Here is a 72,089-nt window from a genome sequence, read left to right on the forward strand (position 1 = left end):
GTGGTAAAGGCTGAAATAATTAAGTTGTTAGATGCTGGGATCAATTATCCTATTTCTAATAGTTCTTGGGTAAGCCCTGTGCAAGTTGTGCCCAAAACAGGGGGTACGACTGTTGTTCCAAATGAGAAAAATGAACTCATCCCTACTAGAACCGTTACCGGATGGCGTGTGTGTATTGACTATAGAAAATTAAATGAAGCCACCCGGAAGGACCATTTCCCTCTCCCATTTATGGATCAAATGTTGGAGAGGCTAGCCGGGCATGAGTATTATTGTTTCTTGGATGGATATTCAGGGTATAACCAAATACCAATTGCACCAGAAGATCAAGAAAAGACCACTTTTACTTGCCCATATGGAACCTTTGCATACCGAAGGATGCCCTTTGGGTTATGCAATGCCCCAGCAACCTTTCAGCGATGTATGATGTCTATATTTTCTGATATGGTTGAAAAATTTATTGAGATCTTCATGGATGATTTTTCAGTTTTTGGCTCTTCATTTGATGCATGTTTGAATAATCTGGAACAGGTGCTTACTAGATGTAAAGAAACACATCTTGTGTTAAATTGGGAGAAATGTCATTTTATGGTGCAATTCTTTAAGGACTCAGTTCATCATTTTCTTTTCTTCAGTTTGCTCTAACAAGTGTGATCCCCTAACACTACGAACATTGAGGACAATGTTCATCTTAAGTGTGGGGGAGTGAGCCCGAGGCTAGGGTATGGGGGCTGAAACCATGCACCTCATTCACCCCAACACACATATGCAGGCAATGACATAACCAAAAAAGACTGGAACCCCTCAAGTTCATTACTATTTATTTGATGATTTTTTTTAAGAAGGAATTCAATGAGTTGAGGGAGACTGATGTACTTGTTAAGTTTTTATTCTTGTGAATGACCCAATTTGATTTATGCATGAGAAAAGGGGAGCTGAATATGCTTTTCAGCATGACTAGCCCTAACTATCTTCATGTGTATGGAAGCCCTTGATTTCATGGTTAATGGTCAAGAAAGCTAGTGCACATCTGAAGTGTTGATTCTTGAGGTTCAATAATTGCAAAGAAGGTTCAAAAGCCCAAATTGACTCCGCTATTCTGAGCTGAATAGTAAAACTAGTAGCTTAGAACATGAGTCCTATTTACCTACCTCAAGCAAGTGACCAGTGTGAGATGGAGCATAAGATGCACTCACACCAAAAAAAAAAAAAAAAAAAAAAAGAGAGAAAAGTGTGTGAGATGGAGCATAAAATGCACTCACACAAGAAAAAAAAAAAAAAAAGAAAAAAGAAAAAAAAAAAAGGGTGAGATGGTGCATAAGATGCACTCACCCTTAGAAATAAGTAATTGTGGTGACAACCGAGGTTCAAAGGGGCACTCTAAAGTTGAACTCTCATTGAGATTTAGTTACAGATGTGAAACTTAGTGAAATTTGATTATTAACCTTGACAATTAAGGAGCTGATTTATATATGAATTAGGAGTGAAGGCTAGACTATGATGAAATTCATATTCTCCTTTCCTTGGATCTGATACATATCTTAATTGGTAATTTACAAGAATAAGAGTTGAGCACTTAAAAAAGTTCCCCGACTACTCAATGCATTTCTATCTTAAAAAGTTCACCAGGTAAATGGTGAGAACAGAAGGGGGGAATGTTAAGTTTATGGCTGATGTCTTTGCTTGAGGACAAGCAAAAGCTTAAGTGTGGGGGTATTTGATGAACCTACAATTTATCTATATTTTATGAGGTTTTTGCATTAAATTTTATGATGGTTCAATTAGATTTTGCCCTATTTTAGCTTGATTGCAAGAAAGAATTCAGGGGGAGCCAAATCAACAAAAAGAAGGCAAAAGCAAGAAAAGAAAGCCCAAAATTTATCAAGTTCAGCCCGGCCCAGCCATGAGAGCAAGAGAATTTCATTCGGCCCAAGAAGAGCATGTGAAACTCTTTGGAAAATCCAAGGGAAGAAGCCTAGCAAGAAGGAAATTTTGGCCCAGCCCATTTTTAGCCCAAATAACAGCCTAGAGTGTAGCCCACTTGAGCTCAAAAGCAAGTTAAGTTTTAACCCAAATAGCAGCCCAAAGGGAGCTAGGGGCGGCAACTCCTAGAAGTTTCTTGAAGAGAAGGAGGGAGCACTCTAGAAGGTTCATGAGGGGTGTAATACACCCCATTCTCAGATCTGAGATTGCAAGATCTGAATTGCTTGAAAGAGAATTCAGATCTGCAATTTTCAGATTGGGCGAATTAATCTACAGCTTGGAATTCCTAGAGTGCTTAAGAGAGACTCTAGGAATTCAGATCTACTATTCAAGAACTGAATTGAGTGCAAGGTTAGAGATAACTTGCATAATTCAGTTGGTGATCAATTCAGATTTGAATTGATGCCTTAGAAGTGTTTGAAGAAATGCATGCATGGGGATTAGATTCTTGCTAGAGATAGAAGAACCATCACTCATGCATAGGATGGACATGCGCTTGAGAGAGGCTGTTCATGACCTTGGGGTTTCACCAAACCAAGGCTCAATCATGATTCATTCGAATGATCCAAATTGATAGATTGCTGAATTCTGAGATTGACATTTACTGCTTACTCTTCTAACCTGAATTGAAAGCAATTGGGCCAATGATTTAGATAGATTTTAATTTAGGATTTCTTAACTTTCATTAGAGTTTTGATTTATTTGTTGATCAGATAAGAAGTGCTTAATTTAGTATTGGTAATTGTTTCCTAAATCCTCGTGGGAACGATACTTCACTCACTACTTTATTACTTGAACGGCTAGTGCACTTGCTAGTGTCACAATGAGCAACACATCATCTGCTATTCTCCAAAAACAATTTGGTAGAAATAACTGAAGGTAAGGCAATTGAGATTTCAGATCCGAACTCAGACTTGAGTTCAGACCTGAACTCTGCTATAGCAGAACTGCAATACTCAGAAAAAAAAAAAAAAAAATCTGTTCTCAGCCCTTTATTATTCTTTTCTTTCATTACAAAAAGAAAAAAAATATATATTTAGATAGTGAAAAAAAAAAGAGAGAGAAAGAACCATATAACCAAAAGAATGGAAACCAAGGATTCGGATCAGAACTCAGATCTGAGTTCAGATCTGAATTCTGCTGTAGCAGATTTGCAACAGTTCAGATCTGAGTTCCCTTGAACTCAGACCTGAACTAATATAAATTCAAAGGGTAATTGGGGGTTATCTTCACCCCAATACACCCTACAAAAAATCTGCTATCTCCCAAAAACAATTGGATAGTCATGGTTGAAGAAATTCGGATCTGCAATCACCTAGATCTGAACTTGGGTTGTGAACAGAGCAGGATACAGGGCATACTTTGCTGTATTAAATAACTTGTACTCCAATCTATCTGAGCTGATTTGGTTGAAGAAAAGTATATTTAATCTGAGAATTTTTTATGCCTCAAGAGATTTCATGCAAAAGTGGCACTTCCACACCATTTTTCTATTAGATTTCAGACCTATAACAGGGCTACTATAGCAGACCTGCTACAGCAAGACTGAACCAGGGCAGGTTTTGAATAGGTTTGTATTACAATTAACATTACTAAATTGGCATTGTGAATTGTCCTGGGCCGATCTTTGAATTTTTTTTTCAAGTTAGATAGCTCTGATTTCAGCTGTGCATGAATAGAAAGTCTAGCAGATCTGAATGGGTGTGTGCAGCCGTGTGTACTACATTCCAATAAGTGTATACTCCATCGAGGGCTACATTGATGGAGCCATGTTTCTTCTCTTGATACTTGATTGTTCCATCCTTAGTTTCAGTTTTAATGTAGCTTATGCAAATCAAATTTCTCTTCTTCTTTTGGTTTAAAAAAATAATAATAAAATAAAATAAATAAATAAATAAATAAATCTCAAAATGAGTTTAGATCTGAATTGCATTCATCAATCAGACCTGCACTCATCCAAAAAGATTTTGGTTGCATTGCTGTATTTTGTTTTAGTTTTCTTCCTAAAAAAAAAAAAAAAAAGGGAGATTTTGTCAGTAGTATAGTTGCATTACTGCTTTGTGTTCTATTTCATTTCAAAAGAAAAGAAAAAGAAAATCAGATCCCAGCAGCCACACCATGGTGAATACAGGTCTGATTTCAGATCTTTTTACTAACTGATTGATTTCGGTTTTGTGCAGATCTGTATACAGCATGTTTCATTGCTGATCAAAACAATGGGCTCAGATATGATATTTAGTAGCCTTCCAATATTGAAACTCAGACCTGAACACAATCACTGCTGATCCGCATTTGGCTGTCCTCAGTAGCTGCTAAGATTTCAGAACTGTATATTACTGTTCTCAATAGCTACTGAGATTTCAGCTCTCAGCAGTTTAGATCTGTGTAATTAAATCCCATCCCTGATTTCAGCAATATAAAGAAGAGGAATTTGTAAACTGTTGTTCTACTCAGAGATTACTGAATTCAGACCTGTTTGTAAATTGCTATTGAATTCTGTATATTGAATAAGATGTTGATCTGCTTTTAGTTAGCTGCATTTATTTATTTTAGGATGTAGGTTTGTATTCCAATAATTCACTTTACATTTTCAGTGTGATAGGATTAGTTATTTATTTTCTTTTGTGAATATTGGCATTTTTATTGCTTTGACCTTAACAGTTTATGACAAGCAGACCTGAACTGGAAGAGATCCTTTACGACCCGGAGATTGAACGGACTCTCCGTGTCCGTTTGAGAGCTGCTAGGCAAGTCAGACAAGAAGCACAAGAAATGGCTAAACAAAGAACTATGATGGATTATGCCAAGCCCACCCTCACCGGGACTGTCTCCAGCATTATCAGGCCAACTATTGCTGCCAATAACTTTGAAATTAAACCGGCCATAATCCAAATGATACAAAATAGGGTTCAGTTTTGTGGTATGGCCCATGAGGATCCCAAAGCCCATATTGCTAACTTCTTGGAAATCTGTGACACCTTCAAACACAATGGGGTAAGTGATGATGCCATCCGGCTGAGGTTATTCCCATTTTCTTTGAAGGATAAAGCCAAAGCTTGGTTGAACTCATTACCGGCAGGATCTATAGCCACATGGGACGAAATGGCCAGCCGTTTTCTCTCTAAATATTTTCCCCTTCTAAAACTGCTAAAATGAGGAATGACATCACTACTTTTTTCCATCAAGAGGGGGAATCTTTATATGAGTCATGGGAACGATAGAAGGAGCTGTTAAGGAGAGTTCCTCACCATGGCCTTCCGATTTGGCTACAGGTGCAAACATTTTATAATGGTCTGACCGATTCAAACAAGACCATCTTAGATGCAGCAGCTGGGGGCTCCATAAACAATGTTCATCTTAAGTGTGGGGGAGTGAGCCCGAGGCTAGGGTATGGGGGCTGAAACCATGCACCTCATTCACCCCAACACACATATGCAGGCAATGACATAACCAAAAAAGACTGGAACCCCTCAAGTTCATTACTATTTATTTGATGATTTTTTTTAAGAAGGAATTCAATGAGTTGAGGGAGACTGATGTACTTGTTAAGTTTTTATTCTTGTGAATGACCCAATTTGATATATGCAAGAGAAAAGGGGAGTTGAATATGCTTTTCAGCATGACTAGCCCTAACTATCTTCATGTGTATGGAAGCCCTTGATTTTATGGTTAATGGTCAAGAGAGCTGGTGCACATCTGAAGTGCTGATTCTTGAGGTTCAAAAGCCCAAATTGACTCCGCTATTTTTGAGCTGAATAGTAAAACTCGCAGCTCAGAACATGAGTCCTACCTCAAGTAAGTGACCAGTGTGAGATGGAGCATAAGATGCACTCACACCAAAAAAAATTGAGGGTTTGTGATTCAAAGATCTTTTGTAATAAATCATTTGTATTTCATTCTCTTTTGATTTGAATTCAGTTTCTTAGTTATATTTTATTTCTTCTTTCTCCTTGTTTCCATTCTTCCTTGATGTATTTCAGCTTGTAAAATTTCAGTTCAGTAATCTAATTCTTTTTGATTCATTCAAATGGTCATGTATTGTACTTGAAGTTTCTTGAATAAGGGTGTGATTGTAGAGTAATTCGGCCAATTAACCTTCAAAACTCAGATCTGAATTCTCAGATCTGAGATTGCAAGATCTGAATTGCTTGAAAGAGAATTCAGATCTGCAATTTTCAGATTGGGCGAATTAATCTACAGCTTGGAATTCCTAGAGTGCTTGAGAGAGACTCTAGGAATTCAGATCTACTATTCAAGAACTGAATTCAGTGCAAGGTTAGAGATAACTTGCACAATTCAGTTGGTGATCAATTCAGATTTGAATTGATGCCTTAGAAATGTTTGAAGAAATGCATGCATGGGGATTAGATTCTTGCTAGAGATAGAAGAACTGTCACTCATGCATAGGATGAACATGCGCTTGAGCGAGGCTGTTCATGACCTTGGGGTTTCACCAAACCAAGGATCAATCATGATTTATTCGAATGATCCAAATTGATAGATTGCTGAATTCTGAGATTGACATTTACTGCTTACTCATCTAACCTGATTTGAAGGCAATTGGGCCAATGATTAGATAGATTTTAATTTAGGATTTTTTTTAACTTTCATTAAAGTTTTGATTTATTTGTTGGTCAGATAAGAAGTGCTCAATTTAGTATTAGTAATTGTTTCCTAAATCCTCATGGGAACGATACTTCACTCACTACTTTATTACTTGAACGGCTAGTGCATTTGCTAGTGTCACAATGAGCCACATATCAAAAAGGTACTGTCCTACCTACCTGGAATCCAAGAAAAGTAATTTCGAATCTTATGTTATAGAAACCAATTTATTGGTAACTTCTTGATGAGACCGAAAAGAACCCTTTTTTTGTCCCCTAATTTTCATCTTTTTTCATTATTTTAACACTTAAATTCACTCATTACTCTTGTATTTCGATTCACGGCAATAAAGAAGGCAATTGGAAGGAAACATGCCAATTCGGGCGATTTTGTACAATTTAGGCGATAGTCAGTGATTTGGGCCTAACTCACAATTCCAGACTCCGAATTGGGCAATTCAAGAAGCATTAGAAAGAAGAATGAAAGGCCCACAACTTTAATGTTTTGGGCATTGACTGGTTCGGTCACATCGAGTACGAAACCAGGCTCGAATTCGGAGCAATGTCGCATCCAGGCCCATTTAATAGCTGAAGTCCAATTAGTAGAAGAACCTGGAAGCAACCCAAGTAGCAGAGAAGCCCAACTCGGATACAAGAGTCTACAGTCCTAATTCGAATTTATCTCCCAAGAGGGAGAGAGTCTTATTAGATCTAAACTTTGAATGTAATCTATAAGGATAAGAAGGTTGGGGATTAGATAAGAGATAGGATAGGATTAGTTCAAAGAAGATAAGATCAAGACTCCCTAAAGATAAGATGATCTCCTAGAAGGAATTGGAAAACAGCCCTCTCATTTGGCTATATAAAGAGGGGGGCGAACCAGCTCTAGAATCACTCAATCCAAGATCCAATAGATCATCAAGAGGCCAAGAAGCTCAAGAAGGTAGTTCGGCTATGGAGAAGAAAAGCATGGAGATTGCGCAGATCATGAGTAGCTAAGCTTCTTTTTCTGGTTCAAGGGGGAGGTTCGATCGTGTCATTGTGAAGTTCTGTAGTTACTTTATTTTCTTGCTTTCTAATTCAACTATTCATTGATTCTTGTGCATATTTTTATTGGACATTGATGTTAATTAGTTTGACAACTGAATTAATGTTGATTTTCCTATTACTATCCATGATTTTGGTGATCCGTAATTGTCACAAATAATAGTACAAGTAGCAATTAGGTTGATATCTTTTTGGGTCAATTGTTCATGACAGCCTTTGACCAACGTTTTATCATGGTTCAACCTAAAGGAATCGATGGAACAAAATTCAATAATTGCAGCTATCTCAATTATTGTTATTTTGGTTTAACTATTTTCACAAATCCTAATGCTATCATTGTTTAACATGGAACGCTATCGTACCTATTTAAGTGGTGATAAGTGTTGGTCGAATGCCAGGTTTGGTCAACTGAATTAGGAAAACACAAGGTTTATTATGGCTATCCTAGTAAATCTATGGTTAAATGCTTGAATTGCAAGATTGCTGAATTGTACCTAGGATCGATGGCCAATCAATTCAACCTGAACCCTTGAACCAGAATTCGGTAAGACTGGTTTTTCTCTTGTTTGTTTAAGTGCTTTCTTATTCTTTTAATTCTAGTTATTAAATTTCCCCACTCCATTATAGTATCCATTCGGCTAAGAGGTTACTGATTTGCTCCCTATGGGATTCGACCTTGTACCACTTTTACTGCAAATATCTTATTGTGGGACTAGTACTAATTTTGAGGGCTTTGACAAACCCGCAAAAATTTTGGCGCCGTTGTCGAGGAGCAACGTTAATTTCTTAACTGTTACCTTCTTTTGTTAATTTTCTTGTTTATGACTCGTGCTTCTCAACGAGGTGAACTTCAGTACAACCCCAAAATTGAGAGGAGCACTCGTCGTTTAAGGAAGGAGGCGAAGCAAATGAAGGATCGTTCACCTAAAAGGGTGAACTCAGATATCGATCTACCCACTTGTTATTTTTCCATCTTCGAAGAAGTAGAAAGAATGGCTGACAGAGAGAGGACATTAAGGGAGTTGGCTGCACCAATTATGAACCAACAGCCTTTATGCATTACGTACCCCACTCTTGAGGTAGCCTTTGAACTCAAATATTGTTTGATTCAATTATTACCTCTGTTTCATGGTTTCCCAGGTGAGGACCCTCACAAACATCTAAAGGAATTTCATGTCGTCTGTTCAAGCATGAAACCCCATGGTATGACCGGGGACTAAGTAAAACTCATAGCCTTTCCATTTACTTTAAGAGATAAAGCAAAGGATTGGTTGTATATTCTCCCTCCCGGTTCTGTACGCACATGGGATGAAATGAATAGGATATTTTTAGATAAATATTTTCCTGCATCCCAGGCTGCGAATATAAGAATAGAAATATGTGGAGTTCGGCAGTTTGGTGGTGAGACATTATATGTATATTGGGAAAGGTTTAAGCAACTTGTTGCTAGTTGTCCCCACCACCAAATTCCTGAATAATTGTTAATCCAATACTTCTATGAAGGGCTTCAGCCCATGGATAGAAGTATGGTCGATGCAGCCAGTGGAGGAGCTCTAGTGAACAAGACACCCGAAGCAGCAAGGGAATTAATTTCCAATATGGCCAAAAATTCACAGCAGTTCGGTGCAAGGACAGATGGTCCCATTAGGCATGCAAATGAGGTAAGCCATGTAAATTTAGAAAATCAGATTTCTGACTTAACTGCTTTGGTTAGGCAACTAGCTGCAGGACAATTACAAACTGCTAGGGTGTGTGGTATTTGTTCGATCCATGGTCATCATACGGACATGTGTCCATCATTACAAGATGGATCAATGCAGCAAGTAAATGTCGTAGGAGGATTCCGAAGGCAGCCCCAACGAAAGAATGATCCCTACTCCAATTATTACCATCCCGAGTGGAGAGATCATCCAAATCTAAGCTACGGAAACCCAGGAGGACAGCAGCAATATCAGCCCCATTTTTTCAGTCAACAGCCCCAGTTTTCAACACCCATCACAGCGCAAGGCCAACCCCCGAATTCAGGTACGTCATTAGAAGATATAGTTAAGGCTCTAGCTACTAATACTCAGCAATTTCAACAGGAAACAAGAGCAAGCATTCAGAATTTGGGGAACCAAATCAGCCAACTTGCCACTTCCATTAGTAAGTTGGAGGCGCAGAGCTCCGGGAAACTACCATTAGAAACGGTAGTCAACACCAAGGAAAATGTAAGTGCAGTGGTGCTGAGAAGCGGGAAGGAATTGTAGTTAGAACCCACCTCACCAAGGAAGGCGGAAAAAAGACAAGAAGAAGAGGAGGTACAGGACTCAAACAAAAGCCCCATTAAGGTAAGAGTTGGAGCGAACGTTTCAGCCGTGATCAAGAGGACCCTGCTAGAAAAGCGTCCTGATCCAGGTATGTTTACCCTACCCTGTGTGATTGGCAATAAACGAATCGAGCGTGCCATGTTGGACTTATGTGCATCTATTAATGCCATGCCATACTCGATTTACTGTGCATTGAGACTAGGTCCATTAAAAGAGACTAGAGTTGTTATTCAATTGGCTGATCATTCTAATGCATACCTAGAAGGGGTTGTTGATGATGTATTAGTGCAGGTTAACGATTTGATCTTTCCAGCTGATTTTTACATCCTGAAGATGGAAGAAGACATAGCCACGAGTTCAGCCCCACTTCTATTAGGTCGGCCATTCATGAAAACGGCCAAGACCAAAATAGATGTGGATGAGGGTTCCCTCTCCATCAAATGTGATGGAGAGACTGTTAAATTTAATATTTTTGAAGCTATGAAGTACCCAATTGAAGACCATTCGATCTATTCGGTTGACACATTTGATCCAACTGTGCAGAAAAATTTTGAAAAAGATATGAATGAGGAGTTAGAGTCGAACGCACAATTGAATACCAAGGCCCCTATTCAAAATTTGAACCCGCCCATGATGGATGGAAGGGGAGCACACCGAAAGCTGCAACCACGAGAGTTAAAGTAGCAAAGGAGGACGTCGAGCATAACGACGTTAAACAATTGCGCTTCTGGGAGGCAACCCATTATGTTTAGTTAATTTGTTATTTTGTTTGGTTTTGGTTTTTGTGTTTCGCAAGAACCCAACAAGACAAACAGGGAAGTACCCCCAAATCCTTCTACTTTATGCGTAATCACATACATTGGGGACAATGTATAACTTAAGTGTGGGGGGATTAGGGAAATCTGATGGAAATTTGGGATACCTTACCTTCTTAAAATTTCTGCTCCCGAAAACTTATCCTTGAACGATTTCAACTTATCAGGAATCATGTGCTTAAGCTGAATAGATAAGATAGGATGCAAGCATGACTAACGGGATCTTTCTTGGCTGCATATGGTACCTCATGATTTTCATTGATCAATAGGCAAGATGCATAAGGGTTTGATTGATTTCACATAAGTTTCTGTCAAACATGGGTTGATTATTCTAGAACTTGCTGTGTTAGGCATATAGAGACCACGATCAATGAATTCATGGATCAGGCAGTGAAACCCTGAGATTCTTGTGCAAAAAAAAAAAAAATCGTGACTAATGTGAGACGGAGCATAAAATGCACTCACATCTAGAAATGAAAGCAAGTGTGAGATGGAGCATAAAATGCACTCACATCTTGAAAAGAAGGCAAGGGTGAGATGGAGCATAAAATGCACTCACCCTAGAACCCCAACCCCTTTCTCACCTTCAGATCCTAGGAATTCACACTAAGTGGTAGAGATGTGATACATAGCAAGTTTATTTCAATAAGCACACATTGTTTTGATTCAAAGGAAAGTAATTGCATCTGGCTGAATTGGTTTGTTAAAAGCAATGAAGCACCCGTGCAGTCCAAGGAGTTTCAGCCCTGGAAGGCTTGTCTCCTTGACTATCCATTTAACTTGGGACCATGAGGAATGGTGATTTGCGATCACTCTTGGACAAAAAAAGGGGAGAAAGAGATGAAAAGGGAAAGGTTACCAAGTCTGAACTAAACCATGCATGAACCAGGCCTCATGTAGAGAAAAAGAAATATTGAAAATCAGTAGTTGTTTTCTTTTGTGAGTTTTTGCCTTGCCCGAGGATGAGCAAAGTTTAAGTGTGGGGGGATTTGATGAGACTGAAAAGAACCCTATTTTTGTCCCCTAATTTTCATCTTTTTTCATTATTTTAACATTTAAATGCATTCATTACTCTTGTATTTCAATTCAAGGCAATAAAGAAGGCAATTGGAAGGAAACATGCCAATTTGGGCGATTTTGCACAGTTTCGGCGATAGTCAGTGATCTGGGCCTAACTCACAATTCCGTACTCCGAATTGGGAAATTCAAGAAGCATTACAAAGAAGAACGAAAGGCTCACAACTTTTATGTTTTGGGCATTGACTGATTCGGTCCGCATCGAGTACGAAACTGGGCCCGAAGTCGGAGCAACGTCGCTGCCAAGCCCATTTAACAGCTGAAGCCCAACTCGCAGAAGAACCTGGAAGCAGCCAAAGTAGCAGAGGAGCCCAACTCGGATACAAGAGTCTAGAGTCCTAATTCGAATGTAATCTCCCAAGAGGGAGAGAGTCTTACTAGATCTAAACTTTGAATGTAATCCTATAAGGATAAGAAGGTTGGGGATTAGATAAGAGATAGGATAGGATTAGTTCAAAGAAGATAAGATCAAGACTCCCTAAAGATAAGATGATCTCTTAGAAGGAATTGGAAAACAACCCTCTCCTTTGGATATATAAAGAGGGGGGTGAACCAGCTCTAGCATCACTCGTTCCAAGATCCAAGAGATCATCAAGAGGCCAAGAAGCTCAGGAAGGTAGTTCGGTTATGGAGAAGAAAAGCATGGAGATTGTGCAGATCATGAGTAGCTAAGCTTCTTTTTCTAGTTCAAGGGGGAGGTTTGATCATGTCATTATAAGGTTCTGTAGTTACTTTATTTTCTTGCTTTCTAATTCAAGTATTCATTGATTCTTGTGCATATTTTTATTGGACATTGATGTTAATTAGTTTGACAACTGAATTAATGTTGATTTTCCTATTGCTATCCATGATTTCGGTGATCCGTAATTGTCACGAATAATGGTACAAGTAGCAATTAGGTTGATATCTTTTTTAGTCAATTGTTCGTGACAACCTTTGACCAACATTTTATCATGGTTCAACCTAAAGGATTCGATGGAACAAAATTCAATAATTGCAGCTATCTCAATTATTGTTATTTTGGTTTAACTGTTTTCACAAATCTTAATGCTATCATTGTTTAACATGGAACGCTATCGTACCCAGTTGAGTGGTGATAAGTGTTGATCGAATGCTCGGTTTGGTCAACTGAATTAGGAAAACACAAGGTTTATTATGGCTATCCTAGTAAATCTAAGGTTAATTGCTTGAATTGCAAGAATGCTGAATTGTACCTAGGATCGATGGCCAATCTATTCTACCCGAACCCTTGAACCAGAATTCGGTAAGACTGATTTTTCTCTTGTTTGTTTAAGTGCTTTCTTATTCTTTTAATTCTAGTTATTAAATTTCCCCACTCAATTATAGTATCCATTCGGCTAAGAGGTTACTGATTTGCTCCCTGTGGGATTCGACCTAGTACCACTTTTACTGCAAATATCTTATTGTGGGACTAGTACTAATTTTGAGGGCTTCGACAAACCCGCCACTTCTGCGTCCTGGTGTATTGACTCCGAGTGATCAAATTGCCTTTGTACTGGGTTGTCCAAGGAGGCAATGATGTAACACCAGGCAAGGGAGTTTTTCTCCTCCCATTCCTGATAGTCTCTCCTTCGGGCCTCAAAAGCCCTGTCGCCCGGACGCTCCGGGGCAAGATTCTTTGCCCCACCACCTTTCTATGTGCTTACCCATCATATTCGTGAATGCCAAGGTAGCGTGAGAGAGTTCCCATTTTCTGGTGAAGCCCCTCCCACATCAGTCTATGACACCCCTATCATCGTATGAAACACTTAGACAAGCCCAACAACAAATGGATAGCCCATTTTTTGGTGTGTTTCCTCATTATTGAATGGCCCCTTCTCATGCTAATGATGGAAGGCCTTTAGAGAGTTCATCATATGAATCTCCCTATCACTTGCACTCATATTAACTGGAGGGAACAAATAATTACACCCTAGTTTGATTTAGGTCAAACCAAAGTGTCTCCCACTGACTGTCATAAAGCCAGATTTCGGTGGGCCTTAAATCGGCTAGGGTTCCGCACGTAACCTCTTGATGAGGTGTGGGTCCCACCATTGAGGAAGGTCATCCAATGACCAAAAAGGGACACCATGGCAATGATGTGCATTCAGCCATGGTGTACGTAAGAGCCACTGTCAAATGAGCATGGGCCAAGCACTTATGGCCCATGTACGCAACACATCACACATCCAAACATCTCATGCAGGGATATATTGATCCAATCAATTAATTATCTGTAACGCCCATTGGAAGCCCATTTTAAATCCATAATATTAACCATTAATATTATCTTGGTATATGGGTTGAAGTAGGGTTACGCAGTTCGGCCCATATAGCTTTTATCCTTCGAAGTGGGCTTTTACCAGTTTTAACTATTTAAAACTAGGCCTTTACAGGTTGGGCCGAATTAACCATTTAATTAAATATCAATCCTCAGGCCCATTAGTGGGAATATTGGGGCTGACTTTCAGCCTTGATTAAACCCTAGATTTGGTCCAAACAGTTTTGAACCAATCTTGGTTCGAATGGGTCTAGGGTTTGATCTTTAATTAAATCTTTAATTCAAGAAAATAATCTGAAATTAAATAACTGATAAAAGAAAATCAAGAATCAGTTAATCAGGGCTGTTCACACAATCCATCCTGCAAAACAGAGGTTAGATCACAGATTGCAGTTTCACAAACTGCTAATCGCAGATTCTATGTCTCCCATCTGCGAAATCTCCTTCTCTGCAAAACATTCCTTTCTGTGCCGCCATCTTCGATCCAAAATTAAAAATAAATAAAAATCCTATTTCTATTAATATTTACATTAGATCGAATACCTATACATTGAGTCTAAAAATAAAAATAAAAATTATTTACAAACCAAATGTAATAAATAAATCAAGAAACTACAAATCATGTAGTTCTCCCTGCACAAACCAAGAATTCGATCTCCTCTTGTACGAACAACCCATAAATCAAGAAAATCATAAAGAACTATTCTATACAATAATTAGATTTATGTAAAATTAAATTCAGATTATTTGCCCATTAATTTTGGGAACAAATTTCTCAAAACCCATATCTGCGCAAATTGGGTAGAACGCCTTCTGCCTATTTGCGTAGGTTCAGATCTGAAATAGAATGGTTCAAGATTTGAACCATAGCTCTGATACCACTGAAAGGATAGGATATCCATCAGATGGATGCCCAAAGATTGTGGAATAAGGGGGCGAATTTCAAAAATTTTTCTCTCCCTTCAACTGGGAATCAAATTCCCTATATAGAAAATCATATTTTCAAGGATCATTCTTGAACCATAAACTAAACCAGATCTGAACCAAAAGGAGCAGGGAGGGATTATACCTGACATAGAGAAGCAGTATCTCCCAATGGAGGTGTTCACGCACAAGGAAGTATCCAAAATCTGCTCCCACTGAAGATGGCGTTGTGTAGGGTGGAGCAGAATCAGCATTGTTCTTCCAAAAGAACTTGACCCTTCGCAAGAATCAATTGGATGGCTTGTGAATACAACTCTCCAAAAGATTGGTATCAAGATCAAATCTTGATTTCTCCCAAGAACTGGAGATTGAAATGCTGGAGGCGGCGGCTGCAGGAAGGAGGTGGCAAGAGAGTATTTACAGGGTGTAGAGTTCTCTCTTCTTGTGATTTCAGCTCTGAAGATAAGAGTGTGTAGCTTGCATGTCTAAAGGCTGCCACCATCTCTTCCTTTTATCGACTTAAAGGGATCAGCTCCTAATCCCATTAAGAGTTGGAGATCCAAATCATATTTGGATTAGAAGTCCTTTTAAGTGATAAGGGATAACCCTTATCTTATCTGCAGATCAGATCAGCCATCTCCTAATCTAATTAGGAGGCTTTCAGATCTAAATCTTATTTAGATCTGGGACTCTCTAAGTTGATAGGGTCTAGGCCCAATCCTATCAGCTGATTCATCTCATAATTCGCCCCTTTAAATGGCTAATCAAATTAGCCCAGTTCGAATGGGCTTAAGGCCATTTTACGGTTATGTATTCACTTAACCTTCCAAACTGTTGCCCAATTGGGCTTCCTTGTATGGCGTGGGACCTAAACATTGATCTATACATCAGCCACATGGGTTCAGCCCAGCCTTTGTTACAAGGCCTGGTCGAATACACTGTTACGAACAGTGCACCCCCTGAAACCCATCTCATGGGCTCTTTGGGCCCAAGACTTACCCTAAGTGGTCCCTGGGCCAAGTGATAAGACTGAAAAGAACCTTATTTTTGTCCCCTAATTTTCATCAATTTATACTATCTTAGCACTTAAATGCACTCATTACTCTTCTATTTCAATTCAGGGCAATAAAGAAGGCAATTGGAAGGAAACAGGCAAATTTGGGTGATTTTGCACAGTTTCGGTGACAGTCAGTGATTTGGGCGTAACTCAAAATTCCGGACTCCGAATTGGGCAATTCAAGAAGCATTAGAAAGAAGAAAGAAAGGCCCACAACTTTTGTGTTTTTGGTTTTGACTGATTCGATAAGCATCAAGAACGAAAATGGGCCCGAAGTCGGAGCAAGTTCGCAACCAGGCCCATTTAACAACTGAAGCCCAACTCGCAGAAGAACCTGGAAGCAACCCAAGTAACAGAGAAGCCCAACTCGGATGCAAGAGTCTAGAGTCCTAATTCAAATGTAATATCCCAAGAGGGAGAGAGTCTTATTAGATCTAAACTTTGAATGTAATCCTATAAGGATAAGAAGGTTGGGGATTAGATAAGAGATAGTATAGGATCAAGACTCTCTAACGATAAGATGATCTCCTATAAGGAGTTGGAAAACAGCCGTCTCCTTTGGCTATATAAAGAGGAGGGTGAACCAGCTCTAGCATCACTCATTCCAAGATCCAAGAGATCATCAAGAGGCCATGAAGCTCAAGGAAGCAGAAAGGCATGGAGATTGCACAGATCATGAGTAGCTAAGCTTCTTTTTTTGGTTCAAGGGGGGAGGTTCGATTGTCATTGTGAGGTTCTGTAGTTACTTTATTTTTTTGATTTCTAATTCAAGTATTCATTGATTCTTGTACATATTTTTATTGGATGTTCATGTTAATTAGTTTGACAAACTGAATTAATGTTGATTTTCCTATTACTATCCATGATTTCGGTGATCCGTAATTGTCACGAATAATGGTACAAGTTGCAATTAGGTTGATATCTTTTGGCATCAATTGTTCATGACAGCCTTTGACCAATGTTTTATCATGGTTCAACCTAAAGGATGTGATGGAACAAAATTCAATAATTGCAGCTGTCTTAATTATTGTTATTTTGGTTTAACTATTTTCACAAATCTTAATGCTATCATTGTTTAACATGGAACGCTATCATACCCAGTTGAGTGGTGATAAGTGTTGATCGAATGCTGGGGTTGGTCAACTGAATTAGGAAAACACAAGGTTTATTATGGCTATCCTAATAAATCTAAGGTTAAATGCTTGAATTGCAAGAATGCTGAAATGTACCTAGGATCGATGGCCAATTGATTCAACCTGAACCCTTGAACCAGAATTCAGTAAGACTGATTTTTCTCTTGTTTGCTTAGTTTGTTATTCTTTTAATTTTAGTTATTAAATTTTTGCACACAATTACTTTATCCATTCGACTAAGAGATTACTGAATTGCTCCCTGTGGGATTCGACCTAGTACCACTTTTACTACAAATATTTTATTGTAGGACTAGTACTAATTTTGAGAGTTTCGACAAACCCGTCAAAATTTTGGCGTCGTTGCCGTGGAGAAACTTTAATTTCTTAGCTATTACCTTCCTCTTGTTAACCTCTTTTGTGTTATGAACCAACAGCCCCTGCATTGAGAGAGTTAGCTGCGCCAATTATGAACCAACAGCCCCTATGCATCATGTATCCCACTCTTGAGGTAGGTTTTGAATTGAAATCTGGTTGATTCAATTATTGCCTATTTTTCATGGTTTTTTAGGTGAGGACCCTCATAAGCATCTAAAGGAATTCCATGTTTTCTGTTCGAGCATGAAGCCCCACGGTATGACCGAGAACTAGGTAAAACTTATAGCCTTTCCATTTACTTTATGTGATAAAGCAAAGGATTGGTTGTATATTCTTCCTCCCGGTTCAATACACACATAGGATGAGATGAATAGGATATTTTTGGATAAATATTTTCCTACATCCCGGGTTGCAAATATAAGAAAAGAAATATGTGAAGTTCGGAAATTTGGTGGTGAGACACTATATGAATATTGTGAAAGATTTAAACAACTTGTTGCTAGCTGTCCATATCACCAAATACCCGAACAACTGTTAATCCAATACTTCTACGAAGGGCTGCAGCCCATGGATAGAAGTATGGTCGATGCAGCCAGTGGAGAGCCTTGGTGAACAAGACACTCGAAGCGGCCAGGGAGTTAATCTCCAACATGGCTGAAAATTCACAGCAGTTCAGTGCAAGGACAGATGGTACCATTAGACGGGTTAATGAGGTAAGCCATGTAAATTTAGAAAATCAAATTTCTGACCTAACTGCTTTGTAAGATAACTCGTTGTAGGACAATTTCAAACTGCCAGGGTGTGTGTTAACTATTTGATTCCTGGTCATCCTACGGACATGTGTCCATCATTACAGGATGGGTCGATTCAGCAAGGGAGTGTTGTAGGAGGATTCCCGAGCCAGCCCCAACGAAAGTTTGATCCCTACTCCAATTACTACAATCCGGGGTGGAGGGATCATCCAAACCTAAGCTATGAGAACCAAGGAGGACAGCAGCAATATTAGCCCCATTTTTTCAGTCGACAGCCCCTGTTTTCAACACCCATCATAGCGTAAGGCCAACCCCCGAATTTAGGTACGTCATTAGAAGATATAGTTAAGGCTCTAACTACTAATACTCAACAATTTCAACAGGAAGCAAGTGCCATCATTCAGAATTTGGGGAACCAAATCAGCCAACTTGCCACTGCCGTTAGCAAGTTGGAGGTGTAGAGCTCCAGGAAACTAGCATCACAAATGGTAGTCAACCCCAAGGAGAGTGTAAGTGCAGTGGTGCTAAGAAGCGGGAAGGAACTACAGCTAGAACCTACCTCACCAAGGAAGGCGGATAAAGGACAGAAAGAAGAGAAGGTGCAGGTCTCAAGAGTTAGAGAGAACGTTTCAGCCATGAACAAGAGGACCTTACCAGAAAAACATGCTGATCCAGGTATGTTCACCCTACCTTGTGTGATTGGCAATAAGCGAATCGAGCATGCCATGCTAGACTTAGGTGCATCTATCAATGTCATGCCATTCTCGATTTACTATGCTTTGAGATTAGGTCCTTTAAGGGAAACTAAAGTTGTTATCTAATTAGTTGATCGTTCTAACGCCTACCCAGAAGGGATTGTTGAGAATGTAATGGTGCAAGTTAACGATTTAATTTTCCCAGCCGATTTTTACATTCTGAAGATGGAAGAAAACACGATCGAAGGTTCAGACCCACTTCTATTAGGCAAGCCATTCATGAAAATGGCGAAGACCAAAATAGATGTGGATGAGGGTACCCTCTCCGTCGAATGTGATGTAGAGACTATTAAATTTAATATTTTTGAAGCTATGAAGTGCCCAATTGAAGACCATTCGATCTATTCGGTTGACACTTTTGACCCAATTGTACAGGAATCTTTTGAAAAAGACATGAATGAGGAGCTACAATCATGTGCACAATTGGATACGAAGGCCCCTATTCCAGATTTCAACCTGCCCATGATGGATGGAAGGGGAGCACACCAGAAGCTGCAACCACGAGAGTTAAAATAGCAAAGGAGGACGTCGAGCATAACGACATTAAACAATTGTGCTTGTGGGAGGCAACCCATTGTGTTTAGTTAATTTTGTTAGTTTGTTTGGTTTTGAATTTTTTGTTTAGTAGGAACCTCACAAGGCAAATAGGGAAGTACCCCCAAATCCTTCTACTTTATGCATAATTACATACATTGGGGACAATGTATAATGTGGGGGGATTAGGGAAATCTGATGGAAATTTGGGATACCTTACCCTTCTTAAAATTTCTGCTCCCAGACACTTATCCTTGAACAATTTCAACTTATCAGGAATCATGTGCTTAGGCTGAATAAATAAGATAGGATGCAAGCATGACTAACTGAATCTTTCTTGGCTGCATATGGTACCTCATGATTTTATTCGATCAATAGGCAAGATGCATAAGGGTTTGATTGATTTTCACATAATTATCTGTCAAACATGGTTTGATTATTCTAGAACAGGTTGTGTTAGGCATATTGAGACCACGATCAATGAATTCATGGATCAGGCGGCAAAACCCTGTGATTCTTATGCAAAAAAAAAAAAAAAGAGAAAAAATTGAAAATAAAATCGTGATTAATGTGAGATGGAGCATAAAATGCACTCACATCTAGAAACAAAAACAAGTGTGAGATGGAGCATAAAATGCACTCACATCTTGAAATGAAGGCAAGGGTGAGATGGAGCATAAAATGCACTCACCCTAGAACCCCAACCCATTCTCACCTTTAGATCCTAGGAATTCATACTAAGTGGTGGAGATGTGATACATAGCAAGTTTATGGCAATAAGCACACCTTATTTTGATTCAAAAAAAAGTAATTGCATCTGGCTGAATTGGATTGTTAAAGCAATGAGTACCCATTCAGCCAAGGATGTTTCAGCCGGGAAGGCTTGTCTCCTGGACTATCGATTTAACCTGGGACCATGGGGAATGGTGATTTGCAATCACTCTTGGACAAGAAGAAGGGGAGAAAGAGATATAAAGTGGGAAGATTACCAAGTCTGAATTAAAGCATGCAATGAACCAAGCCTCATGTAGAGAAAAATAAAGATTGAAAAACAATAGTTAGTCTCTCTTGTGTTGCTTGAGATTTTTGCCTTGCCCGAGGACGGACAAAGTTTAAGTGTGGGGGGATTTGATAAGACTGAAAATAACCCTATTTTGTCCCCTAATTTTCATCATTTTATACTATTTTAGCACTTAAATGCACTATTACTCTTGTATTTCGATTCAGGGCAATAAAGAAGGTAATTGGAAGGAAACAGGCAAATTCGGGTGATTTTGAATAGTTTCGGCGACAGTCAGTGATCTGGGCCTAACTCACAATTCCGGACTCCAAATTGGGCAATTCAAGAAGCATTAGAAAGAAGAAAGAAAGGCCCACAACTTTTGTATTTTGGGTTATGACTGATTCGGTCCTCATCGAGTACAAAACAGGGTATTAGATAAGCCCAACTCGGATGCAAGAGTCTAGAGTCCTAATTCGAATGTAATATCCCAAGAGGGAGAGAGTCTTATTAGATCTAAACTTTGAATGTAATCCTATAAGGATAAGAAGGTTGGGGATTAGATAAGAGATAGTATAGGATCAAGACTCCCTAAAGATAAGATGATCTCCTAGAAGGAGTTGGAAAACAGCCATCTCCTTTAGCTATATAAAGAGGGGGGTGAACTAGCTCTAGCATCACTCATTTCAAGATCCAAGAGATCATTAAGAGGCCAAGAAGCTCAAGGAAGCAGAAAGTCATGGAGATTGCACAGATCATGAGTAGCTAAGCTTCTTTTTCTGGTTCAAGGGGGGAGGTTCGATTGTGTCATTGTGAGGTTCTGTAATTACTTTATTTTCTTGATTTCTAATTCAAGTATTCATTGATTCTTGTGCATATTTTTATTGGATGTTCATTATAATTAGTTTGACAAACTGAATTAATATTGATTTTCCTATTACTATCCATGATTTCGGTGATCCGTAATTGTCACGAATAATGGTACAAGTAGCAATTAGGCTGATATCTTTTTGGATCAATTGTTCATGACAGCCTTTGACCAATGTTTTATCATGGTTCAACTTAAAGGAATCGATGGAACAAAATTCAATAATTGCAGCTATCTCAATTTTGGTTTAACTATTTTCACAAATCTTAATGATGTCATTATTTAACATGGAACCCTATCGTACCCAGTTGAGTGGTGATAAGTGTTGATCGAATGCTGGGTTTGGTCAACTGAATTAAGAAAACACAAGGTTTATTATGGCTATCTTAATAAATCTAAGGTTAAATGCTTGAATTGTAAGAATGCTGAAATGTACCTAGGATCGATGGCCAATTGATTCAACCCGAACCCTTAAACCAAAATTTGGTGAGACTGATTTTTCTCTTGTTTGCTTAGTTTGTTATTCTTTTAATTTTAGTTATTAAATTTTCCCACACAATTACTTTATCCATTTGGCTAAGAGATTATTGAATTGCTCCTTGTGGGATTCGACCTAGTACCACTTTTACTACAAATATTTTATTGTGGGACTAGTACTAATTTTGAGGGCTTCGACAAACCCATTACCAAACCACCTTGTAACACCCAGGGACTGTGGGCAGATGCAAGATTAGCCCATCAGGTATTATTCTCAATGGTTTTACACTTAACCTCTCAGCTCACAATGATAATACACTACCCGACAAGAGAGGACCTCTCTCTCGGCTACAAGGAACAGTGTTGCACTCTCCGTTTATATGGATTCCAGAAATTAAAACCTTATTGCAAACATTTCGAAACCATATATATATATATACTTTTATATCTCATATAAAATATATTTTACAAAACAAATCTCAACGTTTGAAATCGGCTGCCGGCAGTCTTGGTTTCCATTAGTGAGAGTGCATCCCCCATCATTACCTTTGTCCGACAAAGGGGCTGATCCTGTCACTATGACAACCCACTCAGATGAATTCTCAAACTGTCCCAACAAACCCAGGTTTTGACCCCCGCTAAGGATCTCACTGAATGGTACATCAAAGACAGCCTAATCTGACACCCAGTGCAGTATCATAATCGAGTTTAGGGGTCGTGTAACTTTTCAGTTTTGCCCATCAATCTCCAAGGTCTAGGACAAAACTAGAAATCTGGTCCAATTCAAAGATTCAATTAATCCTACACTGTATGTAACTAAGGTCTCACCCTGGCAGCTAAGACAAGCCACCCAAACTGACTTGGTGGCACCACAGTGTCAGCCTTGTTAGGATAGGTCTCCCAAGACCGACCACTGGCTGTGAACATTCTAAACTAACACAAGTTTCATTAAGTGTTCAGTTTAAGGGTATTATACAGAAACACACCAAGGGAACATGAATCAAATATGCACTATTATTCACTTACAATAAACTCATAAAGTACATCATTTTGATTGAAGCTAAGGGCATACAAAACTGTCTAACAGATCGGTGGCATCAGCCTCCCCGTTGTCACCGTCGTCTTTAGAGTCTGGGTCATCTACGGCTTGGCGTGCCATGTCATCTGTGATGTTGAAAGAAGTGAAAGCACTTATATCCATATCGGGGTAGGTATGCCTTATCCACCATTGGCCAAACTTGAACCCCCTGCGGTAGGCCTTTGACATTACATTGTCGAACCTTGAGGACATGACATAGTCGACGACGGACTGAACCTTGGTCTGTTCCAAAGCATCGTGAAAGATTTCCGTCTTCTCCTCGATATCAGCCTTGGGAGACTTCACCTCGTGCTCTAGGGCCTCCTTGGTTCCTTTGAGGGCCTGCATCTTGAGCTAAGAAGCCTTTTGGGCCATTTTGAGGCTTTCCACCTTGAGCTTTAGGGCTTCCTGACCAACTCGGAGCCCATTCACCTCTGCCTTCTGTTAGACAGTTTTGTATGTCCTTAGCTTCAATCAAAATGATGTACTTTATGAGTTTATTGTAAATGAATAAAAGCGCATATTTGATTCATGTTCCCTTGGTATGTTTTTGTGTAATACCCTTAAACTGGACACTTAATGAGACTCGTGTTAGTTTAGAATGTTCATAGCCAGTGGGTCGGTCTGGGGAGACCAATCTTGACAAGGCTGACACTGTGGTGCCACCAAGTCGGTTGAGGTGGCCTGTCTCAGCTGCCAGGGTGAGACCCTAGGCACATACAGTGTAGGATTTATTGAATCTTTGAATTGGACCAGATTTCCAAAATAGAATCCTACTAAAATCATTCAAAATGAAAGTCCTAATTGAATATAAATTTGAAATAATGCTAACTTGGTAAAAACGATCTAAGATAGAAATCTTGTGATGATGCTATCTCGGTAAATATTTACTAAGCTGGGTCGGTGACGTCATCTTTGCTTCTTATGTGTCTTAGAGTTGTCCCAACTTACAAGGAACTTATCGGCCCTCTCCTGTACTACATCACATAATCAAATTAAATTAACTTACAAAGACCAAACTAACTTTGTAAACATAACACAAGTTAATTTAGTTAATTGGGATACCCACATAGTATCTAGTGGGGCCAACGATGGGGGTAAGGAATAACTAAATACCCGATCGAGGATAGGACCAGCAATGGGAAGTCTCTACCCTGATAGGAAACCCATTTAGAAAATTAGAAAATTAGATAACTTTTGAAAATAGTTCTTTATAATTACAATAGTGCCACTACATATATAGGGCAATTGATAAATGGTTATCCAATTTAAATTATAATATTTTTCCCAAATATAGCTTTTAATTAAAAAAAAAACTCGGAGATTGGAGAACTCACATCTGCTCCCCACTAGTGGGCGCTCCAAAATACAAGGTGGAGATCTGCTATGGGGCATTGTGGGGTGCCCCCTCATGGGGTGCAGATGTGAATTCGAGATTTGGGTCCTACATGAGGGAACTTGTCTCCATCAGGCCCATTGACAAAATATAAAATATCTGTAGAGGCATATCGGCTTGTATAGGAGCTTGTTCTCCTTTTTTTTTTTAAAGCTAGTTCAAAGGGGTCGATTTAAGGCTGGTCTACCCCTTGAACGAGGTCACACCCCAATACAACCCGTATAGGAGAGTATCGTCAAGCCAAGAACATGATATGGTAGGCCCAATACCGGGTATATCAAACCAAGTTTATGTTCAACACAATCTAAATTAAAATCAATTTGAATAAGAAATTTGAAAGTGTCTCCCACGACCTTTTCGGTAAATCAATTAAATGACCCCACATTTAACGGGGCTTTGATGGTGTTAGTTGATTAAGTAGTTATGCTAAACTGGGATTAACCATGCATGTTATGAACCCCTCGCACGCACACAAGCACCTCGGCCTCAACCTTAATTTGTCAGTTCAAGGAGCGTGAAAGAGAATGTGGGCAATTAAAGAAATGGACAAGTTGATAGCCTTTGGTATCTCGCTCCTCCTTATTTTTGGTACCACCATCGGTACTGCCGTCGGCCATCATGGATTCTCTGTCGAAGACATTGCCAAGAAAGCTATGTCAGCGACAATGAAAAGTGTCGACGCAATCTGTACCGCCACTGATTTCAAGGATTCTTGCATTAAAACCCTTACCCCCGTAGCCAACAATGCAAGTGCTACCCCTCATGATTACCTCAAGGCCGCCTTTGAGGTCACCGCCCGAGAGGTGCAAATTGTATTGGAAAAGTCAGGGGTCATTGCTAAAGATGCCCACGGCTCCATTGACAAGATGGCAGTCGAGGATTGCAAGGAGTTGTTGCAATTTGCCATCGACGAGCTCCAATCAGCCATATCCATGGTGGGTCACCATGAAAGGCACAAAGCAGCTGATCTGACTGCAGAGCTCAAGAATTGGTTGAGCGCTGTTGTGTCTTATCAAGAGTCATGCATTGATGGATTCCAGCACCGAGAGGTGAAGAGATCAATGAGAAACGGACTCCTCAATGCCACTCAGCTTACCAGTAACGCCCTCACCATCATCGGTGAGATGTCTTCAATACTCGAAGCCTTAAATATCGACGTTGGCTTCAACATCAAGCCTCGGCACCAACATCACGGACAGCACGGACACCATAGACATTTAAACGCAGATGGCTACCCTACTTGGTTTGCACCATCGGACCGTAAGCTTTTAGCTTTGCAAGACAATGGACGACTGGCGCCTAGTGCAGTGGTGGCCAAAGATGGTAGTGGGCAGTACAAGACAATTGCTGAAGCAATTGCCGCATACCCCAAGAATAGTGCTTCTAGATATGTTATATATGTGAAAGCCGGGACCTACGACGAGTGCATTACAATCACAAAAGAGAAGACTAATATTTTGATGTATGGAGATGGGCCAACCACTACAATCATCACTGGACACAAGAGCAACCGTGATGGCATCACAACATTTCAGACTGCCTCGTTCTGTAAGCAGGATCAATCAACTTAATATTCCTTTCTCCTTTAGTACCTATTTTCTTGATTCTAACAAGTTTGTTTTTCATAAATTTCTATTCCTCTCGTAGCTGTTATTGGAGATGGATTCATCGGCAAGTCTATTGGATTTGAAAACACAGCCGGTCCAGAAGGGCATCAGGCAGTGGCGCTTCGTGTCCAAGCCGATAGGGCGGCCTTCTTCAATTGTAGAATGGATGGGTACCAAGACACCTTGTATGTTCAGGCCCATCGTCAATTCTATAAAAACTGTGCCATTTCTGGTACCATCGACTTCATATTTGGTGACTCAATCACATTGATCCAAGATAGTACGATCATCATTAGGAGGCCTCTGGACAACCAGCAAAACACAGTGACCGCACAAGGAAAGAAATTGAAGGGTGAGAGCTCTGCTTTGGTTCTCCAGAACTGCAAGATCGAGCCAGAACCGAAGCTTGTTCCCGAAAGGTTGAAGATCCCTTCATACTTGGGCCGCCCATGGAAAGAATATGCAGTGACGGTTATCATGGAATCAACAATTGGTGATGTAATCAGACCTGAAGGGTGGTTGCCATGGGCAGGCAACTTTGCACTCGATACTTTGTTCTATGCCGAGTATAACAACGTTGGCCCAGGTGCTAACACCAACCAGAGGGTCAAATGGAAGGGTTTCAAGGTCATCACCAATAGAGACGAGGCTCTTCCTTTCACTGCTGGACCACTCCTTCAAGGGAATGAGTGGTTGCCAGAAACTGGAATACCTGTCACCCTTGGGTTGAGCCATTAAGCCATGAAGCAATTACTTGACAATAGGCAGCACAATGGAAGAGAATATGAGACATAAGACGTCCCATATCCTGTATTAACACATAAATGTACAAATAATGAGACAAGTGAGAATCGTACAATGTATTATTGTTTTTATTTTTTTTTCACTTTTTTAGTAGTAAGTGAATAATTTCTTCCAGGGATGTTCCTTTTTTGGGAGTTTGGAGGGAAGTCTATCCGAACTATGTTAATTTTGAAATTGGTCAATGCTTAATAATGAGCCTTTTTTTTTCACTCACTAATATCTCGGTTTTATGTTAATTCTAATCTCAATCAATGATGTTAGAGTCCATTTAGTTTTCACTAGTTATGTTTCATAAAGTATATTTCCACGTCTGGTGGAAGATGTTTTATGAGAAAGTGATTTTAGAAATGCGTTTAGGTAACATGGTTGATGATGACACATCACACACGCTTCAACATTTTAGAAAGAATCTTTATTATTTACTAAAAGAAATTTCATCCACGTTTGGTGGCCTCTCCTTGTTCACTCCCTCTCCCAATTCACTGTAATGGATAGTGAACCCCTGAGCCCATCACCATGGGTTCTTAATGGGCCCAACACTTAAACTAAGTTGTTCCTGGGCCAAGCCACCTTATAAAAACCTAGGGATGATGGGCAGATACAAGATTAACACATCATGTATTATTCTCAATGGCTTTACACTTAACCTCTTAGCCCATAATGATAAAACACTGTCTGACAAAAGAGGACCTCTCCCTCAGCTGCAAGGAACTACTCACATGGATCCCGGGAATTAAAACCTTTTGCAAACATTTTGAAAACATAATATATATATATATATATATATATATATATATATATATATATATATATGTGTGTATATCTCTATATAAATATATTTTGCAAAACAAATTTCAACGATTGAAATCAACTGCCAGTAGTTTAGGTTTCCATCAGAGAGAGTGCATCCCCAATCATTACCTTTGTTCGACAAAGGGGCTGATCTTGTAACTATGATCACCCACTTAGATGAATTCTCGAACTATCCCAACATACCCAGTTTTGACCCCTGCTAAGGATCTCACTGATTGGCATACCAAAGACAGCCCAATCCGACACCTAGTGCAATATTATAATCGACTCTTGGGGTTAGGTGTAACATTTCAGTTTTGCCCATCTATCTCCAAGGTCCAGGCCAATACTAGAATTCTGGTCTGATTCAGGGTTTCAAGAAAACCTACACTGGATGTAGCTTAGGTCTCACCCTAGAGCTATGACAAGCCACCCTAACCAACTTGGCGGCACATCAATATCAGCCTTGGCAGGATAAATCTTCCTAGATCTATCCAACGGCTGTGAATATTTTAAACTAACACGAGTCTCATATGTGTCCAGTTTAAGGGTATTACAGAAACACACCACAATAACATGAATCAAATATGTAATTTATTCATTTACAATAAATGTCATAAAGTACATCAATCTGAGTTAAGGGCATACACTATCTAACACCTATACATTCAGTCTAAAAATTAATTACAGACAAGAAGGTAAAAGAACTGCAATACACAGATTTCTTGCACCAATCAAGATCACGATCTCCACCGTACGAACAACCCATAAATCCATAAAAATATAAAGAACCATTCTAAATATAATTCAGATTTATAAAATTTAATTTCAGATCAATAGCCCTTAATCTGGGAATTGATTTCCCAGAAAATCTCTTATCTACACAAATCAGGTAGGACGCCTTCTGCCCATTTGCGCAGTTCCAGATCTGGTCAAATTCAGTTCAAGATTTGAACCTGGCTCTGATACCAGTGGAGGGATGAGAGATCCATCATATGGATGGCCGAACCCTACAGGTAGGTTGGGCCAAATTTCAAAAATTTCTCTCTCTCTCTCACATATGGGAATCACATTCCCTGTTTTAGAAAACTGCATTTTCAATGATCAATCTTGAACCCAAAACCAGACCAGATCTGAAACCAAAAAGTAGGAGAGGGATATACCTGGTACAGAGTAGCAGTAACTCCCAATGAAGGTGTTCACGCCCAAGGAGATCACCAAAGTGTGCTCCCACTAAATATGACACAGTGTAGGGTGGAGTAGAATCAGCAGGGTGGTTCTTTAGCAAGAACCTGATTCTTTACCAAGAATCTGATGGAGAGCGAGTGAGCACGACTTCAGATCAGTTTTTCTCCCAAAAACTGAGATCAAAAACCTTTCTTGATCACTCCTATAGGTGGATATCAAACTGGCAATGGCGGCAGCAACAGGAGAAGGCAAGAGAGGAAGATGGAGTCAGTCCAATAGTAGTTGTCTTCTCTCTTGTATCAGTAATCTGATTGATGAACTGGGGTTCACCCTCCTCCTCTATTTATAGCCTTAAAGAGAGGTTCTCCTAATACCGTTAGGAGTTTCCTAATCCAAATCTTGTATTTGGATCTAGACTATTGATGGAGGGTGATTTGGCCCGACCTTGTAGTTCAGGTACACGTGGGCGCGACCTTACTCAAGCAGTGACTCAGCATGACAGCACAATGGATGTGAGCACAACTCGGAGGAAAAATCCCGCCGAGTTCAGCATGGCAACTCAGCAAGCAAACTACTCACCGAAAGCCGCTTTGCCCGCACTTCCTCCTCGGGGTTAAGGCACTTCGGGGGATCCCGAGTTCGGGGCACCCTGACCCCTTTTGAGGCCCGACCTCCTCCCAATGGACCTCGAGCCATTCCCAAGCAAGAATGCACCGATTCTTCTCTGGACGCCCCGAGGCACAAAGACCTTGGGTCGGCTAGCTTGGCATAACCGGCTACAAGCAGCCCTTCACTCAAAGGACAGCACAGTTCAAGGTAATTTGCAGAAGAACAATTCAATATACCATAGGAGGGCTTCCTGCCCAACCACCATAGTCGACAAACTTGTGAACAGTAGGAATGTCCCCCTCGTCATGCCTGCCACCTTTAGAAAGGCGTTCCACACCTGACAAGCACGTACCCTGCACGATGGCCCCGCGCGTGCTACCTCAGCCATGCCTGTAACGATTGTGGCAGACTGACAGTGGCGGTTATACCTGCCCTGTCAGAGGTCAGAGGGCCTGAAGCAACGAAATTTAGTTATAAGGGGCTTATTCTCAAGGAACAAGGTATCTTCGAATCACTTGCGTAACCTGCACTCTTAGCCTTCGTTCTCCTTTGACTTCTTGCACTCAATACTAACTTAAGCATTGGAGCGTTCCCGCCGAAAAACCACCCAGGAGTTCTTCCTCTTTCCTCTCGTCTCAGGTACCTCTCAGGAGCCATGCGAGCGCCAGCTAGGAGTGACCGGATTGTGCTACATCAACTCTCTTTAAGAGATAAGGATAATCCCTTATCTTATATGTAGATAAAGATCAACCCTCCTAATCCAATTAGGAGTTCTCAAGATAAAGCGCATTAAGTCCAAGGAAAAACTATTATATTTAGATGAATCATGTGTATATACCCCTATATACCATTCAATTCACACCATGAATTATGTGATCAGCTATGTGAATTCCTCTCTCAATTCATTCACATACACCTGATCAATTAAGAGATGATCACTCCTAATAGCATTAAGCAAGATAATTCATAGACTATATGGAAATCATGATCTTGAATAAATTAGAATAAAATTATATTCATTGATATGATTAGGCTTTCCACAACCCTAACTACAAATAAATTAGTTCATACTAGCTAAAATAAAACAAACAAGAGAAAAGAAAGAACTCGTGGTTTCGCCCTTGGAGTTGAGGATTCCTATTCTCCTTGCAACAACCTCCTTCTTGCAGACTTCTTGTTTGATAGCTGAATTGCTCATTTGCTTCTTGATGCCTCTCTATTCCCCCCCCCCCCTACCCCCTTTATATAGCTTAAGGGGAGGGGTGGTCTCCTACTCTTTCTTGAAGCTAATCTCTCAAAAATAGAAAGTCCTAGTCTAATCCTACTCTTATCTCTTTATCTTTATGTGATTACATCATAAATTTAGATCTGATAAGACTCTTCTCAGTTTCTTGTTCTTGGATTCGTATTAGACATCTTCTGCAAATTGGGCTGCTGCCAGGCTTTTCTGCAAGTTGGGCTTAAGCTGCGGATTGGACATTCCTTCGAATTTTCCCCGACTTTGGACCCAGATTTGACTTCGATGTAGGCTGAATCTGAAAAATCCCAAAACATGAAAGTTGTGGCGTTTTCACTATCTATCCAGTGGATCTTGAATGAGCCAAATCAGAGTTTGGATATGCTAGTTATGCCCAAATTACTGAATGGTGCCAAAACTGTGAAAAATTATTCGATTTGCCTTTCTTTGCTCTTGATGCCTTCTTTCATGCCTTGAACCGAAATACAAGAAATATGAGTCTAATTAAGTACTAATTAAGTATGCAAGGCAGAATATTTTGGGATAAAAATGTGATAAATTCTACTCTCATCAAACCCCCTCACACTTAAACTTTTGCCCATCCTCGGGCAAGACAGAATTCAAGCAAAAATAAAACAAGAACAAACTAGCTAGCCTACTGAATTTTAAACTCAACTCTCCTTCATCTTTCTCCAAAAATATTCTAGGTTAGCTATTGCAAACTGTTGAATCAACACAACCAAGTCACACATGACTCATTCATCAGTCAATCCAATTTTTGCTACTGCAAACCAGGTAGTAAATCAAGGAAAACCTCTCTTTTTTTTTTTGTCGGGAGTGAGTACATTTTATGCTCCGTCTCACTTTTGGATCACTCGGCTAGTAGGTGCATTATATGCTCCATCCTACTGTTGAATTTGTTGGTTAGTAGGTGCATTTTATGCTCCATCCTACTATTGAATTACTTGGTTGGTAGGTGCATTTTATGCTCCATCCTACCATTGAATTACTTGGTTGGTATGTGCATTTTATGCTCCGTCCTACCAATTGAATTGCTTGGTAAAATATTTACCCTATTTACTTAAACCTGAATTTAGGACTAGCTTAAAAGGGACTGCTTCAGATAAGTCATGTACTCCTTGATCGTACCTCATTACTAGGTTCATAAAAATTTTCCTAGAATATTGTTTCAATTGATTTCAACCTAAATTCTAACATAAATCCTAAATCCCCTCCCCCGCAATTAAAACTTACATTGTACCCAATGTGAGGTTAAATGCAAAGAAAGGGCAGAAAAACTAAACTAGAAATGTAAAAACAAAGAGAAAAAGAAAAAAACAAACTTCCCTATCATAAATCGGATCCTCCAGGTCTTGTAGTTGCAACTTCTGGTGTTTTCCCCTCTGATCCATCATAGGCGGGTTTAAATATGGAATAGTGGCCTGCAAAATAGAGGCTAACAGTCTCTTATTAGAAATAGACAACATCATATAATGAGCATTACCTTGTCTTGGCTTGGACCCTTCTTGACCAGCCTCCAAATTGTTCAAAACCTCCTTAACTTCCTCATCCAACTTATCTTTCAAAACTTTTTTAGGGTAAGGGAGAGGAAGTTTAATAGCATCTGAACTCAGTTTAGTTGTACTCCCTTCGATCTCCATTTGAGAATCAGCTGCCTCAACTTCCTTATCATTCTGGGTCTCACCAATGGCATTCACTTGTTCCCTGGGATTCTTCTCCGTGCTACTGGGTAGCCGTCCCTTTTTTCTTTCCGATAACAGATTTACAATTTGCCCCATTTGAACTTTTATGTTCTTGATCGATGCTTCTTGTTCTTGGAATTTTGCTTCAGTAGCATTGATGAACTTAGAAATCATCTCCTCCAAATTACTCTTTTTTTCTTGTGGGGGCAGCTGTTGTTGGAATCACATGGGTGCCTTTTGCTGATTGTTGCTCCATGAAAAGTTTGGATGATTCCTCCACCCTGGGTTGTACGTGTTTGAGTAGGGATTGAAATTTGACCTGCCAGTATGAGAGATAAAATTAGCATTCTCATGTAAAGTAAAAGGACTACTTAAAGGACAATCAAAATTAGTATGTCCTATTTGACCACAAAAATCACATTGGATGCTAGAAGAAGTATTAATTGTTGGAATATTAAAAGTATCAAGTTTTTTGTTCAGATTAGCGAGTTGAGCAAATATGGCAGTAAGAGAATCAATGTGGTGTACTCCCCTTTGATTGGTTCAGTCATAGGCTTCCTCTGGAGTTTTTCTCATGATTGTGCCACCTGTAGTTGCATCAATAATGGAGTGATAGGATGGAGTAATACCATTATAAAAAGTTTGAATTTGATGCCAAACTAGTATTCCATGGTGAGGATACTTCCCAACATCTCCTTAAATAATGAAAAAAAAATCCAAATTAACCAAGGTTAACAAGTTCTAATATTATTTTTGGATTAAATCCCCAACAACATCGCCAAAAACTTGATAGATATGTCTATAACCCTAGCAAGTGCACTAGTTATCAAGTAGTATAAAAATATTATTCCCATGAAGATTTAACAAAATAAGTATTAGAACTACAGTCTTCCCTAATTATTTGGACAATCAAATTTTAGATTTGAGAATAAGAACTAATGAAAAAAATAGAAACAGGAAAACAAGAGCAGAAGTAACAATGCTGAAGTATGTAACGATTGGTTGAATTCGCTAGGGATTTCGGTCCACCTAACCATTCCAATGAATATTAATGGATGAGATTATCAAAGATAATTTGTCATTCCCATAAGCTGAAGTCTTTCCAATTTTATTTAATATTCTCTCTCGAGATATACTAAAACTACTTCTATCAGGTAACCCCTCGATCTCTCGACTAGAGTTCTCAAGATAGAAGCGAATTAAGTCCAAGGAAAAGCTATTATATTCAGATTAATCATGTGTATATACACCTATATACCATTCAATCCACACCATGAATTATGTGGTCAGCTATGTGAATTCCTCTCTCGATTCATTCACATACGTCTGGTCAATTAAGAAATGGTCACTCCTAATAGCATTAAGCAAGATAATTCATAGACTATATGGAAATCATGATCTTGAATAAATCAGAATAAAATTATATTCATTGATATGATTAGGCTTTCCACAACCCTAACTACAGATAAATTAGTTCATACTAGCAGAAATAAAACAATCAAGAGGAAAGAAAGAACTCATGGTTTTGCCCTTGGAGTTGAGATTTCCTCTTCTCCTTGCCGCCACCTCCTTCTTGCAGACTTTTTGTTTGATAGCTGAATTGCTCCTCTACTTCTTGATGCCTCTCTAGTCCCCCCCTACCCCCTTTATATAGCTTAAGGGGAGGGGGTGGTCTCCTACTCTTTCTTGAAGTTAATCTCTCAAAAATAGAAAGTCGTAGTCTAATCTGACTCTTATCTCTTTATCTAATGAACTCAATCTCTTTATCTTTATGGGATTACATCATCAATTTAGATCTGATAAGACTCCTTTTAGTTTCTTCTTCTTGGATTCGTATTAGACCTCCTTTGCGAATTGGGCTGCTGCCAGGCTTTTCTACAAGTTGGGCTTAAGCTGCGGATTGGGCCTTCCTATGAATTTGCCCCGACTTGGAGCCCGGGTTTGACTTTGATGCAGGCCGAATCTGTGAAAGCCCAAAACATGAAAGTTATGGATTTTTCTCTTATCTATCTAGTGGCTCTTGAATCAGCCCAAACTGTAAAAAATCATCCGATTACTGAACGGTGCCAAAACTGTAAAAAATCATTCGATTTTCCTTTCTTTGCTCCTGATGCCTTCTTTCATGCCCTGAACTGAAATACAAGAAATATGAGTCCAATTAAGTACTAATTAAGTATGCAAGATAGAATATTTTGGGAAAAAAATGTGATAAATTCTACTCTCATCAAGCCACATGAGTTCAGCCCAGCCTCTGTTACAAGGCCTACTCGAATTCAATGTAGGAAACAGTGAACCCCTGAGTCCATCACCATGGGCTTATATTGGGCCCAACATTTACACTAAATGGTCCCTGGGTCAAGCCACCTTATGAAAACCCCAGGACTGTGGGCAGCGCTGGGTAGCTAAGTGCAGAGCGGATAACTGCTGAAAGCATCTAAGTAGTAAGCCCACCCCAAGATGAGTGCTCTCCTATTCCGACTTCCCCAGAGCCTCCAGTAGCACAACCGAGACAGCGATGGGTTCTCTGCCCCTGCGGAGATGGAGCGACAAAAGTTTTGAGAATCCAAGAAAAGGTCACGGCGAGACGAGCCATTTATCATTACGATAGGTGTCAAGTGGAAGTGCAGTGATGTATGCAGCTGAGGCATCCTAACAGTTTTGTATGCCCTTAGCTTCATTCAGAATGATGTACTTTATGGGTATATTGTAAATGAAAAAAAGTACATATTTGATTCATGTTCCCTTGGTATGTTTCTATGTAATACCCTTAAACTGGACACTTAATGGGACTCGTGTTAGTTTAGAATGTTCACAGCTGGTGGGTCGGTCTGGGGAGACCTATCCTGATAAGGCCGACACTATTGTGCCACCAAGTCGGTTGGGGTGGCCTGTCTCAGCTGCCAGGGTGAGACCCTAGGCACATACAGTGTAGGATCAATTGAATCTTTGAACTGGACTAGATTTCAAGTATTGCCCTGGACCTTGGAGATTAATGGGCAAAACTGGAAAGTTACACCGACCCCTAGACTTGATTATGATACTGCACTAAGTGTCGGATTGGGCTGTCTTTGATGTACCGATCAGTGAGATCCTTAGCGGGGGTCAAAACCTGGGTATATTGGGACAGTTTGAGAATTCATCTGAGTGGGTGATCTTAGTGATGGTATTATCACCTTTGTTGGACAAAGGTAATGATCGGGGATGCACTCTCACTGATGGAAACCGAGACTGCCGGCAGCCGATTTCAATCGTTGAGATTTGTCGTGCAAAATACATTTTATATGAGATATAAAGGTATATATACATTATGGTTTCTAAAATATTTGCAAAAGGTTTTAATTCCCGGGATCCATATAAGTAGAGAGTGCAACACTGTTCCTTGCAGCCGAGGAGAGGTCCTGTCTTGTCGAGCAGTGTTTGACCATTATGGGCTTAGAGGTTAAGTGTAAGACCATTGAGGGTAATGCCTGATGGGCTAATTTTGCATCTGCTCACAGTCCCTGGGTGTTACAAGGTGGCTTGGCCTAGGGACCACTTAGGGTAAGTGTTGGGCCCATAGAGCCCATTTGATGGGTTTCAGGGGGTGCACTGTCCATAATACTATATTCGGCCAGGCCTTGTAACAATAGCTGAGCCAAACCCATGTGGCTAATGTGTATCAATGGTTGGGTTCCACACCATACAAGGAAGCCCAACTAGGCAGCAGTTAAGAAGGCTAAGTGAGCACATAAGCTTAATGGGCCTAAAGCCCATTTTGAACTGGACTGATTTAATAAGTTAAATATGGGCGAATTCTGAGATGGATCAACAGATAGGATAGGGTTTTAACCCTATCCACTCAGAGAGTCTAGATCTGAATATGATTCAGATCTAGAAACCTCCTAATAAGATTAGGAGAAGGCTGATCTAATCTGCAGATAAGATAAGGGTTTATCCTTATCACCTAAAAGGATGTCTGATCCAAATATGATTTGGATCAGCAGCTCCTAATTGGATTAGGAGCTGATCTTTTAGGATTACAAAAGAAGGAGGGGGCGGCAGCCTTTAGAGAGATACTCACATTCTCTTCAGAACTAAAAAATCCCAGAAAGATTTCTGCAATCCTTGTGAAAATCTTTCTAGCCGCCTCCTTCCTGTAGCCGTCAGACATCCAATTCGATCTCCAACTCTGTGGGAGAAAGCAAGATTCAATTTTGTCATCAGTTATTTGAGAAAGAATTGATAGAAAGCTGTGCTCACGTGCCATCCTGTTGTTTCTTACAAAGGACAGAGTTCTTAGAGAAGAACACTACTGATTCTACTCCATCCTACACTGCGCCATCTTCAGTGGGAGCAGTTTTTGGATCCTTCCTTGGGCATGAACACCTTCATTGAGAGATAATATTTCTCTGTATCAGGTATACTTCTCTCCTACTCCTTTTGTTCAGATCTAGTTCAGTTTATGGTTCAAGATTGATCCTCGAAAATATGATTTTCTAAATAGGGAATTCGATTTCCAGTTGAAAGGGAGAGAATTTTTTTTTTTGAAATTGGCCCACCATATTCCGCAAGATTTGGGCGTCCATACGATGGATCTCTCATCCCTTCAATGGTATCAGAGCCATGGTTCAAATCTTGAACCAATTTGTTTCAGATCTGAACCTGCGCAAATGGGCAGAAGGCGTTCTACCCAATTTGCGTAGATATGGGTTTTGGGAAATATGTTCCAAAAATTATGGGCAAATAATCTGGAATTAATTTTTATATAAATCTTATTATTGTTTAGAATTGTTCTTTTTGATTTTCTTGATTTATGTGTTGTTCGTACAAGAGGAGATCGAAATCTTGATTTGTGCAGGTAACCTGTGATTTTGCAGATTATTGATTATTTTGTTACATTTGGTCTGTAAAATAATTTTTTTTATTTTTTATTTTTTAGACTGAATGTATATGTATTCGATCTGATGTAACTATTAATAGAAATTAGGATTTCTATTTATGTTATTTTGGATCGAAGATGGCGGCGCAGAAAAGGAGATCTCACAGAGAAGGAGATTTCGGAGATGGGAGAAATGCAATCTGCGATTTACAGTTTATGAAATTGCAACCAATGATCTAATCTCTGTTTTGCAGGATGGAGTGTGTGAATATCCCTATGAGATTGATTATTGCTTTTCTTTTATCATTATTTAATTTCAGATTATTTTCTTGAATTAAGGATTTAATTAAAAATCAAACCCTAGACCCATTCGAACCAAGATTGGTTCAAATTGTTTGGACCAAATCTAAGGTTTGATCAAGGCTGAAAGTCAGCCCTAATTTTCCCACTAATGGGCCTGGGGATTGATATTTAACTAAATGGTTAATTCAGCCTAACCTGTAAAGGCCCAGTTTTAAATGGTTAAAATTGTTAAAAGCCCACTCTGCGAATAAAGCTATATGGGCCGAACCCATTAACCCTAATTTGGCCCATATACCTAGATAATATTAATAGTTAATATTAAGGATTTAAAATGGGCTTTATATGGGTTTTACAGATATAATTGATTGGATCAATTTGTCCTTGCATGTGATGTATGGATGTGTTATATGCTACGTACATGGGCCATAAGTGCTTGGCCCATGCTTAATCGACAGTGGCTCTTGCGCACATCATGGCTGAATGCACATCATTGCCATGGTGTCCCTTTTGGTCATTGGATGACCTCCCTCAGTGGTGGGACCCACACCTCATGGAGAGGTTACGTGCAGGACCCTAGCCGATTTGGGTCCACCGAAATCTGACTTTATGAAAGTCAGTGGGAGCCACTTGGTTTTGACCTAGATCAAACTAGGGCGTAATTGATTGTTCCCTCCAGCTAATATGAGTACATGCGATAGGGAGATTCATATAATGAACTCTCTAAAGGCCTTCTATCATTAGCATGAGGATGGGTCCTTCAGTAATGAGGAAATGCACCAAAAAATGGGCTATCCATTTGCTGTTGAGCTTGTCTGAGTGTTTCATAAGATGATAGGGGCATCATAGACCGATGTGGGAGGAGCTTCACTAGAAAATGGGAACTCTCTCATGGTACCTTGGCATTCACGAACATGATGGGTAAACACTCATTGGACAGAAAGGTTTACCTAAAAACAGCTCTGAAACTTATCTGACAGAAGCCAAAGGGAAAACTCATATGATGAATGGATATGATCATTCACAGAAAGGTGGTGGGGTTTTGCAGCTGAAACAGTTGGCTCCATGCACCCTATGTGATTTCCCACATTTTCAGAGACAACCTGTGGTCTCCGTCACTAAGAAATGAGGGAAATCTCAGAGATGAATAAATGGAAATGGAACGTAGATTAAAATCCATATCTATGTAATGAGCATGAATCAAATTAGGTTGTAGACTGGTGTTTGCTCTTTTATCAGAAAATGGCAAATAGACAATTTGCAAAGCTGCTTGATGACAACAAGCTGAAGGGCCCAAACTATGCTGGCTGGTACAGGAACCTTATGTTGGTCTTAACCTCTGAGAAATTGGATAATGTAGCCAAGAATCCTGCCCCGGATCGTCCGGGAGACAGGGCTTCTGAGGCCTGGAGAAGAGAATACCAAGAATGGAAGGAGAAAAACTCCCTTGCTCGCTACTATATCATTGCCACCTTGGACAACCCAATTCAGAGGCAGTTCGATTATATCGAACTTGCCAAAGACGTATTGGACAGTCTCAAGACAATGTATGAAGAGGAGAATCGTTCTACTCGGTAGAAGGTCTTGAAATAGTTCATGACCGCACACATGTCCAAGGGCCAACAAGTTCACAACCATTGTCTCCGGGTGATAGGTTATATCAACGAATTGGAGGCTCTTGGGTCCTGGCTAGATCTGGTAACATAGATTGATGCTATTCTCAACTCTCTCCCTCTATCCTTTAACCCATTCATCATGAATTACAACATGAACAAGCTGAACATCAGCTTGCAGGAACTCAGCAATATGTTGCAGAGGGCCAAATAATTGATTAAAAAGGATGAGCCCATTGCCATGCTTGCTGAAACTGGCAAATCGGGCAAGAAAAGGAAGGCAAAGAGAAAGCCCTAGAAGAAGGTTTCCAAACCCAAGAAGCAAAGGAAGGACAAGGCATTGGATGCCTGTCACTTCTGCAAAAAGACTAGCCACTGGAAAATGAACTGTCCTGCCCACCTGGACTCCAAGAAAGGTAATCTCGAAACTTGTGTTAAAGAAACCAACTTATTGGTAGCTTCTACGTCCTGCTGTATTAACTCCGGGGCTTCAACTCACTACAGGGGTTCAAGGTAAGCAGAAGGCTGAGCGAAGGAGAAGTCACCCTCTACTTGGGGACTACTGCAACTGTTGCAGCTGTGGCCATAGGAACCATGGAGTTACTTTTTAGAGAAGGAACTATTGTACTGAAAGATTGCCTTTATGTACAAAATTTAAGAAGAAATTTGATTTCTGTCTCAAAACTGTGTGCAGATGGTTATTCTGTCTTCTTCAGTAATACGATTACTATTAAAAGAAATAAACAGATTCATCGCATACGGGGAACTGGAGAACGGTCTCTATGTTCTACATCCTTTTCTAGAAACTAACATAACCGAAACTACGTCGGCTGAAATCCCCAAAAAGAGAGCCCGTGATACAGTTAATCCCACGTGGCTATGGCATTACCAACTTGGCCACATCGGTGTTGACCGAATCACAAAGTTGGTAAAGGATGGTCCTTTGGATTTTTTAACTATAGAAGATCTTCCAACTTGTGAGCCTTGCTTGCAAGGCAAGATGATGCAATGACCATTTAACGGTAAGCCAGAAAGATGTACAGGCACACTTGACCTTATACATAGTGATGTGTGTGGTCCCCTGAGTGTTAGGACACGGAATCAACACGTGTATTTCATTACCTTCACCGAAGATTTTTCACGATATGGTTACGTGTACCTAATGAGACACAAATCTGAATCCTTTGAAAAATTTAAAGAGTTCAGACAAGGGGTCGAGAAATAGTTAGAGAGAGAAATTAAAGCCCTTCGATCAGATCGAGGTGGCGAGTATCTCTCTGACGAATTCAGGGACTACTTAAAGGACAATGGGATAGTATCACAGTTAGCTCATCCTGTTACACCACAACTTAACGGTGTTTCAGAGAGGAGGAATATGACCTTATTGGATATGGTCCGGTCACATCTCATACACTCAGAGTTACCCACATCCTTTTGGGGTTACGCATTAGAGTCTACGATTTATGTGCTGAATCAGGTTCCAACCAAATTGGTTCCAAACACTCCATATGAACTTTGGACCGGAAGAAAACCAAGTGTCAGACACTAGAAGATTTGGGGTTGTCTAGCACACGTTAAAAGAACGAGTGCAAACAAGTTTGAATCCAAGACCAGCCGTTGCCTATTCCTAGGCTACCCAAAAGGCTCTATGGGTTACCTATTCTATGACCCAAGTGAACAGAAGGTGTTTTACAGCCGAAATGCACAGTTCTTGGAAACTGATTATATCCTGGACACCCATCGTCAGGAAGTAGTCCTTGATGAGGAGAGTTCAGGAGCAGTGGAAGATGTCCCACAAGTTCGAGGTAGTGACCAACCTAGTAGATCCACTCGGGTATCTAGGCCACCAGTCCGATATGGTTATGGTTCAAGATTGTTCCTTGAAAAATATGATTTTCTAAATAGGAAAATTGATTCCCAGTTGAAACGGAGAGAATTTTTTTTTTGAAATTCGCCCACCATATTCTGCAAGATTTGGGCGATCATACGATGGATCTCTCATCCCTTCAGTGGTATCAGAGCCATGGTTCAAATCTTGAGCCAATTTGTTTCAGATCTGAACCTGCGCAAATGGGCAGAAGGCGTTCTACCCAATTTGCGCAGATATGGGTTTTGGGAAATTTGTTCCCAAAATTATGGGAAAATAATCTGAAATTAATTTTTATATAAATCTGATTATTGTTTAGAATTGTTCTTTTTGATTTTCTTGATTTATGGGTTGTTCGTACAAGAGGAGATCGAAATCTTGATTTGCATAGGGAACCTGTGATTTTGCAGATTATGGATTATTTTGTTACATTTGGTCTGTAAAATACTAGTAGAGCAATTGCACAACTTGAGTATGCTAGTGCAGTAGAAGTTTGATGTATGCTATGCTTTGTACCAGACCTGATATTGCATTTGCAGTAAGTAAACTTAGTCGGTTTACAAGTAATCCCGGTGTAGAGCACTGGAGGGCAATTGGGTATCTCAAGAGAACCTTAGAACTTGGCTTGTTTTACTGTAAATATCCAGTTGTATTAGAAGGGTATACTAATGCAAGTTGGATTATCGGTAATGGAGATAACAAGTCCACTTTTGGATGGATTTTTGTCCTTGGTGGGAGTGCGATCTCTTGGGAATCCAAGAGACAAACTTGTATATCTCACTCAACCATGGAATCCGAATTCATAGCCTTAGCGGCTGCTGGAAAAGAGGCTGAATGGATTAGGAATTTATTATTGGATTTAAAACTTTGGCCTAGTCTTATGCCTCCAATTTCCATTTACTGTGATAATGAGGCAACTCTGTCAAGAGCCTACAGTGGTACCTACAATTGTAAGTCCAGACATATAAGTTTGAGACATGAGTTTGTTAGGCAGCCTGATTCAAGATGGAGTCATCACTATAACCTATGTGAGGTCGAGTAAAAACTTGGTTGATCCTCTTACCAAGTGCTTGGCCAGATAATTGGTAAGAATGACAACCAAAGAGATGGGATTAAAACTCTTTACTTAGTCACCTATAATGGTAACCCAACCTGAACTGAAAAACCATAAGTATTGGGTTTAATGGGTAACAACAAGTTCAACAATGTGACTGTTAGCACCGACATCAAGAAATTTCCCATCACAACATAAACAATGTTGTCTGTTATGATGAGAGGTTGAGTTAAACTCTTAATAAAATTCTGAAATGTGTCAAATAACAGAACACATAGTGGAACTTCACCTATGTGAACATAGAAGTGGTGCCGCTTCTCATGAGAGTTTGGGTTTGCTCTCATGATTGTTCATGAAACCAGGAAAAAAGCACATGGCCATAACAGTGCTGAGCAAAACTTGAAACTCTTGTAGAGACTGAACATTTTTGTGTATATAGGTGTCTCCGGTCTGTCTTGAGAGTAATTGGTTTAAGGTCTTACCTTAATAACTTTAACAAGGCTCTGAGATATCTATACTAATAAAAGGTTTAAGTTGATAAACACCTTTTGTATGCATAACTGTGTCATAGTAGTTTGGATTGAGAGAGAACTATGTCATTGATCAATCAATGTGGGGGATTGTTGGATTTTAATCTCATAAGAGATTAAATCCAATGGGTTTGATTGGTTAATTACATGAGAAATCGCACCTGTACACTTGATTGAAAAATTAGCTTTTCTCTTACAAAACCTAGTTTTAAACTTATCCCACATTGGAAAGTCATAAGCTTTGTTTCTAATATTTTAATAGGAGATGATTTACACTCCTTAGAAATAGTAGAGGAGAGTATGGGGGTTTGATACCGTGCAACGCGCGTGCATGCATGTGTGTGGCACAATGAGGCACTTTAGAGGTGCACTTTGCTCGCACTTCACGTGCATTCGCGTGGCTCGCGAAGGGTGGCTTTGGTCTTGGTGCGATGCTGAACGTTGATCGCCGTTGATTAGATCAACAACGGTCACGATTTGATCGGGTGTGATCAAGAGGCACAATTTAAAGTAAACAGTCATTAACTGTTAAATACTTTTTAAACAGTCACAATGTTTGAAATTGTGACTGTTCAATGTGCTTTCTCTAAACCAGCACCTACCTTTTCTTCATACCTCTTCATAAACTATTAAGGAGCATGAATCAGATTTCAAAAACACACATTTTTGAAATCCACTTTTTTTTCTCTCTCTCTCTCGGTTTGGTATGCTATAGTCTCATAGAAGGTTTCTCTGGAGACCTTCAACTTTGCTGGTCTGTTGTATCCCGGGAACGGATTTGCTTGTAACCCAACAACAAACTCAATGAAACTGAATGGGGGCAAATAATGTTCTAAAGACAGTGTCTTCAGACGCGCATCAGAGCTTCTCCTCCAAAGTTACAGTGACTCCATTTTCCAACATGTAGTAGCATTATTTTAATTATAAAGAACTATTTTCAGAAGTTATCTAGTTTCCTAGATGGGTTTCCCATCAGGGTAGAGACTTTACATCCCATCATTGGTCCTATCCTCGACCAGGTATCCTTAGTTATTCCTTATCCCCATCCTTGGCCCCACTAGAGTGATCACGTTCAAGACCCAATTAAGTCGGGAAGGCAAGATACGAGGTGGGTATCCCAATTAACAAAATTAACTTGTGTTATGTTTACTAATTAAGTTAGTTTGGCATTTGTAAGATAGTTCAATTTAATTCATAAAATTTATTTAAGAATAATTAATAAAAGCAAGGGAATTGATTGATAATAGAGAGAGAAAATTCTGTATAAATTATTAAAGAATAAATAATATCAGAGAAAGAGAGAGTTATAGTAAAAATAGTTAGGATTAAATTAAGAAGATATTTGCGGAATACTTCTAGGTAACTAGTTGGGAATGGTTTTAGATGAGTTTACATGTGTCACACATTACAACATAAAAATAGAAAATTCAAAAGAAAGACGAAAATTGGGAGGGGGAGTGAACGAGGAGAGGCCACCAAACGTGGATGGAATTTCTTTTAGTAAATAATAAAGATTCTTTCTAAAATGTTGAAGCGTGTGTGATGTGTCATATATCATCAACCATGTTACCTAAAAGCATTTCTAAAACCACTTTCTCATAAAACATCTTCCACCAGACGTGGAAGTATACTTTATGAAACATAACTAGTGAAAAATAAATGGACTCTAACATCATTGATTGAGATTAGAATTAACATAAAACCGAGATATTAGTGAGTGAAAAAAAAAAGGCTCATTATAAAGCATTGGCCAATTTCAAAATTAACATAGTTCGGAACGACTTCCCTCCAAACTCCCAAAAAGGGAACATCCCTGGAAGAAATTATTCACTTCCTAAAAAAAAAATAAAAACAATAATAAATTGTACGATTCTCATTTGCTGTCTCATTATTTGTACATTTATGTGTTAATAAAGGATGTGGGACGTCTTATGTCTCATATTCTCTTCCATTGTGCTGCCTATTGTCAAGTAATTGCTTCATGGCTTAATGGCTCAACCCAAGGGTGACAGGTATTCCAGTTTCTGGCAACCACTCGTTCCCTTGAAGGAGTGGTCCAGCAGTGAAAGGAAGAGCCTCGTCTCTATTGGTGATGACCTTGAAACCCTTCCATTTGACCCTCTGGTTGGTGTTAGCACCTGGACCAACGTTGTTATACTCGGCATAGAACAAAGTATCGAGTGCAAAGTTGCCTGCCCATGGCAACCACCCTTCAGGTCTGATTACATCACCAATTGTTGATTCCATGATAACCGTCACTGCATATTCCTTCCATGGGCGGCCCAAGTATGAAGGGATCTTCAACCTTTCGGGAACAAGCTTCGGTTCTGGCTCGATCTTGCAGTTCTGGAGAACCAAAGCAGAGCTCTCACCTTTCAATTTCTTTCCTTGTGCGGTCACTGTGTTTTGCTGGTTGTCCAGAGGCCTCCTAATGATGATCGTACTATCTTGGATCAATGTGATCGAGTCACCAAATATGAAGTCGATGGTACCAGAAATGGCACAGTTTTTATAGAATTGACGATGGGCCTGAACATACAAGGTGTCTTGGTACCCATCCATTCGACAATTGAAGAAGGCCGCCCTGTCGGCTTGGACACGAAGCGCCACTGCCTGATGCCCTTCTGGACCGGCTGTGTTTTCAAATCCAATCGACTTGCCGATGAATCCATCTCCAATAACAGCTACGAGAGGAATAGAAATTTATGAAAAAACAAACTTGTTAGAATCAAGAAAATAGGAACTAAAGGAGAAAGGAATATTAAGTTGATTGGATCCTGCTTACAGAACGAGGCAGTCTGAAATGTTGTGATGCCATCACGGTTGCTCTTGTGTCCAGTGATGATTGTAGTGGTTGGCCCATCTCCATACATCAAGATATTAGTCTTCTCTTTTGTGATTGTAATGCACTCGTCGTAGGTCCCGGCTTTCACATATATAACATATCTAGAAGCACTATTCTTGGGGTATGCGGCAATTGCTTCAGCAATTGTCTTGTACTGCCCACTACCATCTTTGGCCACCACTGCACTAGGCGCCAGTCGTCCAGTGTCTTGCAAAGCTAAAAGCTTACGGTCCGATGGTGCAAACCAAGTAGGGTAGCCATCTGCATTTAAATGTCTATGGTGTCCGTGCTGTCCGTGATGTTGGTGCCGAGGCTTGATGTTGAAGCCAACGTCGATATTTAAGGCTTCGAGTATTGAAGACATCTCACCGATGATGGTGAGGGCGTTGCTGGTAAGCTGAGTGGCATTGAGGAGTCCGTTTCTCATTGATCTCTTCACCTCTCGGTGCTGGAATCCATCAATGCATGACTCTTGATAAGACACAACAGCGCTCAACCAATTCTTGAGCTCTGCAGTCAGATCAGCTGCTTTGTGCCTTTCATGGTGACCCACCATGGATATGGCTGATTGGAGCTCGTCGATGGCAAATTGCAACAACTCCTTGCAATCCTCGACTGCCATCTTGTCAATGGAGCCGTGGGCATCTTTAGCAATGACCCCTGACTTTTCCAATACAATTTGCACCTCTCGGGCGGTGACTTCAAAGGCGGCCTTGAGGTAATCATGAGGGGTAGCACTTGCATTGTTGGCTACGGGGGTAAGGGTTTTAATGCAAGAATCCTTGAAATCAGTGGCGGCACAGATTGCGTCGACACTTTTCATTGTCGCTGACATAGCTTTCTTGGCAATGTCTTCGACAGAGAATCCATGATGGCCGACGGCAGTATCGATGGTGGTACCAGAAATAAGGAGGAGCGAGATACCAAAGGCTATCAACTTGTCCATTTCTTTAATTGCCCACTTTCTCTTTCACGCTCCTTTAAACTGACAAATTAAGGTTGAGGCTGAGGTGCTTGTGTGCGTGCGAGGGGTTCATAACATGCATGGTTAATCCCAGTTTAGCATAACTACTTAATCAACTAACACCATCAAAGCCCCGTTAAATGTGGGGTCATTGACTGAGCACCACTTGTCTTTAACGAAAAGGTCGTGGGAGACACTTTCAAATTTATTATTCAAATTGATTTTAATTTAGATTGTGTTGAACATAAACTTGTTCTGGCTTTGTCACTCATGGTTCAAAATATCGATATGATATACCCGGTATTGGGCCTACCATATCATGTTCTTGGCTTAACGATACTCTCCTGTACGGGTTGTATTGGGGTGTGACCTCGTTCAAGGGGTAGATCAGCCTTAAATCGACCCCTTTGAACTAGCTTTAAAAAAAAAAAAAAGGAGAACAAGCTTCGATACAAGCCGATATGCCTCTACAGATATTTTATATTTTGTCAATGGGCCTGAAGGAGACAAGTTCCCTCATGTAGGACCCAAACCTCGAATTCACATCTGCACCCCATGAGGGGACACCCCACAATGCCCCATAGCAGATCGCCACCTTGTATTGTGGAGCACCCACTTGTGGGGCGCAGATGTGAGTTCTCCAATCTCTGTGTTCTCTTTTTTAATTAAAAGCTATATTTGGGAAAAATATTTACTTAAATTATAAAAAAATATTATAATTTAAATTGGATAATCATTTATCAATTGCCCTATATATGTAGTGGCACTATTGTAATTATAAAGAACTATTTTCAAAAGTTATCTAATTTACTAGGTGGGTTTCCTATCAGGGTAGAGACTTCCCATTGCTGGTCCTATCCTCCATCGGGTATCTAGTTATTCCTTACCCCCATCGTTGGCCCCACTAGATACTATGTGGGTATCCCAATTAACTAAATTAACTTGTGTTATGTTTACAAAGTTAGTTTGGTCTTTGTAAGTTAATTTAATTTGATTAAGTGATGTAGTATAGGAGAAGTCCGATAAGTTCTTTGTAAGTTGGGACCATTCCAAGACACATAAGAAGCAGAGATAATGTCACCGACCCAGCTTAGTAAATATTTACCGAGATAGCATCATCACAAGATTTCTATCTTAGTTCGTTTTTACCAAGTTAGCATTATTTCAAATTTATATTCAATTAGGACTTTTCTTTTGAATGATTTTAGTAGGATTCTATTTTGGATTGTTTTCTTAGATTTGGATTCTGATGTAGCGCAATCCGGTTACTCCTAATAGGCGCTTGCGTGGCTACTGAGAGGTACTTGAGATGAGAGTAAAGAGGAAGAACTCCCGGGGGGTTTCCCGATGGAAACGCTCCGATGCTTAAGTTAGTATTGAGTACAAGAAACAAAAGGAGAACAAACGCTAAGAGTGCAGGTTATACAAGTGATTCAAAGATACCTTGTTCCTTGAGAATATGCCCCTTATAACTGAATTCCGTTGCTTCAGGCCCTCTGACCTCTAACAGGGCAGGTATAACCACCACTGTCAGTCTGCCACAGCCGTTACAGGCAGGGCTAAGGTAGCACGCGCGGGGCCATCGTGTAGGGTACGTGCCTATCAGGTGTGGGACACCTTTCTAAAGGTGGTAGGCGTAGCGAGGGGGACATGCCTGCTGTCCACAGGTTTGTTGGGTACGGCGGTCGTGAAGGGATAGGATATCCATCACATGGACGCCCAAATCTTGTGGAATGGATTGAGAAAATTTTCAACAACTTCTCCCATCTTTGCAGGGAATTGTATTCCTTATTTTAGAAAAACATATTTTTCAAGGATCAATCTTGAACCCTTAACCAAACCAGATCTGAACCAAAAGGAGTAAGAGGGAAGATGTACTTGATACAGAGAAATAGTATCTCCCAATGGAGGTGTTCACGCCCAAGGAAGGATCCAAAATCTGCTCCCACTAAAGATGGCGCAGTGTAGGATGGAGTAGAATTAGCAATGTTCTTCCAAAAGAACTTGACCCTTCTCAATAATCAACAGGATGGCTTGTGAATACAGTTCCAATCAATCTTTTCCCCAAAAGATTGGTATCAAGATCAAATCTTGTTTACTTCTGTAGAGAGTAGGAAATCGAACTACTAGAGGTGGTAGCTGTAGGAAGGAGGCAGCAAGAGAGTATTCGCAGACTGTAGAATTCTCTTGTGATTTCAGCTCTGAAGACAAGAGTTTTTGGGTTGCATCTCTAAAGGCTGCCGCCCCGTCCTTCTTTTATAATCTTAAAGGGATCAGCTCCTTATCCCATTAGAAGTTGCTGATTCAAATCATATCTGGATTAGTTCCTTTAAGTGATAAGGGACAACCCTTATCTTATCTGTAGATCAGATCAGCCATCTCCTAATCTAATTAGGAGGCTTCCAGATCTAAATCTTATTCAGATCTTGGACTCTCTAAGTGGATAGGGTTTAGGCCCGATCCTATTAGCTGATCCATCTCAGAATTCGCCCCTTTTAATTCACTTATCAAATCAGCATAGTTTGAAATGGGCTTAAGGCCCATTTAAGGTTATGTACTCACTTAGCCTTCCAAATTGCTGCCTAGTTGGGATTCCTTGTATGGCATGGGACCCAAACATTGATCCACACATCAACCACATGGGTTCAACCTAGCCTTTGTTATAAGGCCTGGCCGAATACACTGTTATGGACAGTGCACCCCGAAACCCATCTTATGGGTTCCATGGGCCCAACACTTAACCTAAGTGGTCCTTAGGCCAAACCACCTTGTAACACCCAGGGACTGTAAGCAGATGCAAGATTAGCCCATCAGGTATTATCCTCAATGGTCTTACACTTAACCTCTCAGCCCATAATGATCACTCACTGCCCAACAAAAGAGGACCTCTCCCTCGGCTACAAGGAATAGTGTTGCACTCTCTGCTTATATGGATCTCGGGAATTAAAATCTTTCGCAAATCATTTTGAAACCTTAATATATATACTTTTATATCTCATATAAAATATATTTTGCAAAACAAATCTCAATGATTGAAATTGGTTGCCAGCAGTCTTGGTTTCCATCAGTGAGAGTGCATCCCCGATCATTACCTTTGTCCGACAAATGGGCTAATCCTGTCACTATGATCACCCACTTAGATGAATTCTCAGACTGTCCCAACATACCCAGGTGAAGGGATAGGATATCCAACACATGGATACCCAAAGATTGCGGAATAAGGGGGCAAATTTCAAAAATTTTTCTCTCCCTTCAACTGGGAATCGAATTCCCTATTTAGAAAATCATATTTTCAAGGATCATTTTTGAACTATAAACTAAACCAGATCTAAACCAAAAGGAGTAGGGAGGGATCATACCTGATACAGAGAAACAATATCTCCAAATGGAGGTGTTCACGTCCAAGGAAGGATCCAAAATTTGCTCCCACTGAAAATGGCACAGTGCAGGTAGAGCAGAATCAGCAGTGTTCTTCCAAAAGAACTTAACCCTTCGCAAGAATCAACTGGATGGCTTGTGAATACAACTGAAGATCAAATCTTGAATTCTCCCAAGAACTGGAGATCGAACTACTGGAGGCGGCAACTGCAGGAAGGAGGAGGCAAGAGAGTATTTGCAAGGTGTAGAATTCTCTCTTCTTGTGATTTCAGCTCTGAAGACCGGAGTGTGTTGCTTGCATGTCAAAAGGCTGCCGCCCCCTCCCCCTTTTATAATCTCAAAGGGATTAGCTCCTATTCCCATTAGGAGTTGCTAACCCAAATGATATTTGGATTAGAAGTCCCTTCAAGTGATAAGGGATAACCCTTATCTTATCTACGGATTAGATCAGCCATCTCCTAATCTAATTAGGAGGCTTACAGATCTAAATCTTATTTAGATCTTTGACTCTCTAAGTGGATAGGGTCTGGGCCCAATCCTATCAACTGGTCCATCTCAGAATTCGCCCCTTTAAGTGACTAATCAAATCATCCCAGTTCGAAATGTGCTTAAGGCACATTTAAGGTTATGTATTCACTTAGCCTTCCAAACTGCTGCCCAGTTGGGCTTCCTTGTATGGCGTGGGACCCTAACATTGATCTACACATCAGCCACATGGGTTCGGCCCAGCCTTTGTTATAAGGCGTGGCCGAATACACTATTATGGACAGTGCACCCCCTGAAAACCATCTCATGGTCTCTATAGGCCCAACACTTACGCTAAGTGGTCTCTGGGCCAAGCCACCTTGTAACACCAAGGGACTGTGGGCAGATGCTAGATTAGCCCATTAGGTATTGTCCTCAATGATCTTACACTTAACCACTTAGCCCATAATGATCATACACTGCCCGACAAGAGAGGACCTCTCCCTCAGCTACAAGAAACAATGTTGCACTCTCTGCTTATATGGATCCTGGGAATTAAAACCTTTTGTAAATCATTTAGAAACCATAATATATATACTTTTATATCTCATATAAAAAATATTTTGCAAACTAAATCTCAACGATTGAAATCGGCTGCCAGCAGTCTTGGTTTCCATCAGTGAGAGTGCATCCCCGATCCTTTTTCCGACAAAGGGGCTGATTGAAGGGATAGGAAATCCATCACATGGATGCCCAAGATTGCGGAATAAAGGGGGCAAATTTCAAAAATTTTTTCTCTCCCTTCAACTGGGAATCGAATTCCCTATTTAGAAAATCATATTTTCAAGGATCATTCTTGAACCATAAGCTGAACCAGATCTGAACCAAAAGGAGGAGAGAAAGATAATACCAGATACAGAGAAATAATATTTCTCAATGGAGGTGTTCACGCCCAAAGTAGAAACCAAAAACTGCTCCCACTGAAGATGGCGCAGTGCAGGGTGGAGCAGAATCAGTAGTGTCCTTACTAAGAACTTGATTCTTCCAAAGAATCACCTGGACGGCTTGTGAATACAACTCCTACCAATCTTTTCTACAAAAGATTGGAATCAAGATCCAATCTTGATTTCTCCCAAGCAATGGAGATCAAACTGCTATAGGCAGCGGCTGCAGAAAGGAGGCGGCTAGAGAGAATTTGTAGGGTGCAGAATTCTCTCCTTTGTGATCTTAGCTCTGAAGACAAGACTTGAGTCTATTGGATGTTGTGTCTAAAGGCTGTCGCCCCCTCTTCCTTTTATAGACTTAAAGTGATCAACTCCTAATCCCATTAGGAGTTGCTAACACAAATCATATCTGGATTAGAAGTCACTTTAAGATGAGGGATAATCCTTATCTTATCTGTAGATTAGATCAGCCAGTTCCTAATCCAATTAGGATGTTTCCAAATCTAAATCTCATTTAGATCTTAGACTCTCTGAGTGGATAGGGTGTGGGCCCAATCCTATCAGCTGGTCTTCTCTCAGAATTCGCCCCTTAAAGACTAATCAAATTAGCCCAGTTCGAAATGAGCTTAAGGCCCATTTAGGGTTATGTATTCATTAAGCATTCCAAACTGCTGCCCAGTTGGGCTTCCTTGTATGGCGTGGGACCCAAACATTGATCTACACATCAGCCACATGGGTTCAGTCCCTCCTTTGTTACAAGGCCTGGCCGAATACACTGTTATGGATAGTGCACCCCCTGAAACCCATCAGATGGGCTCTATGAGCCCAACACTTACACTAAGTGGTCCGTGGGCCAAGCCACATTGTAACACCCAGGGACTGTGGGCAGATGCAAGATTAGCCCATCAGGTATTATCCTCAATGGCCTTACACTTAACCTCTCAGCCCATAATGATCATACATTGCTCGACAAAAGAGGACCTCTCCCTCAGCTGCAAGGAACAGTGTTGTACTCTCCCAAATATGGATCCCGGGAATTAAAACCTGTTTGCAAACATTTCAAAACCATAATTTATATACTTTTATATCTCATATAAAATAAATTTTGCAAAACAAATTTCAACGATTGAAATCGGTTGCCGGCAGTCTTGGTTTCCATTAGTGAGAGTGCATCCCTGATCATTACCTTTGTCCAACAAAGGGGCTAATCCTATCACTATGATCACCCACTCAAATGAATTCTCAGAGTGTCCCAACATACCCAGGTTTTGACCCCCGCTAAGGATCTCACTGATTGGTATATTAAAGACAGCGCAATCCTACACCCAGTGCAGGATCATAATCGAGCCTAGGGGTCAAGTGTAACTTTCTAGTTTTGCCCATCAATCTCCAAGGTCCAGGCCAATACTGGAAATCTGGTCCAGTTCAAAGATTCAATTAATCCCACACTGTATGTGCCTAGGGTCTCACCTTGGTAGCTGAGACAAGCCACCCCAACCGACTTGGTGTCACCACAGTGTCAGCCTTGTCAGGATAGGTCTCCCTAGACCGACCCACTAGCTGTGAACATTCTAAACTAACACGAGTCTCATTAAGTGTCCAGTTTAAGGGTATTACACAGAAACATACCAAGGGAACATGAATCAAATATGTACTTTTATTCATTTACAATAAATTCATAAAGTACATCATTTTGATTGAAGCTAAGGGCATACAAAACTGTCTAACAGCTCCCACTTGCACTTAGGTCCAATCAGGTATTAGCCGGAGTCCCATGCTTTCCATGTGTTTTCAAACACTTTCTGTGAAAGTGGCTTAGTCAATGGGTCTACCACATTCTCCGCTGATGCTATCTCTTACTGTCATCCTCCCGTAGGTCCAGTGTTGTCATACAACAGTGGAATGGGTGATGTGCTGAATTCCAAATTCAGGAATGAACACCTTCATTCAAAAGGCAACCTCACTTACGGCAATGCACTCGGCTTGGGTTGTGGACTTATTATTTTGCTAATCAGGAACCCTGTTTGCTGACATTCAGGAAACAACACATGATCCTATCATGAAAACTTATCCAGATGTAGACTTTCTATCATCTGGATTCGATTGGAAATCGACATCTGTATACCTTTGGATCTATAGTGAGCTACCATCGAATACTAGACAAAACTCTTTTGTCCTTCGAAGGTACTTAAGTATGTTTTTCACAGCAGTCCAATGCTCTTGCCCTGGGTTGGCTTGAAATCTGCGTACTACACTCACTACCTAAGCAATGTCAGGGTGAGTGCACAGCATGGCATAAATGATGCTCCCTATGGCAGAGGCATAGGGAACGTCCTTCATGCCATCAATCTCCTCAGAAGTCTGGGGAGACATCTTCTTGGATAGAGTGACTCCGTGTCTGAAAGGAACATTTCCTTTCTTGGAGTTTTCCATGCAGTATCTTTTGACTATTTTGTCAATGTAGGCAGATTGGGATATCCTATTATCTGCTTCGATCTATCTCTATAGAGTCGAAAACCCAGTATATAGGAGGCCTCTCCAAGATCTTTCATGGAGAATTGTTGTGAAAGCCATAATTTCACGGTAGTCAACATTCCTACATCATTCCCAATGAGTAGAATGCCATCTACATACAGAACCAAGAAGGTAACCTTATCTCCACTGTACTTCCTGTAAACACAGGGTTCATCCGGATTCTGCTCGAAATCAAATGATTTGACGGCAGAGTCAAAATAGATGTTCCAACTTCTAGAAGCTTGCTTAAGACCATAAATGGATCTATTAAGTTTACATACCATGTTTTCCTGACCCGCAGCTATGAAGCCTTGCGGCTGCTGTATATAGATATCTTCAGTAAGATCTCCATTCAAGAATGCAGTTTTCACATCCATTTGCCAAATCTCATAATCACGGTATGCTGCTACAGCTAGCAGGATCCTAATGGATTTAAGCATGGCCACAGGCGAAAAGCTTTCCTCATAATCGATGCCCTCTTTCTGAGTGTACCCTTTAGCCACCAGACGAGCTTTGAAGGTCTCAACCTTACCATTGGGGCCTTTCTTCCTCTTGTAAATCTATTTGCAACCGATTGCTTTTACCCCGGAGGGCGGATCTACTAGTGTCCAGACTCCATTGGTATCCATTGAGTCTATCTCTGCTCTCATGGCCTCCACCCACTTCTGGGAATCTATGTCCAACATAGCTTCCGCGTAAGTCACGGGATCCTCCTCACTAGTCAAGGTTTCCACCAGGTAACTATCCTGGTCATAACCATAACGGACTGGTGGCCTAGATACCCGAGTGGATCTTCTAGGTTGGTCACTACCTGGAACTTGTGGGACATCTCCCACTGCTCCTGAGCCCTCCTCATCAAGAACAATTTCCGAACGATGGGTGTCCAGGATATAATCGGTCTCCAAGAACTGGGCATTTCGACTGCAGAACACTTTCTGCTCACTTGGGTCATAGAATAGGTAACCTACAAAGCCTTTTGGGTAGCCTACAAATAGGCAACGATTGGTCTTGGATTCTAACTTGTCTGCACTCGTTCTTTTAATGTGTGCTGGACAACCCCAAATCTTCAAGTGTCTGACACTTGGTTTCTTTCCAGTCCAAAGTTCATACGAAGTGTTCGGAACTGATTTGGTTGGAACCCGATTCAGCACATAAATCGTAGTCTCTAATGCGTAACCCCAAAAAGATGTGGGTAACTCTGAGTGTATGAGAAGTGACATGACCATATCCAATAAGGCCCTATTCCTCCTCTCTGAAACACCGTTAAGTTGTGGTGTAGCAGGATGAGCTAATTGTGATACTTTCCCATAGTCCTTTAAGTAGTCCCTGAACTCGTCAGAGAGATACTCGCCACCTCGATCAGATCGAAGGGCTTTAATTTCTCTCCCTAACAGTTTCTCGACCTCTTGTCTAAACTCTTTGAACTTTTCAAATGATTCAGACTTGTGTCTCATTAGGTACACGTAACCATATCGTGAGAAATCTTCTGTGAAGGTGATGAAATACACGTGTTGATTCCGTGTCCTAACACTCAGGGGACCACATACATCAGTATGTATTAGGTCAACTGTGATTGTACATCTTTTAGGCTTACCCTTAAATGGCCGTTTCATCATCTTGCCTTGTAGGCAAGGCTCATAGGTGGGAAGATCTTCTACAGTTAGAAAATCTAAAGGACCATCATTTACCAACCTTGTGATTCAGTCAACACCGATGTGGCCAAGTTGGTAATGCCACTAACACGTGGGATTATTTGTATCACGGGCTCTCTTCTTGGGGATTTCAGCCGACATAGTTTCGATTATGTTAGTTTCTAGAGAAGGATGTAGAACATAGAGACCATTCTCCAGTTCCCCATATGCGATGAATCTGTTATTTCTTTTAATAGTAATCGTATTATTAAAGAAGACAGAATAACCATCTGCACACAGTTTTGAAACAGAAATCAAATTTCTTCTTAAGTTTTGTACATAAATACACTCTTTGAGTACAATCTTTCCTTCTCTAAAAATTAACTCCACGGTTCCTATTGTCGCGACTACAACAGTTGCAGTAGTCCCCAAGTAGAGAGTGACTTCTCCTTCACTCAGCCTTCTGCTTACCTTGAACCCCTACAGTGAGTTACACGCATGAGTTGAAGCCCTGGAGTCAATACACCAGGATGCAGAAGCTACCAATAAATTGGTTTCTATAACATAAGTTTCGAAATTACCTTTCTTGGATTCCAGTTTGGCGGGACAATTAAGTTTCCAGTGGCCGGTCTTCTTGCAGAAGTGACAGGCATCCGATGCTTTGTCTTTCTTCTACCTTTTGCCCTTAATGGCTTTCTTCTGGGGCTTCTTTGCCTTCCTCTTTCTTTTGCCCGCTTTGTTGGCTTCAACAAGCATAGCTACAAACTCATCCTTTTTAATCAGTTCTTCAACTCTTTGCAACATATTGCTAAGCTCTTGCAAGCTGACATTCAGCTTGTTCATGTTATAGTTCATGATGAACGGATTAAAGGAAGGAGGCAAAGAATTAAGGATAGCATCTATTTGGGTTGCGAGGTCCAGCCCGGATCCAAGAGCCTCCAGTTCATTGATGTAACCCATCATCCGAAGACAATGGTCATGAACTTGTTGGCCCTTATACATTAGAGTGGTCATGAACTACTTTAAGACCTTTTGCCAAGTAGAACGATTCTGCTCTTCATACATCACCCTCAGGCTGTCCAATATGTCCTTGGCAAGTTCAATCTGATCGAACTGCCTCTGTATTGGGTTGTCCAAGGAGGCGATGATGTAACACCGGGCTAGGGAGTTTTTCTCCATCCATTCCTGATAGTCTCTCCTTCGAGCCTCAGAAGCCCTATCACCCGGACACTCCGGGGCAGGATTCTTTGCCACTTTGTCCAGCTATTCTGAAACTAGGACCAGCATAAGGTTCCTGTACCAGTCGACGTAGTTTGGGCCCTTAAGCTTGTTGTCATCATGAAGCTTTGCAAAAGATCCATTTGCCATTTTCTGATAAAAGAGCAAACATCAGTCCACAACCTAATTTGATTCATGTTCATTTCATAGATATGGCTTTTAATCTACAATCCATTTCCATTTATTCATCTCTGAGATTTCCTTCCTTTCTCAGTGATGGAGACTATGGGTTGTCTCTGGAAATGTGGGAAATCACATAGGGTGCATGAAGCCAACTGTTTCAGCTGCATAACCCCACACCTTTCTGTGAAGGATCATATCCACTCATCATATCTATTAAAAGCCATTTCATAGATATGGCTTTTAATCTACAATCCATTTCCATTTATTCATCTTTGAGATTTCCCTCCTTTCTCAGTGATGGAGACTATGGGTTGTCTCTGGAAATGTGGGAAATCACATAGGGTGCATGAAGCCAACTGTTTCAGCTGCATAACCCCACACCTTTCTGTGAAGGATCATATCCACTCATCATATGAGTTTTCCTTTGGCCTCTGTCAGACAAGGTTCAGAGCCGTTTTTAGGTAAACCTTTCTGTCCAGTGAGTGCTTACCCATCATATTCGTGAACGCCAAGGTACCGTGAGAGAGTTCCCATTTTCTGGTGAAGCCCCTCCAATATCGGTCTATGACGGCCCTATCATCTTATGAAACACTCAGACAAGCCCAACAGCAAATGGATAGCCCATTTTCTGGTGCGTTTCCTTGTTACTGAAGGACCCATCCTCATGCTAATGATGGAAGGCCTTTAGAGAGTTCATCATATGAATCTCCCTATCACATGCACTCATATTAGCTGGAGGGAACGAATAATTACGCCCTAGTTTGATTTAGGTCAAACCAAAGTGGCTCCCACTGACTTTCATAAAGCCAGATTTCGGTGGGCCTTAAATCGGCTAGGGTTTCGCACGTAACCTCTTGATGAGGTATGGGGACCACCACTGAGGGGGGGTCATCCAATGACCAAAAGAGACACCATGGCAATGATGTGCATTCAGCCATGGTGTGCGCAAGAGCCACTGTCGAATGAGCGTGGGCCAAGTATTTATAGCCCATGTACGAAGCACATCACACATCCATACATCTCATGCAGGGATAAATTGATCCAATCAATTAATTATCTGTAAGGCCCATTGGAAGCCCGTTAAAATTCCATAATATTAACCATTAATATTATCTAGGTATATGGGCTGAATTAGGATTACCCAGTTTGGCCCATATAGCTTTATCCTTTAAAATGGGCTTTTGCAGTTTTAACTATTTAAAACTGGGCCTTTACAGGCTGGGCCGAATTAACCATTTAATTAAATATCAATCCTCAGGCCCATTAGTGGGAAAATTAGGGCTGACTTTCAGCCTTGATTAAACCCTAGAATTGGTCCAAACAGTTTGAACCAATCTTGGTTCGAATGGGTTTAGGGTTTGATTTTTAATTAAATCGTTAATTTAAGAAAATAATCTGAAATTAAATAACGGATAAAGGAAAACAAAAAACAGTTAATCAGGGTTGTTCGCACACTCCATCCTGCAAAACTAAGGTTAGATCACAGCTCTGAAGACAAGTTCTTAGTAAGGACACCACTGAATGGGTTTAGAATTTGCAGGGTGCAGAATTCTCTCCTTTATGATCTCAGCTCTGAAGACAAGACTTGAGTCTATTGGATGTTGTGTCTAAAGGCTGCCGCCCCCTCTTCCTTTTATAAACTTAATGGGATCAGCTCCTAATACCATTAGGAGTTGCTAACCCAAATCATATATGGATTAGAAGTCCCTTTAAGATAAGGGATAATCCTTATCTTATCTGTAGATTAGATCAGCCAGTTCCTAATCTAATTAGGAAGTATCCAAATCTAAATCTCATTTAGATCTTGGACTCTCTGAGTGGATAGGGTGTGGGCCCAATCCTATCAACTGATCTTATCTCAGAATTTGCCCCTTAAAGACTAATCAAATTAGCCCAATCCTATAAACTAATCTTATCTCGTGGAGTGGTAGTGGTATAGTAGTTGTGTGGTAGTTGAGACTCCGACTGAACGAGCTCTTCTCTAATGACCCTCTCTCTAAAGGGGCTTACGCACTGAACTCGCTGCTTTAAGACTCATGTAGAGTCCTTAACTCATTCCGTAAACGGCCTGTAGTCAAGCTCTGTAGACTACACTTGACGCGAGGTTTTGAGCCTCGACTCGTGAAGCACGAGGGAAGGCAGATCAATATAAGACTCTTTACGGCCCCTTTCGACTCTCTTTAAGACTCGTGTATGTATTTCACTCGTCTCTGTGTTTTGAACCGAACAACCATTAATTAATTAGAGGTAAGTGTTCGGTGACATTCTTAGTTCAAAGTGGCACCGAACCTATATCTATACTATACAAACAATATTCCAGAGAGAGAGAAGAAGAAAGGAATCGTGGTGGCCACAAATACCAGTTTCCATTCTCCTTATTAATAAAAGTGCTACTCCTTTTGAGTAAAAAAGCGATAGCTTTCGGGCGGCCTACACGCTTTCCCCCCGCTCAGGCGGTACAGTGAACATCTTTGAATTTAGCTTGAAGAGAACCAAGGCTTTTATTGTTTGGTCCCCATGCCATCCTCATCCAGTCACCTCTGTCATCCAGCCTTACCAGATTAGTCCTCTGAATGCCCTTTCCCCCTGGATTGTGGCTCATCGTTCAAACGCCTGCCGACGGCAGATTAAATGAAAGAAGAAATGGGGGGCTCTTTTAATCGATCTAGTTGCATGAAAAGGGATGAAGGGTTAAGTCATTCCGAGTCAATTTTGTGGAATTCGATCAATGGCTTATGGAATAACCATATAGACTTCAATAGTTAGAGTAGGAGGCCTCAGAAACAGACGATTTATGGAAGGCCAAGCCAAACTCTGATGGAGTAAGGCCCGTTCTTCTTTTTTTCATTTACTTATACTATGAAATTTCGACTTTCGCTCTTTGCAGCTCTTGCTCTATGAATTGCTGCTTCTTTTCTTTCATTTTGATATGGTATTTGGATAGGCGCTTATTGATACGGTCAAGATCGATCTTCTTCTCCTCTTTTTCCTTGCCTTTGCATTGTTGCCGAAAGGCTTTGATTCGACTCAACCATAGATCTTTCAAATAAAGTAGCACTTCTTTGGCATTGCAACAACAGGAGTAGAGCGAGAGATAAATGAAAACCCTAGGGAGCTTCAAAAAGCGGTTGAGTTGCTTCTTTTGCATCTCCTTTATGCCATTGTCAAGCGCTTGATTTAGCTTTCGCTTAAAGCGCTTGATGGGCGCCCTCATCTCTAAGGCTCCCTCCCGCTTGATGGACACCAACACTCCTAAGACCAGAGTCGCACAAGGGATTGTAGTCCCTCTAATGAGCTCATGACTAGTTGCTTCTAACTTGATGGTATCCAAGGCTTCACGAAAGAGCTTTTGAAAGCGTTGACTTACGCTTTCTGAGTCTACCCCTTGTAGAATACCGAAGAGCATATCGTCCGCGTATCTAACATACCTGAGTTTGTCCTCCTGCTCTAGAATGGATCGGATCATTAAATCGAATTGGTGCATGAAGACATTCATAAGAATAGGAGATAGCGGACTGCCCTGCGGTATGCCTTTTGAATTGGAGGCATAGCTCTTTCCTTCTTTATCCCGGATATCGGTTGTTAAAAAAGCAGCAATTAATCGACAAAAGCTCTCGTTTCCTTGCCCAATATGAAATTGTGCGGTCGAATTCAGTAATGCATGATCTATATTATCAAAGCAGCCGACGATGTCCGCTTTAATTAGTCGATCAACCCCCCTCAACATAGGCATAGAATGTTAGAGCCCCACGCCCTTTTCTAAAACCATGTGAGTAGGTTAGGAAAATGCTTTCAAAAACAAACCCTACTTAACAGCAGGGAGAGAGCATCCATCACAACTAGATCAATCTTATGAGGTTGGGTTATCGGTCTTAGCTTTCCCGGTTTATTCGGTTTTGGAATAAAGGACCGATGCATCACCGAAAAACGGTATGCCCCCTTAAGTAATGAATCCCGTATTTCCTCGACCTTCGGCTTATCTAGGAGCGGATAATGCCTCCGGTCTCGGTCCCAAAAAAGATAAACAAGCTGACACAAGCAAGGCATTAAGTTCCGCCTTGTCTTAGTCGCATCCATTAACAAAGCCTCCATTTTATCCATCTTCTCTTTATCCACATCTCCTTCCACTCGACGTCTGCATCCATACTTGCGAAATTGGAAATAGCAATATTGATTACTGTAGTAGTAAAGGTTGTTGTTGTTCATGTGGTTTTTCATGTTGACTTCTTTCCACATATTGGTTGTTTCATCTGGGGCTGGTTCTGAATTTAGAGGCTAGGTTTTGAAACGAGTGAATTTGGTGGGGTAGGAAGAAAGAATGTAAATACATTCATCTCTAAAATCGCTAACAGAAGCGTTCGCAAATCTGACATTTGCTATGCTTCTTGCGATGCTCGCTTCATTACGTGAGCGTAGCTTGCTGATGCTGCTCACTGCATAAGCTATTTCTTCTTCGCTATGCTACGCTACGCTACGCACGCTTACATGAATTGGTAAAGGCCTTACTCAATTCCTTTCAAAGAAAGGAATTTACGGTCTTCAAGCTCGCTTAACCCCACTGCTTAAACGGCCTAGAGGGCCGTTTAAGAAGAGTTGTGCTTAAGCGAGGAGCTCTTGTTTGCAATGCTGCGGCACTACAGGCCTTTTTATGTGGGCCGAAGGCCACTTAAAATGGCCTTGTAGGCCACTTTTGATAGTAGGAAGGGACGCTCACTTCGTGAGCTATTGCTGCGCTTCGCTACGCTCGCTTCGCTCCCTCTCCCTATTAGCTCGCTCCGCTCGCTTAACTACGTGCGCTACGCTCACCGCGCTCGGGAGCACCCAAGTCAATTTGGTTTCGAGCATGTGAGTTGGTTGATCACAGTTTTAACTTCATGTGTAAAGCATATTGCCCATTCAGTAATTTGGGTTGCTTCGAGAGCCCTATCGGTCGGCTAGCCAAACAACCGAGTCGCCTTTCTCCTTCGAGTTGGCAGGCGACTCCTTATCCCAAAGCGCGGCTTTCTTCATTCTTTTTAGCCTGCGATTTCGGCCTCTCATTTCAAAAAGGAGAAAATCAGTATTGACGGCAGAGGGTCCCGCCTGAAGTTCTTCTCTTGGGATGAGAAGATAAGTCTTATACGAGAATTCATGGAATGGCAGCTTAACACTACTATATCATGTTAGTAGTGTTGAGCTTCACTTCTCAAACCAAAAGCCGGAGTGCTAACGCGCGCACTTCCATTTTCTCGCGCCGCTCGATCTAGCGCGCTAGCGCGTGCGTCTGTTTTGAAGCTTGGTTATTAGGGGCCCTTTCTCCCTTAACCGTAGATGGCTTCTTGTGACCATCACTTTTCGCTCGGCGCCTAATGACGGGCTTGATGCGCAAGGCTCCCGCCCCGGAGCAGTGAGTCGGATTGCCTACGATTTTCGCCCTCCTTTCAAAAAGAGTTGAGAGAGTTTCCCGACCGAACGAAATCGACAATTGACATAGGGAAAGAGACTTTGATCGAACTGACCCCTAGCTTCAATGTCCCTCGAGTCGATTCCGTGTCGACTCAGTCGTCTAAATTGATGTTGCATCAATATGCTTTTTCGATTCTTTCCTCGTCATTTGATCATTCTCAACTGATTCCAAAGGAGGGGCCCCTAACAAGATTTAGCTTGACCTTTCTTCCAAATGTCAGGGTCTTGTCTGACCAGCATTAGCCCCCTCGGTGGTTGCGGTGACTTGCAGCTTAGGATCTGCACGTTTGGCTGAACGTTCCGTTGTTTGGTTGGTGGGGAAATAAAGTAGAATGAATCCCTCTCCGGAGAAGTCCAGCGACACTCACTCGTATCGGCTGTGTCCTCCCTGTACAATGTGGCCGAGAGGCCTTTTGCTCATAGCGAGCTATCGCGCTCCGTTAATGCAATTAGGGGCGCAACGGCTTCTTTTTCTGCTCTAGTTCTCACTGAGCGTATCTGCGCTACAAGATCTTGCTTTCGCAAAAAGGCTCCGGCTCCTGTCTCGTCTCCTCAATTTAATCATTGATATGGCTGCGGCTATCACTCACACGGGGTCCTCTTTAACTATGTATTATTCCATTCGCCGGGTTGCTGCCCTACAAGATGCTGAAGCACTTCGACGGCGGTTAGCTGAAAAGGAAGAAGAGTTGAACTTACTTGCGGTTGAAGATGGCTTCTCCCGGCAGATCGTGGAGGGTTTTGAGACTGAAGCTGCGAGGGCTCGCTGCGCCCGGAGAGAGCTGCGAGGTCGGGTGACCGAGTGGAGCACCCTGAAGTGGCTTTTGTTTTAATGCTTTGTTTTGTTTGTGCCGGCCCCGTATGCTTAGTGTGTTTGTTTGGTTTTTTGTTTTTTTAGTGCATGTATGGGCCGGAGGCAATAGTTATTAATGAAGATGCTTTTCTTATGAGAATGGTCTTTTATTTCATTTTGCTCCTCCGTACCATAACTTTAGGAATTTGCCGTTTTTGGGTACAGGTATTGCCTCCTCGTTGAGGTCAGCTAATTCATAACAACCATTGCCGTACACTTTGTGAATTATGTACGGGCCTTCCCAATTAGGCTCGAACTTGGTCATTGGCTGTCCTGCCCGGAGTTTGGTTACTTGCCGGAGTACGAGGTATCCCTCGAGGAATGGCCGGGGAAGTACTTTCTTGTCGTATGCCCTTGCCATTCGCTGCCGGTAGATTTGTAAATGCTGTAATGCTCTTATTCGTTCTTCATCAAGAGCGTCTAAGTCTGCAAGCTGGGCTTCTGCATAGGCTGCAGAGTCCGATGGTAAGAAGTTTGCGGAAGCGAGGCGCATTGCCGGGAACTCTATTTCTACCGGGAGGACAGCTTCTGTGCCAAACGCTAGGGAGTAAGGTGTAGCCCCGGTACTCATGCGGACTGTTGTCCGGTAAGCCCAAAGTGCATACGGTAGATGGTCATGCCAGTCCCTAAGAGAATCAGTGACAGATCTGCTTATGATTCGGAGGAGGATTTTGTTTTTCTTGGCCATTTGACTGAGGGTTGTAGGGTGAGGAGTTGGCATGCTCTATCCGGTGACGCTCGATTCACTCTTCTACCGGGTGGTAGTTGAACTGAGTGCCGTTATCTGTTATGACGCGTTGGGGCGTTCCAAACCTTGTGATGATGTGCTCCTTGATGAATAGGGCAAAAAATCGCCGGTTGCCCGTTTTAAGGGGACGGCTTCCATCAATTTGGTGAAATACTCAATTGCAGTGAGTATCCATATGTGCCCTTTTGTCACGGGGGTAATTCTACAGCGGAAGAAACCCGTGCGGCGTCCTGGCCAAGGCAGGCCAGGACAAGCCTTTGTGCGCTTAGAGGCTAGGAGTTGCCCGCTATGATGGCTCCACCAAAGTCAGTAGCACTGGATCATGACCTCAAGTTCAATGGCCGGGGCACGCTTCTGGCTCAGACCGGTCCATGGGAGGCGCCGCTTACGTGCTAAAGGGGGACAACCACCATGGAAGGCGACCATGCGCCGATGAGGTGACTTGGCACCGATGTGTAGGGTCTCCTGCATGCCGATGATGACAGGCACCTGTGTGCCATGATGATAGGCAACCGCTTGGGCCGAAACCCACCCGTGCGCTAGGGGCAACGGGATAGCTCAATCAGCTTGGGCAAGGGGCTGGCGAGGTGTAGGGACATGCTTGAGCCAGGCCCGCGTGCCAAGCCTCCCTTGAGTGTCGGCAGCGCAGTGCCGGTCCAACACTGTCCCCATGAGCTAGTGTGCGCCCATGAGGAACCCTGGTAGCCATGCTAGCCGTTAACCAGGGCCGCCCCGCAAGGGGATGATGGTCTAGGAGTGCCAAGGTTAGGCACCCAAGGAGGTCGACCACCCCTCCTCAAGGAGTACGTTAAGCTTTCGGTGGTCTGCCTGAAGATGACATCCGTTCTCCCAAAAGTCTTACAGGCGAAAATGACGGGCATGTCCCTAACGTAAGCCTGCCAAGCGTAGGCAAGGCTAAGCCTGCTTTGAACCGTAACAGGCTCCCCCACTCAATCCATTGTCGTCCTCGACAATGGGTCTTCCTCGTGAATGGGCGTTTGTGTCCCGCGCCATCCACTTCCTTGCCAGTTCCAGGGCTCGTCTGGCTAGCCCGGGTCTTGCCTATATTGGTGTCCATTTATGGGGACGGAACCATTTCACCATGCCGGCCTGCCTGAACTTCACCCCAGTGTCGAGGTTACTCAAACCGCGCAATGGCTATGCCGTTGAATTGTGAAAGAAGGGCCCTCGAAGAAATGGGTGTGGTGCTTCGCGGAGGTCCGCCCCATGTATCATCTTACCTCAAGGCTCAACCGTCTTCTTGGTAGCTTTTCAGTGATGCTACCGAACACGTTGATAGGTCTACTCCTCATGTTGGCGATGACCTGGGTACCCTTTCACCATGCTGGCCTGCAGACTTCACCTCGCCCTGTGCGGGTTACTCAAACCTAGCCATGGCTTATGCTCTCCTGGGCCCTCGAAACTACGCTTCGCCTCGCCGACTCGGGCTACATCTTCACTCCGAGGGGGCCCCACTGCCGCTGCCTCAAGGAGACTTGACCGCTTCGAACGCGAGTGTGGCAACTTTTACCCATGAGTTGACGAACATGCACTCGCCTTGTGATAAGCTTCTGCTGCTGCAAGTGTTCAACCTGAAAACTGAGCATGTCCACCTGATACTTTTCCGGTGTAGGGCCGCCATGCTCCAACGGCTAGCGTAACCACATTCCTAACAAGGCCCACGCGTCTGCCCCCGCATGAGGACAACCACCAATGCGTCTGCCCCTGCAAAGGAAGCTGTTTTAGGGTCATTGGAATGGGAACGCGAACATTGAATGGCCTCTTGATAGGCCTGATAAACAATCTGCTCGGGCAGTGTACCCACATTCCTGTCAAGGCTCACGCGTCTGCCACCGCATGAGGACAACAACCAAAGCGTCTGCAACCACAAGGGAAGCTGTTTTAGTGTCATTGGAATGGGGCCACAAACTATGAAATGGCCTCTTGCCAGGCCTGATCTGAATTATGCTCGATCCTGGGTGGAGGTGACTAGGGACCGCACCCCACCAAATGCTGCTTGTCGAAATGACCGCTTCAACTGGCTCTGGGCTAATCTGCTGAAAACCAACTGCGGTTGCAACTGGCCAACTTGCTCTGATACCAACTGTCACGGGGGTAATTCTACAGCGGAAGAAACCCGTGCGGCGTCCTGGCCAAGGCAGGCCAGGACAAGCCTTTGTGCGCTTAGAGGCTAGGAGTTGCCCGCTGGGATGGCTCCACCAAAGTCAATAGCACTGGATCATGACCACAAGTCCAATGGCCGGGGCACTCTTCTGGCTCAGACCGGTCCATGGGAGGCGCCGCTTACGTGCTAAAGGGGGACAACCACCATGGAAGGCGACCATGCGCCGATGAGGTGACTTGGCACCGATGTGTAAGGTTTCCTGCATGCCGATGATGACAGGCACCTGTGTGCCATGATGATAGGCAACCGCTTGGGCCGGAACCCACCCGTGCGCTAGGGGCAACGGGATAGCTCAATCAGCTTGGGCAAGGGGCTGGCGAGGTATAGGGACATGCTTGAGCCAGGCCCGCGTGCCAAGCCTCCCTTGAGTGTCGGCAGCGCAGTGCCGGTCCAACACTGTCCCCATGAGCTAGTGTGCGCCCATGAGGAACCCTGGTAGCCATGCTAGCCGTTAACCAGGGCCGCCCCGCAAGGGGATGATGGTCTAGGAGTGCCAAGGTTAGGCACCCAAGGAGGTCGACCACCCCTCCTCAAGGAGTACGTTAAGCTTTCGGTGGTCTGCCTGAAGATGACATCCGTTCTCCCAAAAGTCTTACAGGCGAAAATGACGGGCATGTCCCTGACGTAAGCCTGCCAAGCGTAGGCAAGGCTAAGCCTGCTTTGAACCGTAACACTTTTGCGGAAGGGGGATTGACCGAGCCAATGAGGTCCAGCCCCCAGCACTGAAATGGCCAATAGGCTTCTACCGGGTTCATATTTGCCAGTGGGAGATGAATTATGTCTCCGTGATATTGACAGGCCGGGCATTGGCGGGTGTATAGCTTGCAATCTTGGCGCATCGTGGGCAAGTAGTATCCTACTCGGAGTAGGTGTTGATAGAGACGCTTGCCGCCTTGATGTTCTCCACATATGCCCTCATGAGCTTCTTTCATTGCTGCATTGGCCTCTGCCTTGGAAAGGCATCTTAGAAGGAGGCCGTCCAGTGATCTCCTGTAGAGAGTGTCACCGAGCGCGTTGCCCCCCTAGGCACGCTTCACCCGGGTTGCTTCTTGGTCGTAACCCGGAAAAGTGCCGGTGGTGATGTACTGGTAAATGCCGTGGTACCACGGGATTTATTCTTCAACCATGAGGGTCTCTTGGGCCGGAGAATCTGCCAGACCGAAGGGGGTGTGATGATCGCGCCGGATGACGTGGACACTGTCAATTTGCTGTCCTTCAATGGAGCAGAGCTTTGTTGCCAGCGTTGCCAAGGCGTCTGCATGCCGGCTTGATGATCTGGCCACATGTTCGATCTTGAACCGCGGGAACTGTTGGAGCAGCCGCTTCACCTTGTTTGCATAAGGTATGAGATGGGGTTCTTTGACCTTGTCGGTGTTCAGTACCTGTTTGATGATGAGCTGGGAGTCTCCGTGGACTGTGAGATTTTGAATCTTCATTTCTATGGCGCCCTACTACAAGGGCTTCGTACTCTGCAATGTTGTTAGTACAAGCAAAAGCGAGAGGAGAAACATAAAGACGTATTTTGAGCTGCCGTTGAAGCCAATTCCGCCTAATCCAGCGGCTGCGGACCCGTCAAAGTAGAGTGTCCATTTCGGGAGGTCTTCTAGAGTCAAGATCTGCCAGATCTGCCAGACCTCCCTACAGCGGCTGCGGTAGGGAGGTCTCAATTGGACCTTTTGCTCTTACCGGGTTTTCCGCTAACAGATCTGCCAGTGCCTGGCCTTTGGATGACTTTTGTGATACACATTGTATATCGTACTGACAGCATGAGCAACCATCGTGCGGCCCTTCTTGAGAGTGCTGGTTGACTGAGAAGGTATTTTACCGGGTCTTCCTTTGTTCGCAGATGGACTGTGTGGGCCATCATGGTTTGACGTAACTTTTTGGCGGTGAAGACGAGTGCTAAGCATAGCCTATCTGCTTTTGGGTATCTTTGCTCCGTCGGAGTCATGATCCGGGACAGATAATACACAGGCCGCTCCACTCCCACCGGGTCAAGCTATGCTAAAAGAACGCCAACTGATATATTAGAAGCTAATAGGTACAGGATCAAAGGTTTACCGGCTATTGGTGCCATTAGCGTCGGCGATTTTGTAAGCTCTTGCTTGAGTTCCTCGAATACTTTCTGTGCTTTCGTGCTCCATTTGAAATGAGCGTCTTTTTTCAGCATTTGGTTCAAAGGGTAGATCTTTTTCGCAAGGTTGGGGATGAAAGGCCAGATGTACGAAAATTTTCCGAGGAAGCTTTTGACCTGCTTTACCGTCTTTGGTGGTGGCATTTCCTATATGGCGGTAATTTTGTCTCGGTCGATTTCGATGCCCCGATTATTGACCATAAATCCCAGGAACTTGCCTGTCCGGACCTCAAAGGCAGATTTCATGGGGTTCATCTTTAAGTTAAACTCCCGGCATCTTTCGAAGACTCGAGTGAGGGCTGCTAAGCGCTGATCCGCTGTTTTTGTTTTGACGACTATGTCATCTACATAGTCTTCCAGGATATCATGAAAGATTTCATGAAAAATTGTTGTCATAGCCCTTGATAGGTAGCTCAGGCATTTTTTAGACCGAAAGGCATCACCCGGCATGCATATGTGCCGAATGGGGTATAGAATGCAGTTTTGTCTATGTCAGAGTGATGCATGCGGATCTAGTTATACCCGGAATAGCCATCCATAAATGAGAAAGATTCACAACCAGCAGTGTGGTCGATCAAAAGATCCATACAAGGTCCAAGAAAATCATCTTTGGGGCATGCCTTGTTGAGGTCGCGGAAGTCGACGCAGATCCTGATTTGGCCATTCTTCTTCTTGACTGGAACGATGTTGGCCAACCATTCTGGGTACATTACGGGTGTTATGAATCCGGCTTTCATCCACTTTTGAACTTCCTGTTTGATCTGCAGCTCAAGTGCCAGTGCGAACTTTCGCTTGGGTTGCCTGTGCGGTTTGCAGGAAGGGTTAACTGAGAACTGGTGCGTCACTAGGCCGGGGTCAAGTCCAGATAAGTCCACGCAAAGCAGTCCTTGTATTGCTTGAGTAGAGCTATGAGTTTTTCTGCTTCGGGCTCGGAGAGATTTGTTCCGATGAAGGTGGGCCGGGCCTATAAGCCATGAAATGAAGCTCTTACGCAGCTAGCCAAGGATATGAAATAGCGAGTGGAGTATAGAGCCTTGTCTTCCCTCTTACTGAGATGAGTCATTCCCTTGGCTTACGGGGTGAAGGGGGAGCACGTAAAAGCCTCGGGTTGAGGCCAACGAGGGACTTCGAGAACCTACCTAGGAGGATGTGAAGGAACACTTCAGAAATGGTAGTAGTCTTGTTACAGGAACCCGGCCTGTCGGGAAAAGGATACGGAACTAATCGAACTACTGTAGGCAGCGAACCCCTACTAGTTCAATAGTCGACTCCACGAGCGAAGCGAGCCCCTACTAATAATCAATTCTAGACTCTTTCCTACTGCGAGTACAGAGTACGGAACCGAGTGAGGGACAGACAGCTGAAAAACGTTCTAGAGCGCGGAGCTTCAAGATGTGATAGGCTAGCGCGCCAGCCTTTTTCCGCAGGCTGCTCTGCTAATTGTAGCGCGCTAGCGCGCGGAGACTCTATCATGATCTTACGAATCTAAAGATCTCAAAATTGAAGAACGAGCTCTTCTCTAAACGACCCTCTCTCTAAAGGGGCTTACGCACTGAACTCGCTAGGGTCCCGTTCATGTTAATGTAAATCCATAAGTCGCCTCTCTTTTGTTATCCTACCCTCAGAGCAACCTACCCTATCTTCTCTCTCTTCACTTGAGTGAGTCACGGGGGACCACCCCAATGGATAGCATATCAAGCCCTGTTTGATGAGGAGGCGAATCTACCTCCATTCATCTTCGGGTTGGTTCAGCTACATTTGCATGTGCCTCCCTAGGCTTATTTAGCTATCTGGATATCTATATCTTTTGCTCGGCTTTGGCCTCGCTCCCGAGAAGAGGTAGATAGGCCGAACCCCTTTGATCTATAGAATCGAATAGATCGTCAATTCTGGCGCCCTTCCAACACAGAATAGAATCGCCGCCTTCATAACATCATCTTAGGGCTCCCATTTCCTTCATTCCGTAGTTGCGGTCTCGTTGTACCCAGGATCCCGCAACTTCGACTTATTCCACCAGGAGGGGTTCGAACCCGCGACTTTTGGCGTGACGGACCAGGACTTTTGGCGTGACGGACCAGGACTCATACTTAAAAAAAAAGGAAACCTTGAATTGACAACTGTTAAAGACTGAAAGACCGCTGTATTACTATAAGGTAACAGCACTGACGGTCACTTAGCCAACCTTTTAGATTGAATACAGTCACTAAGCTAGTCACCTCAACTCTCTTTCTTACCCGCACTGACAACCTTTCTTTCTCGCTCGGCCTAATAGAGTTGCGATTTCTTAGTACATTGCCTTTCATTACCAACCTGTCGTCTTACAGCACGAAGTTACCTGATGTTCGCCTTCTGACGGAGAGATATTAGCCTTTCGCTATTAGTAAGCACTCACTGACTTTCTTTACGTTGAGTTCACCCGGCGGGTTCGCCTAGATGCCTAGTGGAGAACGAGCTGGTGGGAAAGAGCTGGAGATCATGAAAAGCATTTCCACACAAGGAGGCAGGCGGCTGGGAAGCTTCGCTTCTAGAATGCCGGCTACATGGGAACAGATTAAGGATAGGTTGATTCTTATTCTTGCTGCCCGCTCGATTTCGAGATGTTCCCGAGAAGAAAGAGCTCGCGAGAAAGCTCGTCAGTGGAAATGGTAAAAAGTCTCGATTCCGAGGAAGAAGGATCTGTTCCCATGTAGTCGGGGCCGGCCACACCGGGGAATCTCACTAATTGGAAGGAAAAGGAGGGCTTCGATCCATTGTGATTCGGTTCCTTGGTGTGGAGAGATCTCTGCCATAAAACAGAGAGCTCGTAGGCCTTATTCTGCAGATCAAAGAGCGACGTAATTCCCCATTCATCCGAAGTAGTATAGTATAGTATAAAACAGAGGCATTATGGGCCGACTACTACGACTACATGCGCATCTAGTGCAGTGGCTTGGAAGCAAGCTACCTTGACCATCTTCCGAAGTTCTAAATAATCTACTGATCAAACGCTGTAGGAGCGGACTGCTCTACATTCAGCCACGCCACAGTGACCCCCGAAGCGCTACGGACGGGACGAAATCCTGTTACGGTTCAAAACAGGCTTAGCCTTGCCTACGCTTGGTAGGCTTACGTTAGGGACATGCCCGTCATTTTCGCCTGTAAGACTTTTGGGAGAACTGATGTCATCTTCGGGCAGACCACCGAAAGCTTAACGTATTCCTTGAGGAGGGGTGGTCGACCTCCTTGGGTGCCTAACCTTGGCACTCCTAGACCATCATCCCCTTGCGGGGCGGCCCTGGTTAACTGCTAGCATGGCTACCAGGGTTCCTCATGGGCGCACACTAGCTCATGGGGACAATGTTGGACCGGCACTGCGCTGCCGACATTCAAGGGAGGCTTGGCACGCGGGCCTGCCTCAAGCACGTCCCTACACCTCGCCAGCCCCTTGCCCAAGCTGATTGAGCTATCCCGTTGCCCCTAGCGCACGGGTGGGTTCCGGCCCAAGCGATTGCCTATCATCATGGCACACAGGTGCCTGTCATCATCGACATACAGGAGACCCTACACATCGGTGCCAAGTCACCTCATCGGCGCATGGTCGCCTTCCATGATGGTTGTCCCCCTTTAGCACGTAAGCGGCGCCTCCCATGGACCGGTCTGAGCCAGAAGAGTGCCCCGGCCATTGGACTTGTGGTCATGATCCAGTGCTACTGACTTTGGTGGAGCCATCCCAGCGAGCAACTCCTAGCCTCTAAGCGCACAAAGGCTTGTCCTGGCCTGCCTTGGCCAGGACGCCGCACGGGTTTCTTCCGCTGTAGAATTACCCCCGTGACAGTTGGTATCAGAGCAAGTTGGCCAGTTGCAGCCGCAGTTGGTTTTCAACAGATTAGCCCAGAGCCACTTGAAGCGGTCATTTCGACAAGCAGCATTTGGTGGGATGCGGTCTCTAGTCACCTTCACCCAGGATCGGACATAA

The 72,089-nt window shown here is 42.2% G+C and overlaps 3 protein-coding genes and 1 non-coding gene across 4 annotated transcripts; 1 reads left to right on the forward strand and 3 right to left on the reverse strand.

Moving 5' to 3' along the window:
* Nucleotides 1-5,132: 5,132 nt before the first annotated feature.
* Nucleotides 5,133-5,239, reverse strand: LOC148861056 (small nucleolar RNA R71). Its single transcript, XR_016095264.1, has one exon. It is a non-coding gene; the product is annotated as a small nucleolar RNA R71 (small nucleolar RNA).
* A 19,669-nt stretch (nucleotides 5,240-24,908) lies between these two features.
* Nucleotides 24,909-27,093, forward strand: LOC148861057 (pectinesterase/pectinesterase inhibitor-like). Its single transcript, XM_088983036.1, has 2 exons — nucleotides 24,909-26,013; nucleotides 26,113-27,093. Exons 1-2 carry the CDS (start codon nucleotides 24,990-24,992, stop codon nucleotides 26,808-26,810), a joined length of 1,722 nt encoding a protein of 573 aa, XP_088839162.1. The 5' UTR covers nucleotides 24,909-24,989; the 3' UTR covers nucleotides 26,811-27,093.
* A 17,244-nt stretch (nucleotides 27,094-44,337) lies between these two features.
* On the reverse strand, nucleotides 44,338-46,518 carry LOC148861058 (pectinesterase/pectinesterase inhibitor-like). Its single transcript, XM_088983037.1, has 2 exons — nucleotides 45,413-46,518; nucleotides 44,338-45,311 (listed from the first exon to the last, which is right to left on the reverse strand). The coding sequence occupies exons 1-2, from the start codon at nucleotides 46,416-46,418 to the stop codon at nucleotides 44,614-44,616; spliced, it is 1,704 nt and encodes a 567-aa protein (XP_088839163.1). The 5' UTR covers nucleotides 46,419-46,518; the 3' UTR covers nucleotides 44,338-44,613.
* A 16,661-nt stretch (nucleotides 46,519-63,179) lies between these two features.
* On the reverse strand, nucleotides 63,180-63,755 carry LOC148861059 (uncharacterized). The gene has a single exon (XM_088985005.1). It carries the CDS (start codon nucleotides 63,753-63,755, stop codon nucleotides 63,180-63,182), a length of 576 nt encoding a protein of 191 aa, XP_088841131.1.
* Between the last annotated feature and the right edge of the window lie 8,334 nt (nucleotides 63,756-72,089).

The sequence above is a fragment of the Nelumbo lutea genome, chromosome 4 (genome assembly GCF_056320005.1).
Source record: "Nelumbo lutea isolate HS-2025 chromosome 4, American lotus-T2T, whole genome shotgun sequence".
In the NCBI taxonomy this organism is placed as follows: Eukaryota; Viridiplantae; Streptophyta; class Magnoliopsida; order Proteales; family Nelumbonaceae; genus Nelumbo; species Nelumbo lutea.

Excerpts from the sequence above, each read along its gene's own strand:
- LOC148861057 (XM_088983036.1), top strand. The coding sequence starts at position 24,990 with ATGTGGGCAATTAAAGAAATGGACAAGTTGATAGCCTTTGGTATCTCG. Across the intron at positions 26,014-26,112 it reads ATTTCAGACTGCCTCGTTCT|CTGTTATTGGAGATGGATTC; the intron begins GTAAGCAGGATC and ends TTCCTCTCGTAG.
- LOC148861058 (XM_088983037.1), bottom strand. The coding sequence starts at position 46,418 with ATGGACAAGTTGATAGCCTTTGGTATCTCGCTCCTCCTTATTTCTGGT. Across the intron at positions 45,312-45,412 it reads ATTTCAGACTGCCTCGTTCT|CTGTTATTGGAGATGGATTC; the intron begins GTAAGCAGGATC and ends TTCCTCTCGTAG.
- LOC148861059 (XM_088985005.1), bottom strand. The coding sequence starts at position 63,755 with ATGGCCAAGAAAAACAAAATCCTCCTCCGAATCATAAGCAGATCTGTC.